Below are 72,089 nucleotides of genomic sequence, written 5' to 3'. Positions count from 1 at the left end.
GATTTTATAGGGAAACAGGTGACGCTTTGCATTCGGGGGCAACCAGCTGATGAGCGATACGTGTTTAAAGTTAGGATGAAGCGACTGATATGACGTTTCGACTGCTTCGTTGTAGCATATGAAGGAAGGAACCGAATAAAATCTGTCATTTCCCATCGTTTCGGCAAAACCTACTCTCTGAGAAATAAGGAGACTATCTGTATACGGGTAAAACCAAGTCCAATGAGCATCCTGATTTCCTAGTGAGACAAATGGAGCAGGGACGTGACCGTAAGGAATCAGAATCAAAACCAGGAGCCTCCTGTATCAGGGCTCGATCCAGACACCTACCCCTGGAGCCTTCGAGACCACGTCCCCCGGGTCTGGTTGGAGTCCCAAGACTTCAGAGAGCATTACCAAATGATCTCACACGACTAAAAAAGGGGCGTGATATTCGTGCCCAACAGGATATCATGGCGGGAATCTCGGCCCATATCGGCAGGAAATTAGTGATTAGCGAAAATGACAATTTTTACCTTTTTTAGAATTGTACCTAGGGTAAAACTCCCCTACTATATAAAGGGGAAGATTATTATTCATTAGACACACTATAATATGTATATTAAGGCAATATACTTCTATTTCTCTATGTTTCTAAAATTTATTTAAAGTTCTTATTTTTGTTCATAAGTTCTTCATAAGAGCAAGCTCGGAACCTGAGGCAGGTTCCTCGTTAAGCCATTAACCGAGCTCGGACTCACTCTTATCGTTAGTTTGGCCATTTATTACTTCTTTTATTTGTTTAATATAATGTCATTGATCACTTGTATTGAATTAATCCAAATATCCTTAAAACCGCGTACAAATTCAATTGTTATCCGTTTTTAAGGGTAAACAATATACACAACTCCAAAATAGTCCAATAAGAGACAATAACTTCTTATACAACTTCATGTTCTATCTTGTAATTTTTCATCCAAATAACTTAAACAACACATAGATAAGCTTAAGCCCAAGAAATAGGGTGTTATACATACCTTAAATAATCAGAAGAAGCTCGAGCCAAAGCTTTCCTTAGCTTACAAGCACCCTTAAATACATCACAACACCGTAGAGACTCTCTTCTTCACTTAGGCTAACTTTTGAGGAAAGGTTTACGTAAAACCACCTTGGATTCGACTTGGAACCTTGGAGAACTGTTAGGGAAGTGCTGCGAGAGTTTGGGAACCGTCCTTGGTAAAAAATGACCAAAATTGAGCCGTCCAACCCCTTTAAAACGTTCAAGGGTCGTCCACCGCCTAAGTGGGTCCCATTGGGAGCTGCTTGCGCGGTCTCACAAAAACGTGAATATCTCTCCACTCGAATGTCATATATACAAACGGTTTAATGAGTTAGACACTAGACTCATAGATCTTCAATTTGGTAGGTAGATCATTCCGTAATTCCAAGTATATTGTGAGAAAAGTGCAGCTACATTTGACCTAAAGTTAAGCACATTTATGAATGTAACTTGTGATGACCTTTGCCATCTTTTGGTTCACAACTCGCTTGACTTCAAAACGCAATACATGACTATCATACGACTAAAATAAATCATAACATAACCTCCTTATCATTTTAAGTACCCTAGTATCACCCCAAAAGTACATGTTATGACATTCCCAACTTGTCGACATTCGACGAAACATATTTTCTTCAATTTGTTTAGCTTCTAAGCCTTTCAACCCTCTTGGTACTTGTTATCCATGATCTTAAATATTTCTAACCTCTAAGGTAATATGATTAAATTACTTTATGTACTTTCAAAGATGATCTCATTTCTAATCTTACATCAGTTGACTTACGACGTACTCTCACGTACAAAAACATGGGGTGTAACATCATTTCCCCCTTTGGAACTTTCGTCCTCGAATGTTGACTGATGCGCTTATCAGTCTCATAACCTATAGCTCTTACAAATAATTTAATATTGTCCTTGTTGTCTAGGCAACTGTTCTATGAATAAATCCAAAGGCTAGGGCATTCCCCCCCTTTAGGCCTCATTCTCACACCACGATTTGTTATCATAATTCTTCCAATCTCGTAATTGTTGCTACCTTCTGTCATGCAGCCTATACGACTCTGACCTTGTATGTGAGCTTATGCAACTCTTCTCTCCTTTTTCCTCCAGCTTATAGCCAATCTCTAGGCCTCACTTTGTGAACATATACAGAACTTTGACAAGCTGTCCCTCTGGGAATCTATAAGTATAGTGAAGTTTCTTTGCTCGGTACTTTGTCGAACGTACGACTATTGATATATCTTGTTTCATAGCCTTGGTTATCTATCCTTATGGACTACAAATAGGTAGGTCATACTATACCATAACTCTTACTTCGGTTTATTATTACCGAGGTCTGCTACCCAACTCTAGGTTACTCTCTCACTGCTTATCCTATATGTATAAATATAAGTCCTTTAATGCTTCCTCATTACTGTTCATCTTAATAATGACAGCCTAATCTCATCTCATACTTTGTAACTTTTATCCATCCATTGGTGATTCACCTTAATGTTGATCCATAATCTACCACTAATAACTTGAAACCTCTTGCGTAATACATTGTCACTAGGGCTCACATCTCATCGGGGAACATCTGAAGTAATTTGCCTGATCCACCTAGGGATGATACTATACTTCATAGCATCCCAATGTGATTCATCTTATGGGGGTATTCTAATCCCATGTAACTCATGAAATCCCTTTTCTTAAAATCATTACTCAATCAAAGCCCTAAACATCATCCTCTTATCTATCATAATTACACCCATATTCTACTACATAGCATCATTTCATCTCTTCTAGTTGCTCCTAGTGTTAGACTCCTCTGAGTTAATTCAGGATGTACCGAGCTTTCTATAACTTACGGAAGCCATAAGCTCTCTTGTTTGGATGGGTTTAATCCCGAGGACTTACGTATTCTCGTCAACTTCTCCCTCACCTTTTCTTATCCTTACTCCTATCTACCTAAAACCTTGTCGCTCTATGATACTTTATCTTGCGACCTACACATATCTATTTATACTACCCACAACCTTCCTTTAACTTGCTAGCACCATATATTTCCTTTTCTGCCTTCTCAGCTGTCTTTAAATGTAAGCAATAACTTTTCTTGGTCGTTCTGTAACTTGTTGCATGAATACTTGGCTTATCTTATTTCTACGAATACTGGAATTTCCTGTAACTCATATGATCTCAAATATCACCTTTGATTTTTTTCCCGTTCATTAGCCACGATATATTCTACTTTCTTATGGAGTGTATACAATATTGTAGTGAGACTATTGTTACAAGATCATTTCTTCTTCAAGTTACTATGCTTAGGTTGAAGCCTTCTTCCTTATTTTCTCAGCTTTGTAGTACTTAGGTGAGACCCTCTGACTCTTGTAAAGCTGCGAGCTTATTATATCATATACCTGACGAAATTTTTGATGTTCTTGCTCGCCTATAATTGTCCCTAGTTACTTACCTCCGCACCCTTGTGCTCGTAGGGTTGCTTCTGAATTGAAATTTTTGACTGTCTTCCCAATGGCACTCTCTTTTATTTCTGTAACACTTATACGGTACCTTTAACTACCCCAACTCCTATCTGAATGTTTCTCAAGGATTACGACGTTATATCTACGAGACTGAATTCACTATGTTTATCTTGCACAATATGCTGATTTGTTTGTATCCTCTAGTCTAGGCATAAGCAGGCTCTTCCTGAATCAACTACTAACTACTCGTTGGTCTATTCTCATATCTATATTCCGCGTAATGTCTCTTGAGATATTTCCTTTGTCTTAACTTATCTCTCGCACTGGCTCCTGATGTATCAAGTGTCCATTCTCACTTATTTATCAATAACATCCTGGCCATGAACTCGTACTGCCTCTCCCCCGTGTCATGCTTGCATAATGTTCTAGAGTCGCGACATATCTATAGGATGTGAATAAATGAAACTTCATCCCTTTCGCCTTTTTACCACATTCTTCATTTACCATTCCATAGTTACCTGAACCACTTAACTCCGACATAATACCATATCACACCATCTTCCCCACTTTAGAGAAGTACTAAGATATAGCACTACGACAATCTACCTATAGATGTTTTACCTCTTAATCTTTGGCATCTTTTCACATCATCAATGACCCTTACTCGCCTTACGGTAACCCTTCTGTACCAGGGATAACTAAATTCCTTATGCACAAGGGTGACACCTAGTGTAATAGGCACACTTAGTCCTTCAAGCTTAACTCTGCTCATAGTGCTTGCTTTAGGGAAGCGTCTTCCTGAATGAACTTTAAAGGTTATTCTTTTGTTGTCTATTCTATTATTGTCGGAACGCTATTTTTGTAATTCTCACGATTCCGACTATTATCAAATCTTCTGATCCCTAATTCATGTTCAGTTTATCTTTTTCACTAGCCTATACTGATTTCTATTACTCTGTGGGTCTAACTTAGCCTTCTAGTAATCACGTTCGAGTCACCAACTCATTTCTCGAAATGAGCACATGACTTTATGGCTTATACAGTTTTATTTTCCTAAGGCTTGTCACTTCTTGTCTTTTCCTTCACTTGATAATAGACTCTGTTATTCTATCATATTTGTATCTACCGTTATCACCCATTTATCACATCGTACTCACAATGCTTCATTTACTCTCTTCTTATTCTCCGGCTAATATTTTTGTCTATCACTTTATTCTGAAAACTTCAACAAAACGTTCTTTCACTTTAGCTCCTCTTGCTTCATCTCACTGGCTCTTTGGGACGCCTAACATTTTCTCTTTTTTTTTTACTAGGGGCGGGAGTCACACTAAGGTAAATATTTATCCCTTCTAGGTTTGCACTGCCTATCTTCTGAAATTTTTGAGCATTCTAGTATTCATATCTGACTGTACTATTCCAGAGTGCAGCATCTGGGTGTCTCATAAGGAGATCTATTATCATGTTTGCATTATCCTTTGAAAATGTTAGCTAATGATAACAATCCATCCACCATTTTGGGTTACTCTAACTCCAGCTGGATCCTGATATTCCGTTCTTCTCTTAAACTATACATGTTAGCTCCTATAGGGCATAACTGAGATGGGTGTGGCCAATTGTATATATCTCTTTTACTATTGAAATCAACTTAAATTGCTTATATTTCTCTGCCTCAATTGTAAATATTGATAATTTTCACTAATTGGGTACCTCGTACCCTTCTTCACCTTGCTTCTTTTACTTGTTAAAACTTGTATCTACCTTCTGATTCTCTTATTTTTTTTACCATATGGGTGGATAGATATTTATGCCTTAGGGCTCCTTATAAAGAAGCTTACACGTCTTAGTACACACATGCTCTGCTGAAGATCTCAAATTTATTCATCATAAGCATGATGAAAAACCGAGTTCCTCTGACTCAACTCTTCCATATCCACATTCAATCTCTTACCAACTGTCTTTCTGGATGTAGGTATCGTTGTATTATGAATAAAATAGAATTTAGGAGTTTGAATTCTTACAATTGAGCTCTACCACATGATCTAGAGTAAGAAGAAAGAGTGACAGTACTAAATGCCCTGTAGCCTCATGCTTATAAGTGTGGAGCACAACACACCCATAAACAAGACTCTACTAGACACGATTTGTAAAATCCCTAGGACAAAACTTCTTTGATACCACTTTTGTCATGACCCAAATCGAAGGGCCGCGACGGGCACCCAGTGCCTAACTCAACCGACTACCAACGTAACATATCCTTCTTATCATACTATCATGGGTAAATGAGCTGAAAAGGCATCATGAGATAACCAGAATTAAACATAAGAGAATACTCGACATAGGATTACCCAACATGGTTTACAAACTTATGCATGTTGCATTCGGGCCAATAAGACCGAAATGATCATTTGTACACTCAAAAACATAGGCCGACAAGGCCATAAAATCATCCATATACATGACCTCTGTCTACAAACCTCTAAGAGTACATAAACGTTATAAAGGCCGGGACAGGACCACGCCATACCAATCAATACATCCCCAAAGCATACTGACCAAATAGGCAACTCCAGAGCAAGTGGAGTGCACCAACACCTTCCGCTGAGATGATAGCCTACTAGGAGGACTTTCAACATGTCTATCAGGACATGCGGACATGAAAAACAGTGTCCCCAGGCAAAAGGGATGTTAGTACAAATATAGTATCGAGTATGTAAGGCATGAAAAACAATATATAAAATACATGAAAGAAATATGGAGTAAATGACTCAACCTCTAAGTCTGAATAGCTCTGTGAATCATGAAACATTTATAATGTCATGCATATGCATATAAATATCATATCATTCATAGGTATATGCGTACATAACATCATCAAGCCTCTAAGGGCATCCCATCATATCATCTCAGCCTCTGTGGGCGAAATCATCAACGTATACCAACTGATCAGGTGGTGGTGCATATATAATGTCATAACCTTTTCCCATATCCCCATATACATATAATATACGCGTAGATAACGCCATCTGGTCATGGGTCAATATACATATATAAATGAATGCAATGCATAAGAACTATATCAATAAGATCTCTCGGGATGTCATAAGATCAATATGCCTTTGGTTAATATCATGAAATAAACTTTATCAACTTAAGTATTTTCTGAGACCCATGAACAAACAATATAATAATAGGACACATGGGGAATCAAGAACATAGGCACCCCTAGTACTTCTAAGAATAGAGTTATTTGTGAAAGTTGCATGTTTGCTCGTTTCTTTTGTACCATATGGATCATGCCAAAAGGAAAGAAGGGATAGCCTTAACATACCTTATCACAGTCTGTCCAATGACCACGTTGAAATCTTCTCGTCGCACATTAATCTACAATAATGATAATAATATTATTGTTAAGCTATGAATGATGCAAATATCGAACAACGAATGGCAATCCTATTTTATATTAAAACAGGCAACATCTCACCTGTTTTCCTTGCTTTCCCCAAGTCCATCAAAAAAATAAGAACACATAAAACCTTCAACTATATACCTTCAGCACCACAACACATCCAACAACCCAATAATACCAATCAATCTACAGAACAATAACTGCACAAATATCACCAACGAAACTACTATTTAACACGACGAGCGACAAGCTTGGATTGGAATCAAACCCCAACTCTTTTTCCCATCTCCCCTGTACTTACAACACCATCAACAGGTCCAACATATGGTCAGTTTCAGGCCCAGTCAGGGCAACAAAGGTTCTTATCAGTAATGTCAATCATGTGAGATATTCCAGCTGCAGTAGAGGCCCCCATGCCCTAGGTGTAGGAATATGTACTCTGGAGTCTGCAACATGAATCTTCCCATATGCTAAGGTTGTGGTCTTAGGGGTCATATTCAAAGACATTTCCCTTTGTACAATTAGAGTGCTAGTAGGGGTATGCTGCAACTAGCCAGTTCAGTAGCTACTACTTCTGCAGAACCTCCTCTCGGCTCGAGGTACTCCAGCGCCTGTAGGTCGTATAGCTAGAGGTAGTGACCAAGGTTCGGGATGACCTGGTAGGTTCTATGCTATGAGGGGCCACCAAAGTTAAGAGGCTTCTCTAGGTGTCATCACAGGTATGCCCTTATATATCTTGGTTCCACATTGTCATATGTAACTCCTTATGTTGCTATGGAATTTTAGATAAAATTGGAGCAACCTCGTGAGCCATTCTATGTATCTACTCCAGTCGGTAAGTCTATTGTGGCCATGCGGGTTTATGGGGATTGTATTGTCACAATGCATGGTTGAGACACCACGACCAATCTCATTGAATTGGTGATGTTGGATTTTAATGTGATAATAGGGATAGACTGCTTTATTTATGTTTTTCCAAGCTTGATTGCCAAACTAGAACCGTTAGGTTTGAGTTTCTAGATGAGCCACTTATTAAGTGGAAGGGGGATGATGTTGTGCCAAAGGGTAGGTTTATTTCTTACCTTAAGGCTACAAAGATGATCAGAAAGGGATGTGACTACCTTTTGGTCAGAGTCATGGACACTAATGTTGAGGTACCGACACTTGAGTTTGTGCCAGTTGTGAATGAATTTACGGAGGTCTTTCCTGATGAGCTTCCTGGAATCCGACCAGACATGGAGATTGAATTTAAGATCAATGTGTTGCCAGGCACACAGCCTATATCAATTCCATCCTATAGAATGGCTCCGGGAGAATTGAAGAAATTGAAAGAGTAGTTGAAAGACTTGCTAGAGAAGGGTTTTATCCGACCGAGTGTGTCACCTTAGGGGGAACCAGTTCTCTTTGTAAGGAAGAAAGATGGGTCCTTGAGGATGTGCATCGACTATCAGTAACTCAACATGGTCACAATCAAGAATAAGTACCCGTTGCTAGGAATAGATGACTTGTTTGATCAGTTACAAGGTGCTAAGTACTTCTCCAAGATCGATCAGCTACACATTTTAGCACTTTGAGTTTCTGGTGATGTCTTTTGGGCTATCAAATTCCCCAGAATCTTTCATGGATCTTATGAATCGAATCTTCAAGCCTTTCCTCGACTCGTTTATGATAGTGTTCATTGATGACATTGTGGTATAATCACGAAGTCGAGAGGACCATGCCTATAATCTCAGGTAGTTTTGCAGTCTCTGTATCAGCAAAATTTGTATGCAAAGTTTTCAAAATATGAGTTTTGGCTCGTGTCTGCCACTTTCTTAGGTCATGCTCCAATGAGGGAATCAAGGTTGATCCTTAGAAGATTGCAACTGTGAAGAATTGTCCTAGACCTACAACTTCGACAAAGATTTGCATTTTTTTGGGCCTAGCTAGGTATTACAGAAAGTTCGTAGAGGGGTTCTCTTCTCTTTCCTCTCCATGAACTAAATTGACATAGAAGATAGCTAAATTCTAGTGGTCATATGCTTGTGAAAAGAGCTTTCAAGAGTTGAATTCAAGGTTGACCACGACACCAGTGTTGATGTTACCGGAGGGTACGGATGAGTTTGTTATATATTGTGATGCTTCAAGGGTTGGACTTGAGTGTGTATTAATGCAACATGGAAAGGTGATCGCTTATTCTTCTAGTCAACTCAAGAACCATGAAAAGAATTATCCAACACATGACTTAGAGCTTGTGCGGTGGTGTTTGCATTTATGATTTGGTGTCATTATCTGTATGGGGTCCATGTGGACATATTCACTGACTATAAGGGTCTTCAATACATCTTCAAGCAAAAGGAGTTAAATCTGAGCAAAGGAGATGGTTTGAGTTACTCAAGGACTAGGACATCAATATTCTATATCATTCAGGGAAAGCTAATGTTGTGGTGGAGGCTCTTAGCCAGAAATACATTGGTAGTTCGGCTCATTTGGAGGCATACCAAAGGCCATTTGCCAAGGATTTTCACTGGTTGGCTAGTTTGGGAGTTTGGCTTGCTGACTCTAGCGAAGGTGGGGTGATTTTGCAAAATAGGACCGAGTCATCACTCGTAGTGGAAGTCAAGGAGAAACAATATAATGATCCGTTTCTAGTGCAATTTAAGGAGGAAATTCATAAACACAAGACCATGGCCTTTTCTCTTGGCTTGAGTGATGGTATGCTAAGGTACCAAGGGAAATTGTATGTTACAAATGTAGAAGGTCTCTGGGAAAGAATCATGACTGAGGCTCACGGTTCCACGTATTCCGTGCACCCAGGCTTCACAAAAATGTACCATGATCTCAAGGAAGTCTACTAGTAGAATGACATGAAGAAGGATGTAGCAGACTATGTGGCTAGATGTCCGAATTTTCAACAAGTGAAGTCCGAGAAACAAAGGCCCGGTGGCTTGGCACAGAATATAGAGATTTCGATGTGGAAGTGGGAGATGATCAATATGGACTTTTTAGTATGTCTACCTCGCACGCCTCATAAGTTTGACTCGATTTGGGTGATTATGGATCGACTCACAAAGTCGACACACTTCATGCCTGTTAAGGCCATCGACACATCAGAATACTTCACTTAATTGTATATCAAGTATATAGTTAGATTGCATGGCACTCCAGTTTCTATCAGCTCAGATCGAGGAACACAGTTCTCCGCTAACATTTGGCAAATATTTCAGCAAGGTTTGGGTGCTCGAGTGAATCATATTACAACTTTCCATCCACAGACTGACGGGCAGGCAGAACGGACTATATAAACACTTGAGGATATGTTGCATGCTTGTGTTCTTGATTTCAAGGGTAGCTGAGATGATCATTTGCCACTCATAAAATTTGCTTACAACAACAGCTATCATGGCAGCATTTAGATGACGCCGTTGGAAGCTCTATATTGTAGGAGATATAAATCTCTCATTGGTTCGTTTGAAATCAGAGAAGCAGAATTGATAGGGTCAGACCTCGTGCATCAGGCCATGGAGAAGGTCAAGATCATTAAGGAGCGGTTTAAAACTGCTTAGAGTTGCCAGAAGTCTTATTAGGATGTGCGTCGCGGGAATTTAGGGTACCAAGAGTATAATTGGGTATTCTTGAAAGTTTCTCCCATGATGGGTATAATGAAATTTGGGAGGAAAGGGAAATTGAGTGCAAGGTATATCGGACTGTACAAAATCTTGTAGAGGGTTGGTCAAGTGGCCTATAGGCTCGAGTTGCCTCCAGAGATGTCCTTAGTGCACCTGGTGTTTCATGTATCTATCTTGAAGAATGTGGTTGGAGATCCGTCGCTCATCGTCCCGGTGAAGGCTATTGAAGCTAATGAAGAATTAACTTATGAGGAGATTCCGGTTTCCATCCTTGATAGACAAGTTCGAAAGTTGAGGAACAAAGAGATTGCCTCTGTCAAAGTTCTATGGCAAAACCAACAAGTTGAAGAGGCCATCTGAGGGGCCGAAGAAGACATGAATAGGAAATATCCCCACTTGTTTGTGTAACCAAATGATTGTGTTTAAAAGAATTTTAGAAGTTTTCTTTTTATGAAATATATTCAAACTTGTACAGTTTATGCTAAGATGCCCTCTTTTTGGCAATGTAATGCCTATGATGTTATGGTTGGTGTTGTTTTCATGCTATGATGCGTTGTTGTGTTATTAATAGGTTATTAGGATTGGTTTATGGGGGGCTCTCTAATAGGTGGATAGGCCCAAATACAAGGGAAACTCTGCCGAAAATTTTGGAAATTTGGGGAGTTAGCCAAATTTGTAACTTTTGGTGTGTGAATGCAACGTTAAGTCATATTGGTTGTCTATGGCAGACTCTAACCCTCATTTGAGGACGCATTATCCTCTGGGGGGGGGGGGGATGTAAGGCCCCAAAAACGTTCGCCAAGGATTTAAGGTTTTATGGTGCCAAAGTAAACTAATGTGTTGGGAGGGTTGTAGCTGATAGCTCGCCGCGGTACGTACTTTTTGGATTGTGCAATGAATCATTGAGTTGGTAGAAAATTTGCGATTCTGTGATCTATTATGCGACTGTGGATCTTTTCCACTGACCACAAAATCATCACGAAATGAGTCAGGAGCTACTCAATTTTGAGTGTCATTTTGCCGTCCAACATTCGGCCGAAGATTTTTTTTGCAAACTGCATATCTGTCGCATAATCAACATGAGAATATTTGGAAGGAGATTTTGTTGTCCAATGTGCGACCGCAGAGCCGTTCCGTGAACCACTGATCCGTCGCGGACCTAAACAAGTCCAACCTATATTTTTAAGACCATGTCATAGTCCATTTCATAGACCGCAAATCTGTTCTATGGTCCTATTCGCGATCGCATACCCTACTCGAAGGGTTAATTTTTGAGAAATTTTACCTGACCCTATTTTAATAAAAAGACTTAAGGGGGGTCATTTTGAAGGGGGAAACAAATAGTTTAGAGAGAAGGGAGAAAACTATAGAGAGAAGGAGAGCTCTAACACCTCTACACTTCAAGCTCTTGATCAAGTCTTGGGAATTCAAAAGGGAAACTCACAAGGTCTTCTACCAAAGAGGTAAGACTTTATCCCTACCTCACATGCAGTGTTCTATTATGAATTTAGGAGTATGATTTTTATGATGGGTCTTATGGGATGGTGACTGGAAGCCATAAGCCCTTACATTTCAAATTTAGGGTGTATGAAAATATGAGGTATGGTTCTTGAGTTGGGGGGGTGAATCATTGGGCATGCAAGTGCCGATGAAGGTAGTATGGAGGTTGTTGAACTACTGTGGGTAAGTTGTTGTTTGAAATTGGTTGTCAAGTGAAGGATTTACGTCATAGAACCTTATAGTCGATTACGCATATTTGATGTTTGATGAAATGCCTAAAAGTACTAAACCTATAAGCACCTTCCTAATTATTATTCAATTTGACCATGTTTCTATAGATTGAAGTTGCTAAGAGTAGTGGGAAATTGTAGTAATCCTAAGGAAAGCTTAATCAAGGTATGTTGGCTAAACTCTTTCCATAGAATTGGATTCCATGAATTTCTTTTGAATTCCAAGTATGGTTTGTCCAAGTTCTAATCCTATTGTTCCGGATTGCCTCTAATGATTGATAATGTTTATACACTCAAGTCATGTCCCAATTTCCTTTATATAATTCTCTCCCTTGGGACAAATATTTCAAGGATTATTGATGTATCAAATGCTTATGATTTTAACTTATGTTTCTATTGCAAATCACTATGGTCTACTTTGGTAAATATTTCCAATGTGTTTTGAGCTCTTATGTACTTGTGAGTTTAAGCTATAATTTTCAATTGTTTTAAATGTCTTTAAATGCTTTATGGTAATCCATGGCAAGTAAAGGAACAATAGTATGAAATTGGAAATGCGGCCATTGTGCAAAGAATGAAGATTATCATGTATGGCCAAGAGTGCCGATGAAATGAAAGATTTAATGAAAGGCTATGAGGTGAATATATTTATTTTATATAGAAAGTATTTTTGGGAGTATCGTTAGGTCACCGAGGAAGGCTGGGTTATAAATGCCCAAATCCGAAACTACACGTGTCGGTGTAGGAGTTGATTCAGGAGTGAATTCCCCGTTATATTATGTTGATATTATTCCCCTTGATTGGGATGTGTTGATAGCTATCAAAGACCATGTCGAACCACATGGTACTGTGGTGGGATAACCTTGCCGGTCGGGCAAAAATTGGACAGCATGTTGCGCACATGGTGGTATCGTGTTCCTATGTCAACCCTCATACATTGGTGTGTGATGGTTTAGCCGATCGGGTGGAGATCGGACTACATGCCATGTGAACGGTGGTGTGTTGGTACTAATGATCTCTTAACCTAAATTAATAAAGCTTACTTGAAAGTTTAATTTGTTTTAACTTGGCATTTAAATATTATTGATTTTATTACTGCTTCAATGTTTCTCTCCTTTTATGTTGGTATTCCATCCCATGAGAGGGTATTTAGGTTTACATACTAGTACTATTCCATATGTACTAATGTCCCTTTTGCTAAAGGTACAACATCTTTAATTGATGTAGGTGGTTCCTAAGCAGGCAACACTGATCATTGATAGCAACATACCCTGTTCTCAGCTGGTGAGCCCTGCTCCATATCGGGGACTTGTGTTATTTTGATTCCATGTACATTGTATAGTCGGGGCCTTGTTGCCGACACTTCCATGTTGTACTCTTGTTCACTTAAAGGCTTCGAAGACATATTGTGGGTTGTGCTTTGAGTGGGGGGAAACTAACTAAAAACGTTGTAGTTGTCGGATGTTTCCACTTCTAAATATGAACTTGTAATCTTTTTGTACTTATCAATGTATCTCCTTTAAGTAATGAAATATGATGTTGTACCTTTTATACTTTTATTGTCTATCTCTTCTCATTTATTCTTCAATCATTCATGGGCAAAGTTGGGTAGTAAGCGTCAAGTAGGCTTGCTTGACTAGGATATCTCTGTCGAGGACCGGTCCCGCTCCCTAAGGTCGGGGCATGACACGGAGGGTGCATAGATGTTGACTATTGGAGACTCGTGGTGAGCTTCTATGACAGACTCGTAGCTTATGGTGTCCCCTTCCTTTATTACATACAATATTTTTCTAGACATTATTGTTGTAGTATGCGACTCTATTGTATTTCATCTTAGTAGCTCATGACTATATACTAGCGGGTTTTAGGAGGTTGTTGAGTTGTTTATGTATTTGGTTGATGACTTGATACTTATTTTATGTTTTATCTATTTCATGACCGCAAATTATACTTTACTCGTCTTATTTTGATTGATTATGAAAGTGGGTTAGATTAGGATAGGTTCCATCATGGCCATGGTAGGATTTTGGATCATGACAAGTTGGTATCAGAGCTCTAGATTCAAGGGTTCTATGGGTCATGACCATGTCTAGTAAAGTCTTGCAGATTGTTATGGAGTCATCTATACTTATCTTTGAGAGGCTATGGGACAACAAGGAAACATCCCTTCTTTCTTTCCTTGTTGTGCATCCTTTATTTTATCTTGAAGCTCGAATCTTTATGCTTCTATTCTCTCACATATGGTGATAATGCATACACCGATAGTGGTTGAGTAGGTGCAAGTAACCCAATCCAAAGCAGGGAGAGGCAGGTTCGGGGCAAGACTGGAGCTCAGGTCAAAGCACGTACGTCAGCACCCACGAAAGGTGAAGCACCCACATGTAACGGCCTGACCGATCATTTTGAGCTTTAGCGTTCCGTTCGATAGTTTGAGACTTTTAGTAATTTCATATGATGGATTATGAGTTACGTGTATGGTCGCTTTTGGTTTTTGAGTGGTTCGGGATTAATTTGGACAAATGACTCTCGATTTGGATGCTTTAAGTAGGAAGAGTTGACCAATGTTTGACTTTTGGGTAAACGGACTTGGAATCAGGTTTTGATGGTTCAAATAGGGTTGTATGATTATTTTGGACAAGTATGTATGTTTGGATTTTTTTGGAAGGTTCCTAGAAGAATACGACACTATTTGTCTACAGTTAGCAATTTGAATAACTTAAGAATTCATAAGTTTGACCAAGAATTCACTTTGATGTTATCGGATTCCAATTGGTGTTTCAAGACTTTGGATGGGTCTATGTAGTTAACTTGAACTTGTGTGCAAAGTTTTAAAGTAATCCGAAATGTTTAAGTGTGAATTGGACACTCATCTAAAAGAATGAAGATTTAATAACTTAAGGGAAATTCTATTCGGTTTGAGCCTTGATTCTTTGTTGTGATGTTACCACGGGTGTTTTGAGGCTTTGGATGCATTTGGATAATGTATTTGTACTTGTCGATATGATTGTATGGGGGTACCAAGGGGCTCGAGTGTATTTTGTATCATTAGTTGAGAGACTAGTTAAGTTAAGGATTTGCAGTTTGACCATGGTCAATATCGGTTCAAGACGATCCCTTTTAGGTGTTTTGAGTGCGCAAGAAGGATCGTAGCATCTTTTATGATTGAAATACATATATGGATATGTTTGGTAGGTTTCGAATGTGTTTTGGGTTCTAAAACGAAGATTTTTCAATTGATGATTTTCTGGTGCAACAATTTCGATAATACCGATTATGTCCCTGAGTTCTTCCATAAATTTTAGATTTCATTTAAAATTTCAAAACATCATATATTCCTCATTTTAAGGCCAAATTGGCTGATTCAAAAGGCTATTTTGGGTGTAATCTCATAAGGATTAAGCTGGACTTGTCAAAAGTGAGCTTCAAGGTCATCTTGTATCTAATTCGGGCTGGGACAACTGCTGCATTTTTTTATTTGTTTCGGGATTTATTCTATTTTTCTCATAAAGTTTTGGAAGTCGAGAACAAGCAATTTTTTAGGATATTTTCATCATTACTTTATGGGTAAGTAATTTCTATTTGGATTTGGTGTGTGTGTGTGTGTGTATATATATATATATATATATATATAGGTTTTGACAAAACTATTCTAAAAATAAAAATGTGAGATTTCAGAGTCGATTTAGACTCTGTTTTGAAAACTAATCATATATTTGAACTTGTGTAGTTATGGGTAGTCGAGATCTATCTCTCGACTTGGGCTTTGACCGGATGGGGTTATGGTTGACTTTTGTTGCATATTTGGGAATTTGGGAAAGAGCTCGACTTTATTAATTGAAATTGATTTTTCTATGGCGTTGGTTGACTTAGTTGGTTGATGTTTGGTTATATTTGAGCCATTTAGAGGTGGTTTCTCAAGGAAATGTGATTTTGGAGATTTGGATTAGCCCGGATGAGGTAAGTGTCTTGCCTAGCTTTGGTTGAGAGAGGTTTTCCTAATAATTAATATTGTTTGCTACATGCGGGGGTGATGTATATATGAGGTGACGAGCGTACGTACATGTGCCATGGGTATTTTGTTCGGGGGTAGATTCTAGATTACTCTATACCTTATTTGATTGTGTGCTCTACTTGATTCTATGTATTATTCAATTAATTCAGTACGTGAGCATAATAAACCATGCTAGATCTAATATTAAGGCTATTAGTGCCTTAGTTTGAACATGATGAACTAATCTTGATATTTATGATATACTTGCCTCAGACCTAGATACACGTATTTTATGAGCACATATTCCGTACTTGTTCTTGTGATGTGCCTTGATTGGGATGTTGTGATGACGTAGCCAGTCCTCTTCTGTATTATAGCCCAGTTCCCTTATTTATTGCTTATTCTATATTTACTTGTGGTTACGTGACTTGCTGGGGTGGTTGGTTTGGTTCTAGGGATATTTCAGAGTGAATTGGGATACTTAGTCCCATGGTTGAAAGCTTAAGTTGAAAGAGTTGATCCGATAATGACATATGTGTAAACGACTCCAGAATAGAGTTTTGACGGTTTCGATAGCTTTGTATGGTGATTTTGGACATAGGAGTATGTCTGTATATTGATTTGGAGGTCCGGAGGTTGTTTTGGCTTGAACTGGTGAAAGTTAGAAAGCTAAAGATTTGGAAGGTTGAGAAGTTTGACCAAAAGAATACTTTGTTGATACCGGGCTCGGATTTTGGGATCGGGAGTTGGAATAGGTCAGTTGTGTCATTTATGACTTGTGTGAAAATTTGAGGTCAATTGGAGTTGGTTTGATTTGATTCGGCATTAGTTTTAGAAGTTGGAAGTTCGTTAGTTTCATTAGGCTTGAATAGGGCCGTGATTCGTGATTTTGATGTTGTTTGATGTGATTTGAGGTTTTAACTAAGTTTGTATCATGTTTTAGGACTTGTTGGTATGTTTGGATAGGTCCTGGGGGCCTCGGGGGGTGATTCAGATTGAAATCAGATTGGGAATTTTACTTATGGAAGGCTGTTGGCATCAGTTCTGGAGTTACCACCCCTTCGAGGTTTTGGCCACAAGTGCAGAGCCGCAGAAGCGCCCAGGTACACGCAGGTCAAAGAGGAGTGAAGTATCGGAGGATCGCAGATGCATGGGTGTTTCCGCAGAAGCGAAAGCGCTTCTGCGATGAGAGGTCCGCAGGTGAAGAGTATGGTGGGATTGGCCTTGGTAGATGATGCGGTAGGCTATCCGCGGGTGCGGATGCGCAGGAGCGGTTATTGACGACCAATTTTGACCCTCTTTTTTAAAATTAATTTATTTACACTTAATAATTTAGTATTAGTAATTATAAAATTTATAATTCAATATTATAATTATAATTATAAATATGCCATGCTTACTGTTTTTAGATTATTAAAATAGTTTTCATATACGTCACATAGGCTTTATGATTAATTTAATGAATTACTCCTTAATTTCTAATTAATTATATTATTGTGCTAATAATTTGGAATTAGTGTTACAATTTAGAAGACAAAGTATTTTATAAATAATTAATTACAATAATTAGTAGTACATTTGATAATTATAATTTTACTATATTTTATTGAAAATAATTAAATTTATTTAAATTAATTTCAAAAGGGTTAAAAGCCAAAGGGCTATAATTGCAATTCTTAATTAATGCCATCTTTTAAATCAATTCTGGCCCAAATATAAGAGGCCAATCCGAAATACCCAATCCAAAAAACCCCTTCAATCCCTGTTGGCAATCCTCGCCATCCCTTTTAAACCAATCAAGACCTGCCACATCACCCGCTCCATTCCCTTAGAAAACAAACACAAATCATCTCAGTCGTTGATCCATATCATCAACGGATCAAATTTCATTCCCATTTTTGGTTTATTTTTTAAAAGGCTAGTCACGTTTTATCTCTGCCGTTGGATCACACGAATCCAACGGCCATCGATTTTTCTAGTTTAATTATTTCTAAAAATACCTAATTATCAAAACAATCGTAGTCGTTGATCAACAAATCCAACGGCTCCCGTTCCATCTCCCATTTTAACTCTAAGACACCCCCAACTCTAGCTCATTCTTTCCCAAAACAGCTGCCCTAGTTTCCCTTTTCTCTCTTCTTTCTCTCAAACTCCATCAACCCTAATCAATCACAGACCTTGCACCAATTTGTGCAAGGTCACAAATTTAGTCTTCAAATCATCCCCTTTCCCCCTACATCCGCGAATCTAGCTGATTTCTCCATTTCTATCATTAAATTCAAAGCCCCAATTTGAAACCCTATACCTAAATGACGAAACTTCAACTCGTCTGATTTGTTCCTTCGTTCTTTCAAATCTATGGCATGCATGACTATCTCTTCAGTGTTATCATCATTATTCTTGGCCCAGAGGTCAAGCGTCGACCTTTGGACATTGGGGCTTTTATCCGGTGGCTTTTGCTTTGAACGGATAGTTTCCCTATCTCAGGTAAAAGCTATCACTGCTCTCACCTATGTCTTCTCTGATTTCACTCGATGTTGCTCACATCATCAGTTCATCATCACCTTCCACTCACAAGTTTCAATCTGCTGAAACCCTAAAGGCTCAATGTCCACTATAATTAGTAGCCTTAAATACTCTCACAAAAATACACCAACCACATCTAACATCTGAGAAATTAATATAGTATAGTATTGTTTAAGAATTTGCGATTGAAGTTCGAGTTCTTACTCAATCTCTTCTTCTCTCTTTCTTTTAGGTTATGCGTTCATTTACTGATTAAAAGCTTGAGTTTTGGCTTCCTAAATGGCTAATTTGAATACTCGTTTGGTTTGCTGCCCCAAAGGAGGCCAGTAAAACCTCAACCTTATTCTTCTTTGTTCATTTGAATTAATAAGTATGAATTGTTCTATTACTGAGTGATGTTGTTAATAATGTATTAATGGTCGACTGTTTTATAAGTTTGTTAATGACATATGGTTGTTAAATAGGTTCTGAGATCATGAATTTACTTTAGTTATTGAAATTAGAGTTATGTATTGATTCTAATGATCATTTAATGACTTATCTCTGCCGTTAAGTTTTAAACATCCTAATAACTCTCAAACTATCCTGATATTTGGTTTCTTTTGGATTTCCCTGATATTCTATTAGTATTATCATGACTATTGTACAAGTATGCCTTGTCTACTATTTGTATTCTATAATGATTCACCAGATAACGTAAATTTAATTGAAAGTATGCACTTGCTAGTGATAAAATAAGACTATCGTCTTAGTTTTGTAATATCAATTCATGACATTGAACCTATCTCTTCTTCCTAACATGCCTTTGTAAATTTGTTAACTCTTAGAAGGTTATTAATCATCTGATTAGATCCATGGCTATTTGAATCACACTATGTAAGCATGTTTTGAGCTGACTAGATTCCTGCATCATCTTTGTGTGTATTTTGAAGGCTACCATATACTCGACTTAAGACATGACATTTGTGTATGTTCTGATATTCTATTTGTTGAGCTAAAGTGCTGAAACTAAGTTTCATTATACCTGAAACCCCATAGTTGACATGCTTAACTGATTTTCCCAATGTGATGATACCCCTACCCCTTTCCTGAAGCTCATATAGTGACACTATTAGCATGATGATGATAACACTTTCATTTTGAAATAATATGACACTTGATAAATGTCCCCTGTATGTTCTTGTTATCCCGTACTTATCTTGATTCGTCAATACTTCTACTTGCCTTCCATAACCATGTATATTTCTATGTTGTCCTTATAATTTCACCAAGTTTACATGAATGAACCAGACTTAGCTTATGAAATTTAGATGAATCTCCTGTTGCTATTGTTTGAGTATAACAACATGCTTTGTTCTCCAAAGAGATTAGTATGAAGTTAGCGGCTTTTACAAAGAAGTAATCATGTTATTTGTCTTTAGATTAAAATAGGACTATTAGCATGAAATTATGTTAATTCTCTTGGGAGTTCTAATTGAAGTTGTGAATCTGTGACTTTGTTATACCTTTTGGGAGTCCTAATTGTAGTTTGTTAATCTGCAATTCTGTTAATACTCTTAGAAGCTCTAATTGAAGTTGTGAATTTGTGACCCTGTTCATACCATTCTTAGAAGTTCTATTGTAGTTGTTGATTTGTATCACTGTTTATACCTTTAAGAAGTTCTAATTGTAGTGTTTAGCTTGTATCTCTGTGAGCACCCTTCAGAAGTTCTAACTGTGGTTGTTAATCTGCGCTCTCCTAATACTACTTAGAAGTTAACTGAAACTATTAGTCTACATCTTTGTTAACACTCTTTAGGAGTCAAAATTGAAATGGCTAACCTATATGCATATTAGAAGTTAAGACTTAGTCAAAACAAATCTTTTACTAAATTGAAGGCTGTTAAGGGAAATGTATCTGTGCTCATGGACTGTTACAAACTTGAACTATATAGTCCTTCTAACCTTAAGATATATAGCCTAAGTGTTTGGGTTCCAAACAATAATCTGATAATGCCTTTGTCTCTATGTGTGTCTGAAGCTAATTTCTTTGACCATGCCTAACATATCATTCACATGGAATTATGTACTTTTGTTAGACTATGATTACACTATGACAATTGGTTATCTTATGATCTTTAAGATTTTTATATTAACTATTATGGGAAATATATATATATACTTTGTGGTATGGTATCACTGTGATATTGTGATTTACATTGAAGTGCCTCATTTGCACTTAAATCTGTAGGGATGAATTAATGTGAGTGGTTAGGGGTATTTGGGAGTAGAGTTTAGTTCCTGGTTGGGTTACTTTCCCTGACACAAGCACTGCCCTAGGCCTTGAGACCCTTGGGAACTTTGAAGTGTTAGGGATCCAAAGAGTGACTTGGCCTTGAATGAAATTATACCCTTAGCCTCTAATCTATTGACATTTATTACTCCCTTTAGGTTTAGTGTTTAATGACAATATAAGGTTTTCAATGTGAATCACTTTGCCATATGTGACCCCACATTAGTATAATTTTCATAATTTGGATTACTATTTATCGTTATAATTTGTTTAGGCCCTTTACTAGTTTATTTCATGTATATTTATGTGCATAGAGTAACACATCTAATGACTTTCTATCTTTCTTGAACATGTATTATAATTGGTCCTGCCGAGTTCTCAAAGAACTCAGTCCCAAGTCCAGTATCTGTGCACTTGGAAGTCTGAAGTCTGTTGATGTCCACTCCAGCTATTTGTTGGGCTTGCCTCTTTTCAGGCCCAAACCAGAGTCACTATTTCCTCCCTACTGCTTTATTTACGCTTGTTATTGCATTACATATGTATATAACACTTACCATGTTTGATTGAATGTTTTATTCTATATCTTTGAATAATGTATATAATCTAGGCAAGCCTTAAAAACAATATTAGACCTAGTGGTAGATAATCCCAATTTGTTAATCATCTATGCTATTAACCTCCTATACTTTTACTAACATTTTTCGATGTTTTCTGGGATTAAAACAACTTTAGCAAAGGGCGTTAATCTTCACTTTTCAAAAACTGGAAATGGAATATGAAATTAGTCTTCTAAACTGCACTTTTCTACAAAATCAAACAATTGCCGTGGCCCAGTTAAAAGGGGTTTCCAACGATTTCTTTAAAGTAAAAACGAGATTTGAAAGCCAAGGTATATCTTAAACTCATTTCTTTGCAATACGTTTACACACAAATAGCCATATTTGTTTAAATACAAAGTGTTTACAACTTAACCCCATCTCATATGTTTTAAAACATTATGTACAATTCTTTCAATCATATGTATATACAAACATTATCTTCCAAGCTTTTCTAAACCTATATCCTTTGAAAAATTACGCACCCTCTTTTAAAGTATTAAGTTCTTAATTAGATATATTGTATGTCATACCTCTAACAATAGTTAAGCAGAGTATATAGAACTAATCTTTTAAATCTAGTGTAAGTCCTATGGAGCTACCTCAAGTAGATTTTAAGGGGTGCCTAAGACCTTCCCGTTAAACGAACAAGAACCCTTACCCAAAATCTCACCATTTAGTAGACTAATAAAGAAATGACTTTAGTAATTGAATAGGTACCCTAGTATACTTTTAAATATTAGGTGGCGACTCTCTTTGTCAGCAACAGAGAAATCACAAGTTGGATCTTGTTTGGACTCGTGCAAAATAGGGTGCAACAACATGGCGACTCCGCTGGGGATTTCACACTTAGGTTTTGACCTTAGCTGACTTAGATTAGACCTGTAATTTAGGATTGTTTGTACATACCGAAGGAGCTGATCATTTCCACAACCATGTTGATTCCAACCATTACTAACTAACTCAACTTCTTCCAATTTACTCATGACTTGCATTCGAAATAATAGTTCTATTCAAACACATAACGGACCCTAACTACACTCATCCCGAGTGACCAAATCACGATACTACATCGCCTCTATATCCACCAGCCTTCTCATACCCTCCTCATTCACTCAATAATATCTCCAACTGATACAACTGTTCTGGAAGATCTTCTGCGAATCCGAAGTTGTTTCTCCCATTTATCTAATACTGCGCCATAGACCCAATGATAACATAGAAATTCCTTAAGTATTCTTCACACTATGCTGAAAAACCCTGTCCTCATCCGCATAACAAACCCAAAATCCTTAGACACCGCACTTTAATTCTTGAACCCACTAGAACCATTGTTAAGAGTCACCCACTATGACATGCTCCTGAATATAACCAAACTTTAGTGCTCTGTTAGCACATGAACATTCCCAAAGAAGTAACCAGATGAATTATTTTTCTTGTACATCACATCCACAAGAAGCATAAACTCCGAGTCATCCCAACATATGCACACGAGCTGATAAGGTGAAATATAGCACATGTACATCAAATTCCTTGCCTGAAATATCCTTGATGTTTTCTCCCCTTAGTCATAACTGATCCACCAACATATCGATAACTGAAACTACAAGGCACAAAACCATGTGACCCATTCATAGGCAGTAGACTCGGCCACTTAGATTTACGTGGCAATCACACAAATCAAGAACCAACATTAACTCCTCCTTCTCAGTTACCATGATCTCGCACCGTTAACCTGCCAAATTTCTCGCAATCTCCTGTTAAACGTTTCATAAAAAATTTCGAGTTGTTAGCCACAATCGCACCTTTGACCTCCTAAAAATCATACCATCTTCTTCAAGAGATCCAAGCTCACATCGCAGTACATGCCCCCACTGGATAGAAAGTAGAACTCTTCGTAGGAACTTCATCAAAATCACGCAACCGCTAACCTGCTCCCAAGAGATAGGCCACCTATATAATTCCACATCGACCTCTCCCAATGACATTGCTCTGGTCACAACTACCACGAAATCAGTAAACCCTCTTAAGTTCATGCTCGTCCACCAACTATAGGAGTATGTTTATTCCCTACTAGTATCAGCTACAGGTCCAACAATACGTTCCAAAACTCGAAGTCATGTTGCATCCCAAAATGGTAATCAAGCTTTCACACCTCTCTTTATTCCAAGCAAACTCCTTTCTGTCATATTCAACCTCCCTTAGTACAGTAGCCACCATCCAAAATGATATTTATAGACTTAGTCATTGTCCACCATGATCCCAAAATCGCTCTAAACTTTCCCGAAGCAAGTGGCTATCCTACCACAGAATCCATACGCTACTCTTCCACTCCCACTTCGGTTAAAGCATCTCCTTAAGAACCTTCTCGACCTCTACTGTTCATACTTAACCTGCTAGCAATTCAACCACCATGAGACACCTCCCACCATGTCCTTCCTCCTTCTTCACTGCCAAAATACTACCTTAAATCATAATTCATCTTTGTAGATCCCGAACGAATAAACTGCCACCAACTCAGAGCCTCTATAAAGATCATCTCTCTCGAGACATCAAGATTAGAAACACCGATTAGACTCTGAAGCCGCCTTACACTGCCATCTCTAATAACCGTTGCTCAGGAACCATCCCACAACACCCTGCCCTGGAGGAAATTCAAAGGAGACCATAACATCGAGGAGCCTTAATGCATTCCAACAAGGATGACGACACTATATCACAAGTTAGAATTCCCCCACATCCGAAAATATCAAGTCTCGCTGCTCCGTCAACCAAGGCGTGAACACCCATAGTCCGATTGTCTTTCCTCCGCTGGAATTAAATGCCGAACCTCTAAACCATGAACCGAGTAATCCTCCTTTCGAGTCATTCACCGTTGTGACACATAATTAAGCACTCTACCATTTACACCAATACTACGTGATAACAACACATGAACATCATAATACACTGTGCATAACCTCGAAATCGTAGGCAATACTAACACTGGGCTGAAACAACTGAACACCCTTCCAAAAGGCGACGATAATAGCCTGCTAGAATAAATAGGGAGAAACATCTTGCACCACATCTGTAGTACCACTACAAGTCCTCGATGCCCAATTGATAACAAGCGATCATCATTGTATAAGAATGAGTAGGAAGGAAATAAAGGCATAAGCTTCAATGGAATCAACTCTTCCATAACCACATTCAATCTCTTACCAACTGTCTTCGTAGATGTAGGTATCGTTGTATTACAAATAAAGTAGAATTTAGGAGTTTGAATTCTTACAACTGAGCTCTACCATACGATCTAGAGTAAGAAGAAAGAGTGATAGTCCTAAGTGCCCTGTAGCCTCCTGCTTATAAGTGTGGTGCATAACACACCCATACATAAGACTCTACTAGACATGGCTTGTAGACTCCCTAGGACAGAACTGCTCTGATACCACTTTTGTCACGACCCAAATCGGAGGGCTGCGACGGGCACCCGGTGCCTTACTGAACCGAGTACCAACGTAACGTATCTTTCTTATTACACCATCATGGGTAAATGGGCTATAAGGGTAGTCATAAGATAAACAGAAAAAAATATAAGAGAATACTAGACATAAGATGACCCAACATGATATAGAAACTTATACATGTGACATACGAGCCTATAAGGCCGACATGATCATTTGTACACTCAAAACATAGGCCTACAAGGCCATACAAGTATCCATGTACACGACATATGTCTAGAAGCCTCTAAAAGTACATAAATATCATAAATGTCAGGATAGGGCTCTACCATACCAAACAATACATGTCCAAATCATAATGACCAAATAGGCTACTCCAGAGCAAATGGAGTCCACCAACACCTTTCGCTGAGCTGATAGCCTAATAGGAGGATTGTCAACCTGTCTATCGAGATCTGCGGGCATGAAATGCAGTATCCCTAGGCAAAAGGGATGTCAGTATGAATAATGTACCGAGTATGTAAGGCGTGTCGGTGTTGATATGAATGTCACGAGCTCGAATGAGCAGGGAAGAATTCAGATGTTCAGAGTAAACTGACATTTTCTTTAGTGTTACCTAAGAACGGTGTCCTGTGTAAGAGGCTTTGTGTATTGATTTGCGGATTCTTGATTTGCTTTACAGAATTAGTACGGTTGGTGGTATAGATGTGCAGATTTTGTTGCCTGGTACGGAAGGCCATGGGAGTATATCCCACGGGGAAATTTGTATAAGTGTGACATGTTAGTCACTTGATTGTTAAGGATTAGAACCAAGTATAGAGATTCTGGTACTATCTCTAGTGTGAGAGTTATGCCCGAAAGGCGCTCTATTAATTTGGTTGTGGATTGTGAGAGTTTGGTCCAGATTAGACGATTGCTTGTGTGTGTCATGAATAGGGCCATTGTGGATCCTTGAAAGGATGTTGGCTCAATATGGTATGATCAGAATCATCTTGAGGTCCGTTGGTAGGTCTAATGTGAATGTATGCTCTATGTCAGGTCGGATGTGTTCATTCAACATAACACTATTTATGGAGGAGTCTTTGGGTGTTGGATGTTATTCCTGTCATCAGCTATCCTATGTAATAATATTATGCAATGTGGGTTGTGAGACGACTTGATTATTTGCACGGGTGTTGTGGTCCTGTGTAGCTTGTCGTTATTGCACCTTAGTCGAGCTCGAGTTTTGTGGCGCATGGCGCTATCCGTCTCCCCAGAATCGTATTCATGCACTTGATGTGCTTGTGGCCGATATTCAGGTATTTTGTAGGTAGAAGCATTTTGGCTTGATGGGTATTTCCTTATTTATTGTTATGTGTGGATAGGGTGGCACGCCGCCACGGGTATGTTGTTTAGATCGGGTTGCACGCCGCAATAATGAGATGTTGAGTACGGTTACCTATACTTATTTTGTGTATCTTGTTTCTCATTTATGAGAAAGGTTCATACCAGTTGTTGGCCGTTTTATTCGTTACACGGGCTTAATAGATCTTTGCCAGAATTCATTCTTCCCTATGGGTAATATTCGAGTTGTAGCTTGTTGGCGCAATAATGGCGTCATGCGAGATTTTAGATAGTGTTTGAGGTATTTTATTGCCCGAGTAGCTTGTACTAGGTGAGACGAGATTATTGGACCTGAGATCAGTGCTATCGGATTCATGTAGGGTATAAGAAAGAGAAAATATCGTTATTCAGTTCAGAATGAGGTAATGGTTTTTGTCAGGTGGAGAGATTTCATGATTTATTGATTTGGCAGGCGGTTATGAATTTCTACACATCTCTTTCGTCGTGGCAGTATTGCAAGAGTTGGAACATAGCTTATATGTGTTATGAGGTGTATTGCGGGCATATGATTCGTAAAATTTCAGCTATTGTGGTCAGAGGATGTTATTGCGGGCAAACGACTTATGTGGTGCATGGTGTGATTTTAGCTTAGGTTCATGATCATGTTTTGGTATAGTGTGTGGTGATTGATACGGTATTTTTATGTTAGAATCGGGTCTCGTGGAGAATTTCGGATGTTAGAACTTGGTTCTAAGGCTTGTTGTCTTAGGAAAAAGGTAGGATCTTCAGTACGGCTCAAGCAAATATGCTCACATGGGTTGTGGTGGCACAAACAGATTCACGAGGTGTTAAACAGTGATTTTGGACAACTCCAAAACAGTTCTTGGCATGTTCGAGGACGATTGTATGTTTAAGTGGGGGAGAATGCAACGACCCGACCGGTCGTTTTGAGCTCTAGCGCATCGTTTGGTGGGTTGAGGCCTTGAGTAGCTTCACTTCATGTGTGATGACTTGTATGTGTGGTCGGAATTGAATTTTGGGAAGTTCGGAGTTGTTTCAGAAGGAAAATTCTAAATTCGAAAGCTATAAGTTGGAAGAGTAGACTAAGGTTTGCCTTTTGAGTAAACGACCTCAGAATCGGGATTTGAAGGTTTCAATAGGCTCGTATGATGATTTCGTACTTGGGCATGTGTTCGGGTTGAGTATCGGGGTGGTCCGGGAGCATTTCAGCGCTTATTATGGAACGTTGGCATTTTGAAAGTTTTAGAATTTTCATAAGTTTGGTTTTAAGTGTATTTTGATGTTATCAATGTCCGTTTGAGGTTTCAAGCCTAGGAATAGGTTCGTATCGAGATTTATAATTTGTACATAAAGTTTGGCATAATTCTGGAATGTTTAAGAATGAATCGGATGAGTTCGTCGACATTTATAAGTTTAAAAATTTAAAGAAAGGTTTCGATCATCGATTCGTGGTTTTAGTGTTATTTGATGTGATTTGAGGCTTCAAGCGAGTTCGTATGATGTTTTAGGACTTGTTGGTACGTTTGGTTGAGGTCCCAGGGGCCTCGGTGGATTTCGAATGGTTAACGAATTGAAATTTGACTTGGGGGATTTGCTAAAGTTGCTGTCATGACTGTTGCTGGTTTCCTTGTACGCAATCGTGAGTGAAAGTCCGCGATCGCGAAAAGTTGTTTGGGGCGACTGATGAAAATATTCTATGCGGTCGCGAGATTAGGCTTGCAATCGCAGTGCTGTGGTCAGTTGTACTGCGCGAACGCTAGGGTGGTACTGCGTTCGCGAAGAAGGAATGAGGGGTGGCCTGATGCTACGTGTTTGTTCATCGCGATCGCATGAGGAGGGGTGTGATCACGAAGAGTTGAATCCTTGTGCATCACGTTCGCGCTTGGATTTTTGCATTCGCGATAGGTTAATTTTTGGCAGCTTGAATTTGTGCTTCGCGATCGCGAAGAAGAAGGACCTGGGAAGACTTGTTTTAAATCGGGATTTTTGATGATTTCACTCATTCCTTTCTTGCTTGGGCGATTTTTGGGGAGATTTGGAGGAGCCATTTTCATCATCAATCTTGAGGTAAGAGATTCTACGCATTGTGAATAAAATACATGGTTTATATATGGATTTAAACATGGAAATTAGTAGAAATTTAGGATTTTGGTAAAAAACCTAAAATTTGGTATTTTTGGATTTTGACCACGAAATTGGATGTGGAATTTGGAATAAATTATATATTTGAGTTCGTGGTGTTATGGGTAAAGTTTATCTTCGAAAAGTTTTGAAATCCGGGCACGTGGGCCTGAGGGTTGACTTTGTTGACTTTTCGAGCGGAGTTGGGAATCATTATAAATTGTTAAATTGTAATTATTAGAGTATATTTTTATTAGTTTTCATGATTGTTAGAGAGGCATTGGAGCCGGTTATGGAACTTCAGAGTGAGGTAAGTGTCTTGTCTAACTCTGTGAGGGAGAATTTACCCCGTAGGTGCTATATTCTTATGTGATAACCTGCAGAATAATTTGTGCTTCCCTTAAGAATTCCTCCCGCGTTATGTGTTTTCATCGCAAGCTTCCTTAAAGTTCATAACTCACACGTTTATTCATGAGTGGGGTCAAGGACTCGTTAAAGCTTCTTATTATAATGGGATCGGGCCATTCGCCTCGACAGGATTATGTACCACACTCTTGTGGGAGTGGTTCGTTCACCTCGGCAGTATAATAGATTCATCTATGGTTCGTGTCGTTCGACCCTCGGTGGTGTACACATTATTATATTATCGGGCCGTTCACCTCGGCAGTATCATATTCTTATGGGATCGGGCTGTTTGTCTTGGCAGCATCCTGCGTAATATTTGACAAGAAACCAGCGTATCTGTGTGTTCTCCTGATTTGAGTTGTGACGACCTATTTGGTGAGGTCCATTTCTTATATACTCCGGTTGAGGAGGTAACTGATAATTGAGACCTTGAGTTTACTGTTCAGAGGAGGATTGTACCACGTACCTATATTTGTTTATACTGTTTATTACCCTGCCGTATATTTGTTTATTTCTTACCGTATTTGATTTATTAGACCACTAGTAAGTGTTGATGTCGACCCCTCATCACTACTCCTTCGGGGTTAGGCTAGATACTTACTGGGTACGCGTTGATTTACGTACTCATGCTACACTTGCTGCACTTATTGTAGAAGTATATATATATATATATATATCTGTCTGGTGGTCTTTTGGGCGCAATATCGCGGCTGTTGCGGGGACTTTACGGTGAGCTGCATTCCATGTTATGATCTGCAACATACAAAGTCTCCATTAGAGTTATTTATATTCTTCTTTCAAACTTGTATTCCAGACAGATATTGTAATTTATTATATTCCTAGTAATGCTCAAGCACTTGTGACACTGGATTTTGGAGGTTGTTCTAGAAATTGTGTATGGATTGTTTTACATTGGCACACTCTTACCTTATATTTTCCTTAAATTGCAAGTAACTATGATTTATTTTAATGCACTGACCTCTCTATTTAAACAAGATTTATGATTTTAAAAATAATAAAAATGAATAATTAAGTGTTGGCTAGCCTAGCGGCGACGTTGGGCGCCATCACGGCCTATAATGGATTTTGGGTCGTGACAATAATTGCAACTCTTAATTAAACATGAATTGGCCATCTTTTACTCAATCTCTGCTCCTCGCTTTCTTTTTGGTTCAGAGTTCATTTACCGAGTGAAAGCTTGAGTTTTGGCTTCCTAATCGGATAATTTTAATACTCGTTTGATTTGCTTCCCCAAAGGAGGTCAGTAAAACCTCAACCCTATTCTTATTTGTTTGTTTGAATTAATAAGTTTGAAAGTTTTTGTTACTGAGTGTTGTTGTTATTAATGTATTAATGGTTGACTATTTTATATGTTTGTTAATGACATATGGTTGTTAAATAGGTTATGAGATCATGAATATCCTTTAGTTATTGAAATTAAAGTTATGTATTGATTCAAATGATCATTTGATGACTTATCTCTCTCATTAAGTTTTAAACATCCTAATAACTCTCAAACTATCCTGATATTTGGTTTCTTTTGGATTTCCCGGATGTTCTATTAGTATTATCATGACCGTTGTAAAAGTCTACCTTGGCTACTACTTGTATTCTATAATGATTCACCTGATAACCTAAATTTATATGAAAATATGTACTTGCTAGTGATAAAATAAGAATGTCATCTTAGTTTTGTAACAACAGTTCATGACATTAAAACTATCTCTTCTTCCTGGCATGCCTCTGTAATTTTGTTAACTCTTAGATGGTTATTAGTCATCTGAATAAATGGTTATTTGAATCACACTAGGTAAGCATGTTTTGCGCTGACTAGATTCCTGTATCATCTTTGTGTGTATTTTGAATGCTACCATATACTTGACTTAAGCCATGAGATTTGTGTATGTTTTGATATTCTATTTGTTGAGCTAAAGTGCTGAAACTAAGTTTCATTATACCTGAAACCCCATACTTGACATGCTTAACTGATTTTCCGAATGTGATGATACCCCTACCTATTTCCTGAAGCTCATATGGTGACACTATTAGCTTGATAATGATAACACTTTCATTTTGAAATAATATGACACTTGCTAAATGTCCCTTGTGTGTGTTCTTGCTATCCTGTACTCATCTTGATTCGTCAATACTTTTGCTTGCCTTACATAACCATGTATATGTTTATGTTGTCCTTAGAATTTCAAGCTTACATGAATGAACCATACTTAGCTTATGATCTTTAGGTGAATCTCCTATCGCCACTGTTTGAGTATAACAACATGATTTTCTCTCCAAAGAGAATAGTATGAAGTTAAAGGCTTTTACAAAGAAGTAATCATGTCATTTGGCTTTAGAGTAAAATAGGACTATTAGCCCCAAATTATGTTAAAACTCTTAGGAGTTCTAATTGAAGTTGTGAATCTGTGACTTTGTTAATACCTTTTGGGAGTCCTAATTGTAGTTTGTTAATCTGCAATTATGCTAATACTCTTAGAAGCTCTAATTGAAGTTGTGATTGTATGACCCTATTCAAACCTTTTTTAGAAGTTCTAATTGTAGTTGTTGATTTGTATGATTGTTTATACCTTTAAGAAGTTCTAATTGTAGTTGTTGATTTGTATGATTGTTTATAGTTTTAAGAAGTTCTAATTGTAGTGGTTAGCTTGTATCTCTGTGAGCACCCTTCAGAAGTTCTAAATGTGGTTGTTAATCTGCATTCTCCTAATACTACTTAGAAGTTAACTAAAATTGTTGTTCTACATCTTTGTTAACACTCTTTAGGAGTTCCAATTGAAATGGCTAACCTATATGCATATTAGAAGTTAAGACTTAATCATAAAAAATCATTGAATAAATTGAAGGCTGTTAAGGGAAATGTATATGTGCTCATGGATTGTTACAGACTTGAACTATATAGTCCTTCTATCCTTAAGATATATGGCCTAAGTGTTTGGGTTCCAAACTGTAATCTGATAATGCCATTGTCTCCATGTGTGTCTAAAGCTGATTTCTTTGACGATGCCTAACATATCATTCACATGGAATCATGTACTTTTATTAGATTATGATTACACTATGATAATTGGTTGTCTTATGATCTTATAGTGTTCTATATTAACTATTATGGGAAATGTATATATACTTTGTGGTATGGTATCACTGTGATATTGGGATCTACATTGAAGTGCCTTATTTTCACTTAAACCTATAGGGAAAATTGAATGTGAGTGGTTAGGGGTATTTGAGAGTAGAGTTTAGTTCCTGGTTGGGTTACTCTTCCTGACACTAGGACTGCCCTGGGCCTTGAGACCCTTGGGAAACTTGAATTATCGAGGATCCAAAGAGTGCCTTGGTATTGAATGGAATTTTACCCTTAGCCTCTAATCTATTAACATTTGTTGCTCTCTTTAGGTTTAGTGTATAATAACAGCGAAAGGTTTTCATTGTGAATCACTTTGCCATATGTGATCCCACATTAGTATAATTTTTATAATTTGGATTACTATTGATTGTTATAATTTGTTTAGGCCCTTTACTAGTTTATTTCATGTATAGTTATGTGCATAAAGTAGCATATCTAATGACTTTCTATCTTTCTTGAACATGTATTATAATTGGGCCTGCCGAGTTCTCAAAGAACTCAATCCCGAGTCCAGTACCTGTACACTTGGAAGTCTGAAGTCTGCTGCTGTCCTCTCCTACTATTTGCTGGGCCTGCCTCTTTTCAGGCCCAAACCAGAGTCACTACTTCCTCTCTACTGCTTTATTTACGCTCGTTATTGCTTTACACATATATATAGCACTTACCATGTTTGATTGAATGTTTTATTCTATATCTTTGAATCATGTGGATAATCCAGGCAAGCCTTAAAAATATAGGATTAAAAGAAATATTAGACCTAGTGGTAGATAATCCCAATTCGTTAATCATCTATGCTATTAACCTCCTATGCTTTTACTAATATATTTTTGAAGTTTTCTGGGATCAAAACAACTTTAGCATAGGGTGATAATCTTCACTTTTCGAAAATTGAAAATGGAATCTGAAATTATTCTTCTAAACTACACTTTTCTACAAAATCAAACAACTGCCGCGGCCTAGTTAAAAAGGGGTTTCCAACGATTTCTTTAAAGTAAAATCGAGATTTGAAAGCCAAGGTATATCTTAAACCCATTTCTTTGCTATACGTTTACACACAAATAGCCATATTTGTTTAAATACAAAGTGTTTACAACTTAACCCATCTCATATGTTTTAAAACATTATGTACAATATCCCAAACTCTTTCAATCATATGTATATACATACATTATCTTCAAAACTTTTTCTAAAGCTATATCCTTTAAGAAACTACACCCCCTCTTTTCAAGTATTAAGTACTAAATTACCCATCAGCCTTCTCATACCCTCCTCCTGCACTGAATAGTATATCCTTGATTTTTCTCCCCTTAGTCATAACTGATCCACCAATGTAACGATAACCGAAACTACAAGGCACATAACCACGTGACCCATTCATAGGCGGTAGACTCCCCCCACTTAGCTTTACGCGAAAATCACACAAATCAAGAACCCACATTAACTCCTCCTTCTCAGTTATCATGATTTCGCACCGTTAACCGGCCAAATTTCTCGCAATCTCCTGTTAAACTTTTCATAAAACATTCTGAGTTAATAGCCACAATCGCACATTTGACCACCTGACAGTCGTACCATCTTCTTTAAGAGATCCAAGCTCACATCGCAGTACATGCCTCCCACTGAGTAGAAAGTAAAACTCTTTGTAGGAACTTTATCAAAATCACGCAACCGCTAACCTGCTCACAGGAGATAGCCCACATTGCTCTGGTCACAACTACCACAAAATCAGTAAACCCTCTCGAGTCCATGCTCGTCCACCAACTGTAGGAGTCCATTCATTCCCCATTAGCATCAACTACAGGTCCAACAATATGGTCCAAAACTCAAAGTCATGTTGCATCCTAAAACGATAATCAGGATTTCTCACCCTTATTTATTCCAAGAAAACTCCTTTCCATCATTTTCAACCTCCCTCAGTACAGTAGCCACCATCCAAAATGATATTTATAGACTTAGTCATTGTCCACCATGATCCCAAAATCGCTCTAAGATTTCTCGAAGCATGTGGCTATCCTACCACAAAATTCATGCTACTCTGCCACTCCTACTTCGGTTAAACCATCTCCTTAAGAACCTTCTCAGCCTCTAATATTCATACTTGACCTATTAGCAATTCAACCACCGTGAGACACCTCTCACCATGCCCTTCCTCCTCCTTCGCTACCAAAATACTACCTCAAATAATACTTCATCTTTATAGCTCCCGAACGGATAAACTGCCACCAACTCTGAGCCTATATAAAGATCATCTCTCTCGAGCCATTAATATTAGAAACACCGATTCGACTTTGAAGCCGCCTTACACCGCCATCTCTGATAACCGCTACTCAGGCACCATCCCACATGTAACGACCCGACCAGTCATTTTGAGACCTAGCAAGTCATTCAGTAGTTTGAGGCCCTGAGCAGCTTCACTTCAGGTATTACGACTTGTACGCGTGGTCGAAATTTAATTTCGGAAAGTTCGGAGTTGATTTGGAAATAAAATTCTAATTTCGAAATCTTTAAGTTGGAAGAATTGACTAAAGTGTGATATTTCAGTAAACGACCTCAGAATTAGGATTTAAAGATTCTAACAGATTTGTATGATGATTTAGGACTTGTACGTATGTCCGGATTGGGTTTTGGATGACCCGGGAGCGTTTCGACACCTATTATGGAAGTTGGAATTTTTGGAAAAATTTCCTAAATTTGGTTTGAAATGCATTTCAATGTTATTGACGCCCGTTTGGGATTCCGAGTCTAGGAATAGATCCGTATGGTGATTCTGGTATTGGGAGCGCATCCGGATGTGGATTTGGACGTCCGTAGGTCATTTCGGGGTCTTTTGGCGAAAGTTGGAACTTTGAAGGTGTTTACCCTAAAAATTGAGTAACAATTAAACTTATCTTGTGGTTTTAAGGATATGTGATTTAAACCAGCACCAATTGATAAACAACGAATGAAATAGAAAAATTGGACAACAAAATAAATCAAACCGGTCTGCAAACAATGCCTCGACCTCGATTCGAGATAGTCTCGAGGTTAGTGAATAAGAACAGTAGAGGATGGAACAAAAAATGATGAACAATAAGTAAAACAAAGAAAGTAGCATATGTGTATATTCTTATCAGTGAATAATGATTGACCCCCTCATAAGTGAATTGGATCCTTCTTTCTATAATAGAGGAATCCTAAATAAGGTACAACTCTAATAACGAAAGTAGATCCCGTGATTGGAACTAATAACTGCTTTGATTTGATCTATTCCGGGATTTCCACTGTGATCTTCGACTAGTTACTGATATCTCGCCATTCCACTATTACGCCTTACTAGAAGTCAGTCATGCTTAATCTCGATTGTTGCTGACCTCGATCTCAATGAACACTTCGATCTCCAGGCTTGATGTTCTATCTTCGAGCTCAAGCCCGATCTATTATGATGTTTCCCTCGAGGCAACTCCCCTGCCAACGAAATCAGGTATGCCCGATTTCGACCGTATATAGATAATCCCCTCGTTTTTTGGAATGTAACGAGAAGAAATGAATTTGAGACTTCGATTTAATACCTCGATCAATTATGACATCAACATCATGATGTAAGCGACATAAGTGATTGAAGCGTCATGTCTGCATAGCTCCTAAGGTCATTAATTAACGCCAGTTGATGGTCGGCCACCAGTGCTTTCAAACCATCAAAGTGGCTATTATAAATAGACCACCTTCATAATCTTCTCAAACTTTACTTTCAAACTTCTTCTAATCTTCAAAAGCTCTTCTATTCTCTTCAAGTTCATCAACTTTGCCGGCTTCCGTTTGCCAATCTCTTATTAAAACACAAATTCTGCCTTCTTCTTCTTCCTTAAACCTCATATAGCAATGGCAAAAACATCAAAGACCATTCCTCAAGAAGAAAAGGCCTCCTCATCGCGGCTGGCTGGTGACAAAACAACAGTGGAGCCACGTATCGAAGAGTGCATCCCCGGGCCATGTGAACTTACTTCTGATTTTAAAGTCGAAAAACCCTCTTCAGTTCCTGGCCGATGCGAGCCCATTTCTAGATACATCTGTTCGATATTCGAAGGTGATCTCGAGTAGGTGTAAAAAGACTGTCACTGGAAGAATAAAGAGGTGGTGATTCCTACCCCCGAAGATGACATCACCACTCATGTGAAAGGGTTTTTAAGTCTATATACTTACCCTTTCACACTAGGTTCTGTCGATCCTGTCATAATCGACTTCTGCCGCCAATACCGGGTAACCCTAGGCCAGATCTACCCCTATTTTGGGTGCATTGTCATTTTGCTCAGATTCTTCTCGAGCGAGGTCGAGGGGATGTTTTCATCCTCGATCATCTCATTAGGCTATACAACCCCCATCTTTATCGAGGCAGACTGATAAGGCTTCAACGTCGGACCACGAATGTGCTATTCTTGAGCATAGACGAGGACAAGGACCGAGGATGGATGGGCCGATTTTGTCCGAGTCAGGACCTCCAACTTAATCCCCGTTGAGAAGATGCCATTCCCTGAAGAATGGAACATGAAGCGTAAGAAGAACCTCACCGATAACGTTTGATTACTTGTTATGTTTCCTTTACCTCCTCTCATCTATATTCTTCTTTATCGTGCAGCTTCCCTCTGGTTTCCTGGTGCAGTCCCGCACCTTGCAGGTTGGGTTCGACAACTGGTTTCAACCTCTTCATATGCTGAGCGCTCGTGGCGCGATTTGGCCAAGGGTCGATGGGAGGCCAAAAATCATGGTAAGTTCCCCTGTCCGTGTTTGATGCTTTCTTGTGAAATACTTCTTTTTAACTTGATTTATTCTCATACAGGTTTTGGAGATAATATTATCATGAGGCCGCCTCCCCCCGGGGAAGAGGAGGTCCCGAAGCCGACCAAAGACAAGAAAAGGAGAAGGGCCTTGCCTCCAGATACCCCAAAGCCCAGGAAAAGCAGGGCTCGAAAGTCGAAAACTAATCCCGCCGTTCTATCTACCGATTTAGTCCAAATGCTACGAGATGAATACGAGGAGGGAGAAGATACCGACTGCTTGCTGGTGGCTCGAAAGAGGGAAGGCATTGAAGCTTCGAGAACTGTTGAGTCGGTGACGGTCAAGGAGGTTCATCCGCAAACCGAGGTAATCTCGGAGGAAGGTCCGAGCAGAGTCCCCGTGTCATCGGGTGTTGATGATGCCTCCTATCGTGATGAGCAACTGGCGGGTGTGCCCGAAGGGTCTAGTTCTGAGGCCCTTCAAAGAGAAGAGAATGCCGTAAGTGACTCGCTCGGGGCAATTAACATTGATGATTCGCCGCCCAACCCCACATTCTCTGAGGGGTAGTTTCGGGATGCCCGGTCCATGGTTACCCTCGATGTGGGGATGGCCTCCGAAGGGGATGATATATTTCGCGGCTGCTTTGCGGGGGTCGATGATGTTTCCGACCTGGACGCATCACTCATTTTTGATGAGGCTCAGCGGCTTCTGAACCAAGTGAGTTTTAGCCCATGTTACCATGCTTGCGTTTGTTCTTATTTCTCTAGGTCTGATTTCCTTCCTTTCTGTACAGGCTACGACGCTCCATCGAGAACCATCCTCGAAATACCAAGCTGAGCTGGCCCGATGTGAGGCTGATCTCAAAAAGCTTACGGAGGAGAGAGACGCCCTCTAACTCCTCTATGTGCAAAAAGAAGAGGTCATGATTATTTGAGCCGAGCTGACAAGAGCTCATCAAGATCATTGAACGGGTAATATAAATTTTTGGGAGCTTGTTATGTATTAACTTAATATTGGCGACTAACACATTGATCCTGCAGGTTCAGCAGAAGGCCGAATTGGTTGAGCAGCTTTGTGAGAAGGCCAAGATGAAAGAGACAGAGAATTTGGAACATGGACCGTCTCGCCTCGGAGAAAGATGCGGTTCGGGCCCAACTATCTTCGGTTGAGCATCAACTCCAAAGTGTGAAGGAGGAGAACTTGGCCCTAGCCCAGAAGGTTGAAGAGCTCGAGACTCGGTTTGACGCCGAGCTTGCAAGGGCCGCATCCGAGGCAGAGGCGCTCGTGGCCTCCTAACTTAGGAGGTACATGCTCGTGGCTTCAACCTCACGGCTGATATCGAGAGTGCAAAGGTTTTGGAGGACGAGGAAGGAGCTTTGCTTTCCGATAATGAAGACTCTGCGAGTGGATCCGAGAATGGAGGAGATGAAGATGAAGCTCCCGAAGATGCGGCTTCCGAGGCGGACTAGGCACTTAGGATTTTTTCTCCTTTTTTTTGTTAGACCCTGTGTGGACTTTGTAAATACTTAGCATATATGAAAGATTCCTTTTCTTTCCGTTTCGTCTCCGATTTCTGATTTATGATAAATTCTATTTTGCCTTTGCCTTGTGAAAACTTTGTTGCAATCGGGTTGTTGTAGCCTCTATAATCGAGTGAGCAATAGCTCTAACTCAGAGTAGAAAAAACCCTTAGGTTTTTTATTTAAGCGAGGGCGAGTCCCCGAGCTCAACAATATGTTCGGAATTTTTATTTCGGATGGATTGACCGAAGACATAATTCTACTGTTTTTATAGCCGAATTCGAGTAAGTTTTGAACTCACAGTAACAGACCCCTTAAGGTTTTATATCAAATAATGATGAATCCTTGAGCTATATTCAAATCAGTTTTATTTGAGCTCGTAATAGTGGAACCCTTAGGTCCGAATTGAGTGAGAACAAAATCTCGAAATCTAAGTGTATTGGCCCTTAGGCTCTTTAGATTGGGCAAATATGGCCTCTAAAAGATAGCCATTTTTACCTTTTTCGGCTTAGAAGACTTAGTAAAAAATTTCTTTATGCCTTAACACGTATTCTTTACCCATTGGTTTTTTTAAGGGTTCGATGTCGATTGAAACCCCTTTGCTTTTTGTGCCTTAGCACGTTTGTGTTAAGATAATTTGATACCTCTTATGGTTTTTCGATGGCTGATTTCATCGAATCCCTTTTGATTACTTGCCGAGGGTAACCTTTTTTAACCGGTTTTTCAAAGATTTCGAAGGCTTATTTTTATTGTGGGATTCGGACATCTCCGAGCCGCCTTAATTTGGCCGTAGCCTTTTGGTATGCCTCTTGGGCTTATTTACCAATAACATTTCAAACTTGTTCGAAGTGTTAGTCCCTGAGAGTGATGTACTTGGCCTATAGATTGAGGGGTGCCTCTTTGAGGTCTTATGAATTTGTGTTTAGATTACTCGAATATGTCGATTGTCGACGGCAGTCCCCGAGTGTACGAGGTATATTTGCACTTGGCCCTTGAGCCATTTCTCACAAAATCATAAGTATGGAGCTTTTATAGTAGAAAATTTTCTTTGAGACACAAGATGTTTGATATAGAAAGAATGCTTCTTTGTATAATTTATACATGCGTACATGTTTTGCCATCGGGGCTCGACTAATCTATATGGACACGGTTCATTTGACCGTTTGGCCCATTACAAAGTTTCTCTGTCGAGACCCTTTGACACGAAGTATTTTCCTCGAAAGTGTAACATCCGAGGGTGATGCCCCCCAGTATTCGAGGTTGATTGTAAAGAAGCCTTGGACACTGTTGAATTGTCCTCAGGTAGCACATAATTGTTGCCTCGTTAAAAACCTCGTCGGAAAAACCCACTTAGGACAAAAATCGATCTAAGGGAAAAAGAGTGCAACGAGTTCTTTAAAACCTGCTCGATGTCTTTGATCGAACACCTGTAGTGAGTTAGTGTCAAATATATAAATGAAAAAGGGGATAAAGTCATACCTAAGGAATAATACTATTTGAGAAGCGATATGTTCCAATTATTTGGCAGTTGTTTGCCGTCCATCGTGCCGAGCTTATAAGATCCCTTTCCAACAATGTCGAGGACTTGGTAGGGTCCCTCCCAATTTGGGCCGAGCTTCCCTTCATTAGGATCTCGAGTGTTGGTGGTGACTTTCCTCAGGACAAAGTCCCCGACTCTGAAGTGGTGAAGGTTGGTTCTCCTATTGTAGTATCTTTCGATTCGTTGCTTTTGTGCAGCCATTCGAACGAGTGCGGCTTCTCGTTTTTCATCCAATAATTCGAGGCTAGTATTCATAGCCTTGTGATTTAACTCTTCTGTTTTATGTCGAAACCTGGCACTGGGTTCCCCAACTTTGACTGGAATCAAGGCTTCAGAGCCGTATACTAAGGAGAACGGGGTTGCCCCCGTACTAGACTTTGATGTTATTCGATATGCCCGAAGGACTTCAGCTAGAATTTCTCTTTATTTCCCCTTAGCGTCGTTCAACCTTTTCTTTAGCTTTTAAATGATAGTCTTGTTCATCGATTCGGCATGTCCGTTCCCACTAGGGTGATACGACGTTGATAATATCCTTTTTATTTTGTGGTCTTCGAGGAATTTTGTCACTTTGCTGCCGATAAATTATTTTCCATTATCACACACTATTTCGATGGGTATCCCAAATCGACATATGATGTGGTCCCAGATGAAGTCTATAACCTCTTTCTCTCTCACTTTCTCGAACGCCTGTGCTTCAACCCATTTAGAGAAATAGTCAGTCATAAATAAAATGAACTTAGCTTTACCTGGGGCCGATGGCAGAGGGCCGACGATATCCATTCCCCATTTCATGAATGGCCATGGGGATAGGACTGAATGAAGTCGTTCTCCGGGCTGATGGATCATCGGTGCAAACCTTTGACATTTATCACATTTTCGAACAAACTCCTTAGTGTCTTTTTCCATGCTATCCCAGTAGTATCCTTCTCTAATGATTTTGTAAATCAGTGATTCGACGCTAGAGTGGTTCCCACAAGTGCCTTCATAGACCTCTCATAAAACATAATCAGTGTCTCCTGGTCCTAAGCATACTGCCAATGGTCCATCGAATTTCCTTATGTATAATGTTCCATCTTCAGCCAATATGAATCGAGCAGCTTTGGTTTGTAGGGCCCTCGACTCTTTAGGGTCCGATAGGAGCTTTCCGTTCTTCAAGTATTCAATATATTTATTCCCCCAATCCCAAGTTAAGCTTGTAGAGTTTATCTCGGCATTACCTTCCTCGATCACGAATCTCGAGAGTTGAATGACAGTCCCCGAGCTGATCTCATCTTCCTTGACCGATGACCCCAAATTTGCAAGTGCATCGGCCTCACTGTTTTGTTTTGGAGGTACATGCTGCAAAATCCATTCCTTGAAATGGTGCAAAGTTACTTGCAGTTTGTCCAAATACCTTTGCATTCTATCCTCTCGAACTTTGAAGGTTTTGTTTACTTGGTTCACCACCCGTAAAGAGTCACACTTAGATTCAATGACTTCTGCTCTCAAGCTTTTAGCTAGCTCGAGACCTGCAATCATGGCCTCGTACTCGGCCTCATTATTAGTCAACCTAGAAGTTTTGATAGATTGCCTAATAGTGCTACCCGTGGGCAGCTTCAAAATGATGCTTAGCCCGGACCCCTTCACATTTGAAGCACCGTCTGTGAAGAGGGTTCATAACCCCGATGATGTACCCAATTTTAACAAGAGTTCCTTTTCAACTTCGGGTACGAGGGTTGGCATAAAATCAGCCACGAAGTCCGCTAAAATTTGAGTCTTGATGGCCGTCTGGGGTTGTTATTCGATATCGTACCCACTGCATTCGACGGCCCATTTGGACAATCGGCCAGATAGTTTGGGCTTGTGCAAAATATTATGAAGTGGGTAAGTGGTTAATACGCATATGGGGTGACATTGAAAGTATGGTCTTAACTTTCTAGAGGCGCTTATCAGTGCAAGTGCCAATTTTTCCAAGTGTGGATATCTAGTTTCTGCTTCTCCTAAGGTTCGACTTACATAATAAATGGGAAATTGCGTACCTTGCTCTTCTCGAACTAGGATACCACTTACCGCGATTTCCGATACTGCCAAGTACAAGTAAGTTTCTCATCTGCCTTTGGAGTGTGAAGCAGTGGTGGGCTCGATAGGTATCGCTTCAATTCCTCTAATGCCTGTTGGCAATCCTTGGTCCAGGCGGAATCGTTCTTCTTTTTTATTAGAGAGAAAAATTTGTGGCTTCGATCTGACGACCTCGAAATGAATCGGCCTAAGGCAGCTATCCATCCAGTTAGCCTCTGCACGACTTTTACACTGTCCATGACGGTGATGTCTTCGATGGCCTTGATTTTATCGGGGTTGATCTCGATCCCTCGATTCGATACCATAAAGCCAAGGAACTTGCCGAACTGACCCCGAAAGCACATTTCTCGGGGTTGAGCTTCATGTTGTATTTCCTTAAAATCTCAAACGTTTCCTACAAATGAGCCAAATGGTCCTCTGTGCGCAGGGACTTAACTAGCATATCATCAATATAAACTTCCATTGATTTGCCTATTTGTTCTTCGAATATTTTATTTACTAGGCGTTGGTAAGTAGCTCCTACATTTTTTAGCCCGTAGGGCATTACATTATAACAATATGTTCCATACTTGGTGATAAATGAAGTCTTTTCTCGGTCCTCCGGGTTCATTTGGATTTGATTGTACCCGGAAGAGGCATCGAGAAAAGTAAGGATCTCGTGGACGGTCATGGCATCGATCATGCGATCGATGTTAGGTAGTGGAAAAGAATCTTTGGGGCACGCCTTGTTTAAATCCTTATAATCTACATACATTTTAAATTTGTTCCCTTTTTTAGGGACTACAACTACATTCGCTAACCATTCGGGATATTTCACCTCCCGAATGGACCCTATTTTGAGAAGTTTAGTTACCTCGTTCTTTATGAATGCGTGCTTTACCTAGGACTGGGGTCTTCTCTTTTGCTTCGCCGATTTGAACCTAGGGTCCAGGCTTAGCCGATGTGTCATTATCTCCGATGGGATCCCTGTCATGTCTAAATGGGACCAAGCAAAATAATCTATGTTATCAATAAGAAATTGAATAAGCTTTTTCTTGAGTTCGGGGGTTAATCTCGTTCCCAGGTATACCTTCCCCTCGAGCAGGTACTCGATCAATATAACCTGTTTCACCTCTTCGATTGTTGATTTAGTGGCGTCAGAATGGTGGAGAGTCGAAGGGACTACCATCATATTGTGGATCCAAGGCCTTCCGAGCAGGGCATTGTACCTCATGTCGCCCTCGATTACGTGGAACTTGGTATCTTGAATGGTTCTGGCCACATTCACCGGTAGAATAATCTCCCCTTTAGTTGTTTCACTGGCCATATTGAACCTGTTTAAGACCCGAGCTGCGGGCATGATTTGATTTTGTAGGTCGAGCTTCTCCACGACCCTCGATCAGATGATATTCACCGAGATACCTGGATCCACTAAAACACGCTTAACTTGAACTTTATTTTATAAGATAGAAATTAACAGAGCATCATTGTGGGGCAGAGAAATGCGTTCTGCTTCTTCATTGTTGAATGATAAAGTGCCTTCAGGCACATAATCTCGGGTTTGTTTTTCCCTAGTGATTGATACCTTAGTGCGTTTGAATATGTGTCCCTGTGGAATGTCGACCCCACTGACGATGATATGAATGACATGTTGGTGTTCCTCCTGTTCATTTATTCTGTTGGCATCCCTTTTCTCTGAAATGATTCTTGGCTCGATCGCTGAGGAACTCTCAAAGGTGGCTCTCATTGAATAGACGGGCTACATCCTCCCTTAATTGCCTACAATCCTCGGTCTTGTGACCATGCATGCCATGATACTTGCACATCAAATCTGGGTTTCTTTGGGAAGGATTGGTTTGTATGGGTATGGGCCACCTAGTATCTCCGATCCTTTCGATTGCCGATACAATGCCGGATGCATTGATGCTAAAGTTATATTTCGATAACCGAGGTGCCTCTATGGGATCTGCATACTTGTCAAAACCACTTTTGCTCATAAGTCCCCGAGAATTCTGTCCTTGATCACTTCTTTGATCGTTCCAGGCGGAATTGTGTCCTGAACCATTGTTCCTTCGATCTGCGGTATATGGTTGATATCGGTCTCTGGTCGGCCTTGGCTCCCTGTCGACGTCCCTCTGGTTTTTAACTGCCGACCTGTTTGGATGTACTGAACCAGAAGGGGCTCCTAATTGGTCGTCCTCGACCCTGATCTTCGATTGTGCACATCTTCCCAAGTTACGACTAGAAACTCGATCAAATTTCTTTTCAACTGACGTGATACTATCAAACTACACTCTTTCAACCCTTGGGTGAAAGCTTGAACGGCCAAATCATTTGTGACCAGTGGCAACTCCATGCGTTCCATTTGAAATCGGGACACGAACTCCCTTAGAGTTTCATTATCCCTTTGTCTTACCTTGAAAAGGTCTGATTTCCTCGTTGCGACCTTTATGGCCCCGATGTGTGCCTTTACGAAAGAATCTACTAACATGGCAAATGAGTCGATGGAATTTGGTGGCAGGTTGTGATACCAAATCATTGCTCCCTTCGAAAGGGTCTCTCAAAATTTTTTCAACAGCACAAATTCGATTTCATCATCTTCTAAATCGTTACCCTTGATGGCTCGTGTATATGAAGTAACATGCTCGTTGGGATCGGTGGTCCCATTATATTTGGGTATGTCTTGCATACGAAACTTCTTTGGAATAGGCTTCAGAGCCGCACTTGGAGGAAACGGCTTTTGTACAAACTTCTTCAAATCCATCCTTTTCAAGATTGGCGGTGCCCCCAGTATCTGATCAACTCGAGAGTTGTATGTCTCCACTTTTTTATCGTTGGCTTCGATTCTCTTCTCCCCTGATTCAATTCTTTTGGTGAGCTCCTCGAGCATTTTCATTACCGCAGGATCAGTCCCCGATTCGTTACCATTGGACCTTATCGATAATGGCTCGGTATGGCGAGTAATTTTTGGCTCGACCCTATTCAGAGCTCTATGTTGATTTTGTAACTGAGAAATAGCGGCTTGATGGGCCTGAAGCATCTCGAATATCACTTGGAGATTGACTCCTTCGTCTCCTCTGCCATGTGTTCCTTGGCCACTAGATCGGCCTTCTCTACGTACACTCCCATCGAGATCTGCGACTAGATCCGTGTTTAGAGCAATGTGCGAACTGACATCAACTGGGTTGGCAACCGGTGCTCCCCCGAGATTAGCCTGTGGCACCTCGACTCCTGGAGCAATCACATTTTCGTTTTCACCGCGGAATCCGAGGCCATTGTCACCGTGTGTGGATGCGTTTTGTGAGTTTGACATGTTATAACCTGAAAGCAAAGATACTTGACAAGAACAAGCATAAAATAGTGTGTTTTACCAAAATCAATACTGAACAATCACCATTATCCTTAGCCCCACGGTGGGTGCCAAATTATTTACCCTAAAAATTGAGTAACAGTTAAACTTATATTGTGGTTTTAAGGATATGTGATTTAAACTAGTATCAATTGATAAACAACATATTAAATAGATAAATTGGATAATAAAATAAATCAAACCGGTCTGCAAATAATGCCTCGACCTCGATTCGAGATAGTCTCGAGGTTAGTGAATAAGAACAGTAGAGGATGGAACAAACATCGATGAACAGTAAGTAAAACAAAGAAAGCAGCGTATGTGTATATTCTTATCAATGAATAATGATTGTCCCCCTCACAAGTGAATGGGATCCATCTTTATATAATAGAGGAATACTAAATAAGGTACAACTATAATAACGGAAGTAGATCCCATGATTGTCACTAATAACCACTTTGATTTGATCTGTTCCGGGATTTCCGTCGTGATCTTCGACCGATTACTGATATCTCACCATTCCATTACTATGCCTTACTCAAAGTCAGTCATGCTTGATCTCTATTGTTGCTGGCCTCGATCTCAATGAATACTTCGATTTCTAGGCTTGATGTTCTATCTTCGAGCTCGAGCCTGATCTATTATGAGGTTACCCTCGAGGCAACTCCTCTGCATACGAAATAGGGTATGCCCGATTTCGACTGTATACAGAAGGTTTTCGAGGAGTTTCACTGGAAGTGGAATTTTTTATATCGAGGTCAGATTCTGATTCTGGAAGTTGGAATAGGTCCGTAATTTCAATTATGACTTGTGTGCAAACTTTGAGGTCAATCGGACATGATTTGATAGGTTCCGGCATCGAATGTAGAAGTTTGAAGTTCTAAAGTTCATTAAGCTTGAATTGGGGTGCGATTCATGATTTCGATGTTGTTTGATATGATTTGAGGCCTCGAGCAGGTCCGTGTTATGTTATGGGACTGGTTTGTGTGATTGGACGGGGTCCCGGGGGCCTCGGGTGTGTTTCGGGGTGGTTTCAAACCAAATTGGAGTTATTTTAGACTGTTGTTGTTGCTGTCTGGTTTCCTTCTTCGCGAACGCGAAGGTAGTCCCGCATTCGCGAAGAAGAATTTGAGGGGCTGCTGGGTTTGGCCTTTGCGAACGCCAGGAAGTGGATGCAAACGCGAGGCAAGAGCTGGTCAAGTCTTTGCGAACGCGGCCAAGGCGACGCGAACGTGAAAAAGAAGGGGCAGGGCAGCTGGCCTTCGCGAACGCGATCAGAGGGACGTGAATGCGAAGAGCGATTTCTGGGCGTGAGGTTGTTGAGCTTCGCGAATGCGAGGGCTGTGCCGCGTTCGCGAAGAAGAGTCGGACTGGGCAGTGAGTTGTTTTAAAACGGGAGTTTGGCCATTTTCACTTCATTTCCTCCATGGGAGCCGGTCTTGGAGCAATTTTGGAACTCTATCTTCATCATCTATGTCAAGGTAAGTGATTCCCACATGTTGCAAGTTAAATACTTGGATTATATATGAATTTAGACATGAAAATTTGTAGAAAATTGAGATTTTAAGAGGAAAAATTTAGAATTTTGTATTTTTGGATATTGACCACGAATTTGGGCATGGGATTGGAAATATATTATATATTTGAGTTCATGAGGTTATGGGTAATGGTTATCTTTGAAACTTTTTGGAATTCGGGCACGTTGGCCCGAGGTTTGCTTTATCGATTTTTTGAGAGGAGTTGGAAATTGTTGTAAATTGATTAATTATGAGTATTAGAGCATATTTTGACTGGGTTGCATCTTATTTGACTAGTTTTGGAGCGACAGGCATCAGTTTGAGTTGTCGGAGCGGCTTTGGAGCCGGTTATGGAATTACGGAGCAAGGTAACTCCCCTTTCTAACCTTGTAAAAGGGAATTAACCCCATAGGTGAATTGATTAAATATGTGCTTCTACTTGCGGGGGCTACGTACGCACGAAGTGACGCACGAAGTGACGAGAGTCCGTACGTAGCTACTAGCTATGCCTATGTCCGGGTAGTTTTAGGTTTACATCTTGCCTTGTTGATATTGTTATTTGATTTGTGGTTACTATTTACCTTGAAAGGAAGCAAGATTGAGGTTTGCGTATTAATTGTCCTGAGAAGGATTTAAATTGAGGAAAATTAAGTTTTCATTTGGACTTCGTATTTTCGAAAAGAAATTGAGGAATATTATAATAACTTAATAAATTTATTTTTGACCTCGTCGTATGTTTGATACGCGAGCGAGGCAAAAGCTTCAAGTCGAATTGTCTTTATTTTGAAAAGAATCAAGGAAAGGATTATGATTTACTGATAAATTTATGTTTGACCATGTCACATGTATGATCCGCGAGCGGGGTAGTAGAGGCATGATTTATTGATAAATTTATATTTGACCGCATCGTATGTATGATCCGCGAGCGGGGTAATTGATGCATCTATGGTCCGTGCCGTTCAACCCTCGGTAGTGCACAATTTATATTTATTTGTTGGAATGGGCCGTACGACCTCGGTATGACTTGCGCATGATTGTATTAATTTCTTCGGAAATTATAATAATTGATACTGCTTCATTGGCCAGAGATATAAATTGTTAAACGATGAGAATGAATTTGGAGAAATTTCTTATTAACAAAAGAATTGTTTACTTATTTAATGATATTGGATTTACAGCAGTTCTACGTGACCCATGCTTAATTATATCATTGGTATATTAATTATAGCCCATAGTAAGTGTCCGAGTCGACCCCTCGTCACTACTTCTTTGAGGTTAGGCGGGATACTTACTGGGTATGCGTTGATTTATGTACTCATACTACACTTGCTGCACATTTTTGTGCAGGTATATATATGTCTAGAGCCCTTGTGGGAGCAGAGGCGCGGTCATTGCGGGGACTTAGGTAAGCTGCACTCTCTACTACGATCCGCAGCCAGCAGAGTCTCCTTTAGAGTATTTATATTTCTCCTGTCGAAATTTGTATTACGGACAGATGTTGTATTTTATTTTCCTTCCTAGTTGATGCTCATGCACTTGTGACACCGGGTTTTGGGATGATTATGGGTTGTCCTGTATTGAACTTTTTAAAAATATTTTTATTTACCCTGTAAATTCAATCTTTTACTATTTAATTGAAGTAAATTATGATTTTCGAAATACTAAAATGAGAACCAAATTAAGTATTTATTTTTGGCTTGCCTGACAGCGGTGTTCGGCGCCATCACGACCTTTAATCTGGGTCGTGACAACATGGTATCAGAGCATTAGGTTCACTTAGGTCTCACGAGATGAGCGAGTCTAGTAGAGTCTTGCGGATCGGTACAGAGACATCTGTACTTATCTTCGAGAGGCTACCGGGCTAATAGGAGCACTTCCTTTCTTGATTCCTCATCGTGCGATTTGATTCCTTTGAGGCTTATGCCTTCATTTCCTTCCTATTCAATCTTATGCAATGTGAAGCGTTTGTTATAAATTGGGAATCGAGGAATTTTAATTGCACTACTGATGTAGAGCAGGATGTTTCTCCCTGCGTATTCAATTGGGCTAGTGTCGTCGCCTTGTGGAAGGATATTCTGTCATCTCAGCTCAGTAGCTGTATTTTTGTTGGTTTTGGGGCTTTTCCCTAATTTCTATGATGTTCATGAGTTGTTATCGCACAATATTAAAGTAATGGTAGGATACTTGTCTACGTGTAGGGGCAGTGAATGAATTAAAAGGAGGTTTTTCTCAATGCATGAATCAGAGGTTCAATGTTTTATTTCTAGCGAAGGGAAAGGCAATCGGACTAAGAATTTTCAGGTTAGAATGATGGAGTAACGGGACTTGGTATTATCAAGTGTGGTGGAATCTTCATCCGAGATGTGGTGTCGTCTTCCTTGATTAAATGTGTTAAGTTCGCCCGTATTATGGCCTTCTTCAAATCGCCTTTGGGGCAGAGTATAATGAATGGTGCTGGGGAAGCGGCTGTCAGCTGTCGCAGTGTGCTATGGTTCAAAATTGAATCGGTAATCCTAATGTTGATGGCTCAAGGAAGATGATCTCTAGAGAGGTTTAGAGTTGGCGGCAATTTGGTGGTCCGGGTGCTACAAAGATAAATTTTTAGTTAAGGCAACAACTGGGCAGCGAAGGATGATGAAGGACTAGTGGGATATGTCTTGTGGAAGTTAAACCTCTAGGAGGCCAAGTGTAAGGAAACAAAAGTCGAGTAGTTGCTTAAAAGGGAGGGTTTGACCAAATTGGGGGAGTGGCATAGTATCATATGTGTTATGTGGTAGGATAGCTTTATGGTGGATAGTGGCTAAGTCTACGAGCTGATTTGGGATATTGGCTGCTATATTGAGGAAGATTGGATCCAACAGGAAGGAGTTGCTTGATATGAAGAAGGATACAACATGACTTTGGATTGGAATGTATTGTTGCACCTTAGTTGATGTCCATGAGGAGTGAACGGACTTGTACAACTGGTGAATGAGCACGGGCTCATGATAGTTTGTTAGCTTTATGGTGATTGTACTCGGTGCAGTGTTGTTGGAGGATGTTGGCATGGAATTTCCACAGGTGGGATATCTCCTGTGAGCAGGTGAGTGGTTGCGTGGTGTTGATGAAGCTTCTACGAAGCATTTTACTGGTTATCCAGTAAGAGGTCGAATATGTGAATGTGGCTAGTGATTCAGAATGTTCATAAAATGTTTATGTAAGGATTTTGAGGAAATTTGGCAGGTTGATTGTGCAAAATCATGTCAATGGGGGATAAGGAGTCTTGGTGGATTCCAGAGTTATGCAATGGTAGCTCCAAGCAAGTGGGAGAGCCCCACCGCATATGATTGGATTGCATGGTTATCTACTTTTGAGGTTTCTGGTTATCGGAGTATTGGTGGGTCGTTATGACTAAGGAAAAGAAAACATCAGTGGTAGATCGAGCAAAGGATTTGAGGAATGTGTGCTATGTTTGGTCTTATCGATTCATGTTCAGGTTTGGGGAAGACTCAGAGTCTATGCTTCGTGTGAAAGTGGTGTATAAGAAAAGAAATCCAGCCGGTTGCTTCTTCGAGATGGTGCTGATGGGCTAGCAGGGCCTTGAAGTTTGATTATATTCGGGGATAGGTCAGAGTGGGTGAATCTCAACAATGGTCCTAGTAGTATGGTTAAGTATTGAGCTTTTGTAGCGGATTATGAAAAGTGGCTTGGAGTGTTCTACGTTATCTTCGGTCTGCGGTGTGGCATTGGAGGAATGGGAGAAAAATAAGTTCGGATTCATGGAAGGATTATCAGAATGGGTGAACCCGTTGAAGATGCGAATATGCGCACAAGGAAAGTATGTGATGGTTCGTGGGTTTTGGAGAAAATGTGGTCTCGTGAAATGAGGTCACTCAGGATGAGTGCGGAATTGGGTTCATGATGTTGTGAATGGAGCTATTATTATTTCTAGAGCAAGTCCCGAGTAAATTAGAAGAAGTCGGTTCGGTTAACAGTGGTTGAACTGGCATGATGGTGGCAATGATCAGTTCCTTCAGTGTGTTGAGTTGTACATGTGATTTGTGGCGGTGCGTGCGAGGCTTGACGACATCCGTAATTGATTTTATTTGGGGGAATTCGAGTATTATGGCCAGTTATGTGTAGATGGAACCTGGAAGAATTATGATGGTTTAGACCACTACTTGAGGTTTGTATTTTGCTACGATTTGAGGATTTAGTTGCGTGTTGCATTGGTTCTTCAGGAATGAGCTAAGTAAAAGGTTTCTATATGATGAAGTGTTTTCTATATTAGTGGATCAGGGGTTATTATGAAGTTCTAGTATTCTCACGTATTGGCATGTTAGGTGCATTGAGAGGCATAGGAAATTGGAGGCTAAGGATCAAGGTTGCGGTTCGGTGTTGACAGGAATGTCACGAGTTCGGATGATCAGGGAAGAATTCAGATGGCTAGAATCAGCTGGTATTGTTTTAGCGTCACCTGAGATTGGTGTTCTGCGTAAGAGACTCTTTGTACTGAGTTGCGGATTCTTGATTTGCTTTACAGCATTAGAGTGGCCGGCATTATGGAGGTGCAGATTTGTTACCTGGTGCGGAAGGTCATGGGAGTGCGTCCCACGAGAAGATTGTATAAGTGTGACATGTAGTCACCTGATTGATTAAAGATTTTAAAAAACCAAGTATGAAGATGGTGGTACTATCGCTAATGCGAAAATTTATGCCCGAAGGGCGCTCGGTTCAATTGATTGTGGACGGTGGAAGTTTGTTCTGGATTTGACGACTGTTCATATATGTCGTGAATAGGTCATTGTGGGTCATTGAGAGGCTATTTAGCCAAGCATGGTATGATAAGAATCGGTTTGAGGTCCATGGATAGATCTAAATGTGAATGCGGGCTCTATATCAGGCTGGATGTGTTAATCTCAGCATATTCGGCGGGGTCTTTGGGCCTTGGATGTTATTTCTGTCGTCAGCTATTTCATGTAATACTCTATTGTACCATGTGGGTTGTGAGACGGTGTGATTATTCACACTCGTACTGAGATCCCGTATAGTTTGTGGTATTATGTGAGCAGGATGGCTCTCGAGATACAGGTCGTATATCGCACCTTATTTGTGCTTGAGTTTTATAGCATATGACGCTACCCGTCTCCTCAGGAATTATATTATGCACTTGGCGTGCTTATAGTTGATATTCGAGCATTTCGTGAGTATAAGCGTTACGACTCGATGTGTGTTTTCTTTAGATTATTATACGTGGATCTGGTGGCACGCCGCCACGGGTATATTGTTGGATCGGGTGGCACGCCGCCACAGATATGTTGTTTAGATCGGGTGGCACGTCGCCAGGGGTATCATGGTTGGATCGGGTTGCACTCCGCAATAGTGTGTTATTGAGAACAATTTCCCATATCTATTATCATTTGTTTTACTTCTCATATTCTGAGGAAGGTTCATAGCATCCTTTCGATTGTTTAAATTAGTTACGTGGGTAGAGTAGTTCTTCCCAGAGTTTGTTTCCTTATGTATCACATTTGGGTTTGTAGCTTGTTGGCACATTGTGGCATCATATGAGACTTTTGGCAGTGTCTGAGGTGGCTTATTGCCTGAGCAGCTTGTACTGGGTGAGATGAGATTTTTGGACCTGGGATCAGTGCGATAAGATTTATATGAGGCATACTAAAGAGCAAATATTGTTATTCAGTCCAGAATGAGTTAATGGTTCTTGTCAGGAGGAGAGACTTTATAAATTGTGATTCGGCAGGTGTCTATGAGTTCTACATATCTTCTCTATCGTGGCAGTATTGCGAGAGTTAAAGCAAGGCTTAAATTAGTCATGAGGTACACTACAGGCTTCAGTCAGTGAACATTTCAGTTGTTGTGCTTTGGAAATGTTGCCTTGGGCAAATGAGTTACGTGGTGCATGGTAAGAATTAAGTGAGAGTATACAATCATGTATTGGTACATCGTGTAGTGATTAAAACAGTATTTGTATGTTGGAAGCAGGCCTAGTAGAGAATTTCGGAAGTTGGAATATGGCTCTAAGGCTAATTTGACTAAATAAAAGGGAGAATCTTCAGATTTGCTCGAGATAATGTGCTCAACTGAGATGTGGTAGCATGGGTAGGTGCACAAGGTGTTAAACAATGATTTCAGACAACTCCGGAGCAGTTCTTAGCACGTTCGAGGATGAACGTATGTTTAAGTGGGAGAGAATGTAACGACTCGACCCATCATTTTGAGCTCTAGCGCGTCATTCGTCAGTTTGAGGCCCTGAGCAGCTTCACTTCAGGTATTACGACTTGTACGCGTGGTCGGAATTTAATTTCGGGAAGTTCGGAGTTGATTTGGAAAGAAAATTCTAATTTCGAAAGCCATAAGTTGGAAAATTTGACTAAAGTGTGATTTTTGAGTAAACGACCTCGGAATCGGGATTTGAATGTTCCAATAGGTTCGTATGATGATTTAGGACTTGGGCGTATGTCCGGATCGGGTTTTGGATGACACGAGAGCGTTTCGGCTCCTATTATGGAAGTTGGCATTTTTGGATGAATTTCCTAATTTTGAGTTGAAGTGAATTTCAATGTTATTGATGCCCATTTGGGATTCCGAGTCCGGGAATAGATCCATATGGTGATTCTGGTATTGGGAGCGCACCCGGATGTGGATTTGGAGGTCCGTAGGTCATTTCGGGGTCTTTTGGAGAAAGTTGGAACTTTGAAGGTTTTTGAGAAGTTTGACCGGAAGTGGACTTTTTGATATCAGGGTCGGATTCCGATTTCAGAATTTGGAGTAGGTCCGTAATGTTAATTATGACTTGTGTGCAAAATTTGAGGTCAATCAGACGTGATTTGATAGGTTACGACATCGAATGTAGAAGTTTGAAGTTCTAAAGTTCATTAAGCTTGAATTGGGGTGTGATTCATGATTTCGATGTTTTTTGATGTGATTTGAGGCATCAAGAAGGTCCGTGTTATGTTATGGGACTGGTTTGTGTGATTGGACAGGGTCCCGGGGGCCTCGGGTGTGTTTCGGGGTGGTTTCGGACCAAATTGGAGTTGTTTTGGACTGCTGTTGCTGGTGTCTGGTTTCCTTCTTCGCGAACACGAAGGGAGTCCCGCGTCCGTGAAGAGGAATTTGAGGGGATGCTGGGTTTGGCCTTTGCGAACGCGAGGTAAGAGCTAGTCAAGCCTTCGCGAACACTGCCAAGGCGACGCAAACGCAAAGAAGAAGGGGCAGGGCAGCTGGCCTTCGCGAACGCGATCAGAGTGTCGCGAACGCGAAGAGAGATTTCTAGGCGTGCGGTTGTTGAGCTTCGCGAATGCGAGGGCTGTGCCGCGTTCATGAAGAAGGGTCGGACTGGGCAGTGAGTTGTTTTAAAACGGGAGTTTGGCCATTTTCACTTCATTTCCTCCATGTGAGCCGGTCTTGGAGTGATTTTGGAGCTCCATCTTCATCATCTATGTCAAGGTAAGTTATTCCCACTTGTTGCAAGTTAAATACTTGGATTATATATGAATTTAGACATAAAAATTTGTAGAAATTTGTGATTTTAAGAGGAAAACCTAGAATTTGGTATTTTTGGATTTTGACCATGAATTTGGGCATGGAATTGGAAATAAATTATATATTTGAGTTCGTGAGGTTATGGGTAATGGTTATCTTCGAAGATTTTTGGAATCCAGGCACGTGGGCCCGAGGATTGCTTTATCGATTTTTCGAGCGGAGTTGGAAATTATTGTAAATTGATTAATTATGAGTATTAGATCGTATTTGGATAGGGTTTCATCTTATTTGACTAGTTTTGGAGTGACGGGCATCGGTTTGAGTTGTTGGAGTGGCTCTAGAGCCGGTTATGGAATTTCGGAGCGAGGTAAGTCCCCTTTCTAACCTTGTAAGAGGGAATTAACCCCATAGGTGAATTGATACATATGTTCTTCTACTTGCGGGGGCTACGTATGCACGGAGTGACGAGAGTCCGTACGTAGCTACTAGCTATGCCTATGTCCGGGTAGTTTTAGGTTTACATCCTGCCTTGTTGATATTGTTATTTGATTTGTGGTTACTGTTTGCCTTGAAAGGAAGCAAGATTGAGGTTTGCGTATTAATTGTCCTGAGAAGGATTTAAATTGAGGAAAATTAAGTTTTCAAAAAGTTTTCATTTGGACTTCGTATTTTACAAAAGAAATTGAGGAATATTATAATAACTTAATAAATTTATATTTGACCGCGTTGTATGTATGATCCACGAGCGGGGCAAAAGCTTCAAGTCAAATTTTCTTTATTTTGAAAAGAGTCAAGGGAAGGATTATGATTTACTGATAAATTTATATTTGACTGTGTCGCATGTATGATCCGCGAGCGGGGTAGTAGATGCATGATTTATTGATAAATTTCTATTTGACCGCGTTGCATGTGTGATCCGCGAGCGGGGTAATAGATGCATCTATGGTTCATGCCGTTCGACCCTCGGCAGTGCACAGTTTATATTTGTTTGTTGGATCGGGTCATACGAGCTCGGCATGACTTGCACATGATTGTATTAATTGCTTCGGAAATTATAATAATTGAATATTGATTCATTGGCCGGAGATATAAATTTCTTAAACGATGAGAATGAATTTGGAGAAATTTCTTATTAACAAAAGAATTGTTTGCTTATTTCATGATATTGGGCTTACAGCCGTTCTACGTGACCCATGCTTAATTATATCATTGGTATATAAATTATAGCCCGTAGTAAGTGTCTGAGTTAACCCCTCGTCACTACTTCCTCGAGGTTAGGCGGGATACTTACTGGGTACGCGTTGATTTACGTACTCATACTACACTTGCTGCACATTTTTGTGCAGGTATATATATGTCTAGAGGCCTTGTGGGCGCAGAGGCGCGGTCATTGCGGGGACTTAGGTGAGCTGCACTCACTACTATGATCCGCAGCCAGCAGAGTCTCCTTCAGACTATTTATATTTCTCCTATCCAAATTTGTATTCCGGACAGATGTTGTATTTTATTTTCCTTCCTAATTGATGCTCATGCACTTGTGACACCGGATTTTGGGATGATTATGGGTTGTCCTGTATTGAACTTGTTGAAAATATTATTATTTACCCTATAAATTCAATCTTTTACTATTTAATTGAAGGAAATTATGATTTCGAAATACTAAAATGAGAACCAAATTAAGTATTTATTTTTGGCTTGCCTGACAGTGGTGTCCGGCACCATCATGACCTTTAATGGATTTTGGGTCGTGACACCACAATACCATATCCCGTAGGCAATTCAAAGGAGATTGTAACACCGGGGAGCTTTAATGCGTTCCAACAAGGATGACGACACTACATCACAAATGAGAATTCCACCACGTCCGAATATATCAAGTCTCGTTACTCCGTCAACCAAGGCCTGAAAACCTATAGTCTGATTGCTTTTCCTTCGCTGGAATTAAATGCCAAACCTCTAAACCATGAACCGACTAATCCTCCTTTCGAGTCATTCACTGTTGTGATACATAAATAAGCACTCTACCATTTACATAAATACTACGCGATAACAATGCATGAACATCATAATACATTGTGCATAGCCTCAAAATCGTAGGCAACACTAACACTGGGCTGAAACAACTGAACACCCTTTCATAAGGCGATGATAATAGCCTGCCCAAATATGCAGGGAGAAACATCCTACACCACATCTGTAGTACCACTACAACTCCTCGATGCCCAATTGATAACAAGCGCTCATCATCGTATAAGAATGAGTAGGAAGGAAATGAAGGCATAAGCTTCAATGGAATCAAATCGCAAGACGAGGAGTCAAGAAGGCAAGTTCTCCTAACAGCCTTGTAGCCTCTCGAAGATAAGTACAGACGTCTCGGTACCTATCTGCAAGACTCTACTAGACTCACTCATGACTAGTGAGACCCAATTGAACCTGGCTCTCATACCAAGCTGTCACGGCCCAAAACCTACTATAGGTCATGATGGCGCCCAACGTTGCCGTTAGCCAAGCCAACGATGAACTACCAACTTAATTATTCATTTTATTAATTTTGAAATCATGAATCTTATCATATAAAGAAATTAATGCATTAAAAATCATAGAGACATATAATTTAAATAAAATATAAAGTAAAAGTGTGTCAATGTTAAGCAAAACCATACACAAATTCTAGAACATCCCCAAAACCCGGTGTCACAAGTGCATGAGCGCTTGCGAAAGAGTGCAATAATAATACAACATCTGTCAGATGGAGAGTAAATAGACTTGATAAAGAAAATAAATAAGATGGAGATTCTGGGGGCTGCGGTGCGTAGCATAGAAAGCAGCACACCATAAAGTCCCCTCAGCAGCTACACCTACGGGCCAGGATGATCACCAATTGAACCTGTCGGATCCTACACGTGTAGTGCAGAAGTGTAGCATGAGTACATAAATCAATGTGTACCCAGTAAGTATCTAGCCTAATCCTGGAGAAGTAGTGACAATGGGTCAACATCGACACTTACTAGTGGTCCAATAAATAAAATGCAAGAATCATAAGTAGGCATGAAATACAACAGGATCAATATGGCAAGGAATAGTAGATAACGAAATTCGTTAGTAAAATGTCATCAGTTTAAAAATCCCTAGGTGCCACATGCTATCTCAAAAAATAAGAACCATCAAATAAATATCTGATCTTAGGTCATAGAAGAATATCATGAAATTTCCAAGTTCAATCAAGAGGGTATTCTCGTGGGTATTCGGACTCCTAGCGATTTTACGCACGAATTACGCTGAGGTCGTTCGGCCCGATCCATATAGTCGTGTACATACACTGCCGAGCCCGTACGGCCCGATCCATGGATGCATCTCATATATACATATATTGCCGAGGCGTTCAGCCCGATCCCTAGGAAGAGAAGAAACTTATCAAATTACTGGCTACGTGTTTGCAATATAAAAATGATAACGTAAAGTAATCATGACTTTTACCAATTTTCGAATATCTTACCAACAATTCAAGGTAATTAGATTCGATATAACAAGATCTCTAATCACATTTCATTTATAAGTCTTAGGCAATTAAAGCAACAAGTTGAATTCAGATAATACAAATGTTGCATGATAAAGTCCTAAGTCTACCCGAACATAAATATGATATTAGCTACGTACGGAATCTTGTCACCTCGTATGTACGTGGACCCCACAACAAGTAGCACATAACAAATACACACCTATGGGGTAGTTTTCTCCTCACAAGGTTAGACAAGAGACTTACCTCGCTCCGAAGTTCCGTAACCGGCTCCAATGCCCTTATAACACCCCAACCAATGCCCATCGATCTGAAACTAGTCAAACAATGTGCAAATCAATCAAAATATACTCCAATGCTTATAATTTAAAAATTTATAACAATCCCCAATTTCGCTCGAAAAGTCAAGAAAGTCAACCCTCGGGCCCACGTGCCCGGATTCCGAAATTATTTAAAGATAAACATTACTCATAATGAAACGAACTCAAATATATAATTTATTCCCAATTCCATATCCAATTTCGTGGTCAAACTTCAAAAATACTAATTCTAGGTCTTCTACCAAAAATCCCACATTTCCCACTTAAATTCTTGCATTTACAACCCTAAATTCGTGTATTGAACTCACAACGCGTAGAAATCACTTATCTCATGATTGATGATGAAAATGGTGCTCCAAAATTGCTCCAAAGTCGGCTCTCATGGATGAAATAAAGTGCAAATGAGCCAAACCCCCGATTAAAAACAACACTGCCCAGCCTGACCTTCTTCGGGAATGAAGCAAGTCCCTCGTGTTCGCGAAGCACTACCAGCTTCTGCTCCACAATTTCTCTACGTGAATGCGAGACATGGCCTGCGAATGGGAAGCTTTACCACCCTGCCCATCGCGAATGCGGCTGCGCATTCGCGAATGTGAATACCAAATCCCCCACCAGGCTAGCTTCTTCATCGCGAATGCGATCGTGGAAACGTGAATGCAAAGCCTTGCCGTCCAGACTTTCGCAAACGCAAGACAATAGTCACGAACGCGAAGCACAAAATCCCAGCAGCCAAAATCCTTCTTCGCGAATGCATGAGACCCTTCGTGATCGCGAGGAACAAAACCATACACCAGCACCAGACAAGGAAAAATGATCTGAAACCACTCTGAATCACACCAGAGGCCCCCGAGACCCCGTCCAATCACACCAACATATCCCAATACCTTATCCAAACTTATCCAAAGTCTCCAAATGTCACGAATAACATCAAAATCATGAATCGACGACCAAAATTCTTCTTTCAACTTTCAAACATTCAAACTTCGATGAACATGTCTGAATCATATCTAAACATTCTGAAATGATGTCAAACTTCACGTACAAGTCATGAATCATGATACAAACCTATTCCAAGGCTTGTAATTCCAAACGGACATCGATAACACCAATGTCCACTTTATATCAAGCTTAGGAATTTCTAAAACCTTCAAAATGCCAACTTTTCACAATAATTGCTGCAATGCTCCCGGGCCACCCAATACTGTCACGACCCAATTCCGTACTTGATCGAGACTGTACCTAATGCCGCTGTTAGGCAAGCCCATGAGCGAAACTACTATTTATTTATCCTTTTAAACATATTTTTAATTACACTAAATTTCATACATCTGTGATAAGTCTTTTAAATAAAATATCAACATAATAAGTACATAATCTGCGGTGATAAAGACGACAAGTACGACAGTACATAAGTGCTACAAATCCCCAAAATCCGGCGTCACAAGTACATGAGCAATATAGGGAATATACAAAACTGCTAAAGTGACGAGCGCAAAATACCACTTAAATTATGCTCGCTAGTCAAAGATAGTATAGTATAATATCGTATCCACAGGGATTAGAGTTAAATAGTATTTTCATAGTTTCTAGCTTGATTGCTATCCAGAAGAATCAACAGTTGAGATTTATATGATTAATAACTAAAATTTAATAAGAATCTAAAGATAGTGACTAATGACTATCGCAACAAAGGTAAGCAAGGAAGTTATCAGTGCAAGAAAATAGGGGTTGATAGGATAGGTGCAAGATAATTGTTTGGGATCTAACTCTAGATAATTCACTTCTAATGTTCAAGTGAGTCTCTCGAATTCACTCAATTATTAGTTCAAACGTTTAGTAGAATCTCCTCTCTCGATTAAGTCTCAACCTCACAAGATGAACCAATTTAACCCCTGTGAAGATATGCAAGAATTTGTAGTGGATTGTTCATTAGGAGAACCTCTTTCGATTATCCTCCTAACTAGGTTTAATCAATGATTCAACTAGCCTCTTTAGATTACTAAGAAGAATTAATGAACTCATCCAACAATATAATACAAAGATATCACAAGTTATGCCTCTCTTGATTACATGAACAAGTGAATATAGATGCAATAGTTAAATCATCCAAAATGCTTCAATACATAAAACTAGAGTTATAATCCACATACAATCATCAATACACCAAATCCATCAAACCCTAAAAGGAATTACTCCATAGACATGGAGAAATTCATCACAAATATAATTGAAGTATAGAAAAACATAAATTCAATCCAAACTCGGGTCTTGAGTGAGGACGAAATGATGAAATCTTTGTGCTTGTGTTCTTCGAACTCCTCTTTAGCTTCTTTAGGTCAAAAGTATGTCACAAATCCAGAAAATAACATTTTTTCATGTATTTATACCAAGTAGGATCGGCCCCAGATGAAATCACGTTCTCCTAGCCGAATAAGGATTTCCACTCTGTAAAAATTGCACAGGCATGCCATATGGGATGACGCGCCATGCAAGGCATTAGTGGGGAAATCCAGAGAGTTGGTTCTGACAGCCAGCAGGAATTTGTACAGCCGTGGTGTTCCACGCGCCTCCCCACGCGCCGCGGCAGTGAACTTTTCTCAGAGTACGAAATTTTTGTGCGTTTTTAGGCCAAACTTAGTCCTCGACCCCCGAACACGATCCCGGCTTAATCCCTTGGGCTTTTACTGAGACTTCAAAGCTCCAAATCACTCGAATTCATCCCATAACATCTACATAGCTCAGAATCACTCCTACAAGGCATAAAACACACAATAAGTGCAAAACACTATCAATTAAAATACAGTAAATTAGAGTGCAATAAGCGACTAAAACCTGAGATTATAGCCTACAATCAACACCCCACACTTAAGCCATTGCTCGTCCTTGAGCAATCAAACTACACTTCACATAGAACATGACCTTTTTCAACACCTCTCATAACTCATCACACCAAGAATATTTAAAACAGATTAAGTACAATACCGTAACATCCTAGTCTCAAGATTTGACTCACAAGCACTACACATTATTTATAACCCGCTCACTTACTCTAACATAGAGGTCAAGCATTACCTTTCCTTCATGAATTAAGTGCCCTCACACAACAATAGAGAGTAGTTCCATACACAATAAAATTTAAGAACAATTAGGAACTCAAGATAGACAAAATTCGCTCACTCTCAGAAACAACATTCATATGCCACAAAAGACGTGCCATAGGCTCACCCGTAGTGTACTACTCTACTAATTGAGCTCATTCACTAAAGGATCAAGTAGGACTTTCATTGGTTGTAATGTCGGCTCCGGGACAGGTAGGATACGTTTAGATATAAGAATGACTACACCTCCTTAAGCACCTGAATACATACATTTCATTGTTTAAAACCGCACACTTATGTCAAGCCATAACTCCACCTTCATATCAATATACATTAACTCCATACTTCTTTAAGAACAATTACATCAAGATTCACCACTATCAACGACTATTTTACACAACAATACACTTATTTTTTTCTTTTTTTTTTAATTCAAGTGGCTCTTACTTTTTCAATACATTGTACATTTCTCCTGATTTCATTAGTTCCACTCAAAAGCCAAACCAACCACCCCACACTTCAATTTTTACAAAGTTCATAACAAATTCAAGTGCTCACGAGAGGTACACGGTTCAAATAGATGGTCAATTCAAACAACTAGGTAAGGCTTGTAATGTGGTTGCCAAAGAAATAGGATTACAGGCTCAAAGGGGTTAACTAAGATACATAACAATTAGGTGGATAAAAGCATATAATTGGCTCAATAAAGAAATTCCTATATCATTTCCAAGACTAATTAAAACTACTATTTCGCTTTGCAAACACATTGGGCAAGTTCTAGACATCAAATGCAATGCACAAAATAACATAAAACCTCACACACACATGGAACATAACTCACTCAAGATCGAACTCATTAAGACACACTAGTCAAAGCAGTTAAGCAAATTTAAGATCATGCAGTTTAAGGTACTTATACAAGAGAAAAACTGGGCCTAAGCATCACAGCTAAAAAACTTACTATTCTCAAGGTATAATAAATTCAAGAGATATTGCTTTCAATTCAAATCACATCTTAAGGTTTCCTACTACTATACAAAATAAAAACTAACTACACCCGGTTCAAACAAAACCCTTGAAAAAGAACCGCGATACAAAGAATAACCAAGGGGTAATTATTACACTACCTAACAAAATAAAATCTTTTTATCTTTTTCTTTCGACTTTAATCCCTCAAGAAACCCGTCGAATAATATCCATTATCAGGAAAAATCGAAAATTTTAAAAAAAATTCAATTTTTATGTTTTATCCAATTATTTTCTATCTCTAACTACTACAACTAACAAAAAGAAAACTAATATAAATACATACAAATATCCCCCACCCCACACTTTAAGTTGTGGCATATCCCCATGACACACAATTAAAAAGTATAAGGTAAAGGAAACTTCCCTGAACATCTAGTCAGGATCTGAGTCGAAGTCGGGCTCCATTCCTCGCCTTCGGACTAATGCGCATATCCATGCCGATAGCTTCTTCTCAGCCTTTTTGTAGTACACCCCACACTTCACTTTCAACTCAACACTCGCGGCTGATTTTTCTTTTTGTGACCCCTTTTCTACATTCGTATCAAAAGTCACTATCTCCTCACCCACTCTAAGCATGAGTTTTCTCTCATGTATATCCAATATTGCTCTACCCATTGCTAAGAATGGTCTTCCTAGGATAATAGTTCTCCTCCATATTCAACACTATAAAGTCTACAGGAAATACGAACTTGTCAACCCAAACTAACACATCTTCCACTATCCCCTCGGGTATTAAAGTCGTCTTGTCCGCCAGCTACAAAGATATTGGCATGGACCTTATCTCTCCAATCTCCTTCTCCACTTTTCTGTAAATAGATAGAGGAATTAAATTAATTAAGGCGCCAGAATCACATAATGATTTATTAAAATGAACAGTTCCTAGGTCCCAAAGTTGATTTGACTTATTTTTGCTGGAAGTTGGCAATTTAAAGGTTTAGAATTTTCCTAAGTTTGACTATGGTTTGACTTTATGGATTTTAGGTTTGGATTTTGGGTTCGGGACTTGGAATAGGTCTGTTTTTCTATTTGGAATATGTGTGCAAAATTCGGTGTCATTAGAAGTAAGATTCGTGGTTCTAGATGTTATTTTGATGGTTTGATTGCACGAGCAAGCTTGTATTATGTTTTTAGACTTGTGTTTATGTTTGGTGTGGAACCCCGAGGGCTCAGATGAATTTTAAACGCGTTCCGGAGAGGTTGTAGAAGGTTCAGATGTTTCTGGTGCTCTGTTCTCGCATTTTCAAGGTTTTTATCGCATTTGCGATCTCCGCATTTGCGATGATGGGCTGGGAGCAGGGAGTTTTTCATTTGAGAACATTTCTATCGCATTTGTGATGGCACCTGAGAAGGACATGTTCCGCATTTACGACATTTCCTATCTCTCTTGCGAAGGCTCCAATGCTTGCATTTGCGAGACTTATGTCACATTTGCGACTTCATCAGGTTGGGTTTATATTATCTTTTGAGATGGTGGTTCTGAATTTGCGGGGTTCACATTTGCGAACCCCAGGTCGTAAATGTGACATCTGAGGTTGGCTATAAGATTTGTATTTCAGGACTTAGTCTCATTTTATCAACTCTTGAGCCCTAGACTCGGTGGGAGGCGATTTTATGGAGAGATTTTCATACCAAACTATTGGATAAATAATTTTAATCAATTTTCAACTATATTTCATGAATATACAATAGATTTATCATCAAATTTATGAGAATCAAAGTGGAAATTTGGGAATTTTTGCCAAAGTTTTGAAAAATAAAAATTTAAGCTTTGAGAGTCGATTTGGACTCGGATTCGAAAACAAAATACATATATGGATTCGTGCATTATGAGTAGTCAAAATCTACCCTTGGTCTCGGGTTTCGATCGGGCGAGCATGGGGTTGACTGTTGTTGACTTTCGGGGAAATGTGTAAAGATCATAGCTTTATCTATTGTAATTATTTTGTCTTGCGTTGTTTGATGTTATTATGTCGTTTTGGTTAGATTTGAGCCGTGCGGAGGAGAATTTAAAAGAGAAAGCTATTTTTGAGTGTTGATTCCTCGTTCATTGGCTCCTCCAAAGGCCCAGATGACTCGATTTCCATTTCATCATCCAAACACAATGTTGACAAATGCATGGAATGAGGACCAATGCGTTTCAACTCTAGAATTTTGTCACTATTTACATCCTCATATGTACACACACTATAGTCTTCAAATATAATATTATCTACTTCCTCACATGACTCTAGTGTGCTTTCCTCAACATGGACATCATTAATAAAAGTATGGTCGAATGATTGACTCTCTACTTTTAGCTCCTCAATGTGGTGTATAAGCTCCTTTTCAGCTTCACACAACTCAAAACTATTTTGTTGGGCGTTAGACGCATCAACCTTTGCATTCAATTGAGTTCCTAAGTCGTCAATAGCAATGCCAAAGTTTTCAATCTCTTGCCCCACTTCAGCTCTTCCTTCTATTAGGTCTTTCATCCCATCTGTAATTTCCTCACGTTGAGCCTCAAATAACTCCAATTTTTAGGTTGTTCCATTAGCAAAGTTTGGCTCAAAATCCCCTTTTCTTAAAAATTTTCCTCTTGCTGGAACTTGCTCTCTTCAGCAAAGTCTTCCTCATTGTACTTCATTCTTGTGATTGCTGCACTCATTCTTTTCAAAGCTTGTCTGAGTTCGTCTTGTTGCTATACTGTACTTCTTGGAATTCTACTTTTTGCTCCACATATCGGCTCTCAAATTCTTCTTCAACTTCACAAAACTCGTGACCACTATCCTCTCCAATTGACTGTTGGACCGTACATGGCTCAGCCATTTCACTCATTTTAGCATGCATTCTCTTTATTGTTGCCTTGATATTTTCAAAGTCGTTTCGGCGTTCAACAGTTTGTTCCACTAATTGCCTTAACAGGTCTATAGTCTGAGCATCATATTCCACATTCTCCACTTTGTTCCTATCAAACTCATAAAAATTATCAGAAACATCATAATAAGGGCTCGAATAAGGATAAAAAGAATTAGGACAACCATCCCAATGGACATCTTGACCACCACACATATTATAAATATTTCACTGAAAGGATTTAGATCGTGCATCGCACTCGCTCCCAAGAATATGTTGACAATGTTTCCACCATTTGGGTCCTCCACAATATGGACAAGGAACATCAAAGTAAGAATTACCATCATTCAAACAATTTTCATTCCAAGATGCCGTGTAAACAAATATAATACTAACTAAATAAGAAAATTAAAAACTTGAACAGAAATCAATTAAAAGCTTAACGTAAGTAAACAATCAATAACTAAGCCCCCCGACAACAACGCCAAAAAATTGTTGGTTCCCCAAGTACACGCAAGTATATGTGGCCGTCAAGTAATAAAGTAACTCGAAAGTCGGGTGTCGAACCCATAGAGGCATTGATTAATCGTTAACTATGCTAAATAAAATTAATTAACAGTTCAAGATAATCAAAAATGTTATTTTTCTAAACTACTTTTGCATAAATTAAACAAGTAATTGGCTAAATTAATTAAGAGCAAACAATTGTGGTTGATGAATCAAAGGAGATGAAGATTCCAGGGTTGTGGTCAGTTTGTCAATCCTATTGATTTCGTAATTACACCTGTTAATCTGAATTATTTATAGTTTCTAGTTGACCAGAGCGTTTATATAAATAGCATGTTTCCACAATACTATCCGTCTATCCACAGTATATCAACCATATATTCCTATGGAATTGAATCTATCAAGAACGAATATAATACAGTATTCAACTAAGCCAGACTGTTAGGTATATTTCTATCCTAACCGCGAAATCTTTTCCTAAGCCACGGGCTCAGAAATAAGCTCTCTCTAATTCTACTCTAATCTAAACACGGCTTCCCCAAGCATATCATGGATAGTAAATAGAACTCAACTGCTAGCCAAATAATTAAACAATTATGCACAAAATTAGAGAAATAACCAACAATGAGAACTCGAGTTAACCGGGATGTAATTAATAAAATTCAATATTCATGACAACCGCAACCCTAGAAACGAAGTTTAGCTCCACATAGACATGGTAGAAAAATAACAAATCATCCAAAGAAACATAAAGAATACTAAGTTTGTTGAAAGAAAGATGGAATCTGTTGAAATTCGACCTCCACGATGGCTCTGTATTCTCCCTTGGTCCAAAGTATGTTCGCTCCCTTTAAAAATAGGTTTAGAACCCCTTTTATACATGTTGGGGATGTGTAGGGTTGAAATCATCAACTCCCAGTCAAATTAGGATAAAATTTGTCCTAGGGTGTCACGTTTTGTGCATGGCGGGAATCTGGACAGTGAACTTTTTGTCCCGCTGTCAACGGCGTTTCGGTTGGTGCCTGGCGCAAACCTGGGCACCAAAGTCATGCTTCCTCCAAATTCTTTCATCTTTAATTCAATTCGCACACAATCTTTACAAATCACTTTCAATTGACTCCTACATATATAAATACCATTATTAAGCTCGAGTCACAAATATTCACACTAAAGTTAACAAGATCTAGGCATAATGCAATGCAAATTACATGCAAAAATATGGATTTTAGCTAAACATCACACCCCAAAACCCAACAAAAGTCACAAAACCCGGATCACCCATTTGAATTCGAGTCCAACCATACAGGTTTTATGAAATTCTGATTCCAAATTAGGGTTCAAATCCTCATTTTTCATTTTAGAAATGTTTTGCAAAAATCCCTAATTTCTTCACTTAGATTCATCATTCAAATGGTAAATCCAAGGATGGAATCATGAATAATAACCAAATCCGCGTCAAATATACTTACCCTAATCAAAATCATGAAAATTCCCTCAAACACCGTCTAAATTTGAGCTCCTAATCATAAAATATGTTAAAATAACTAAAACCCTCAAAATAGAGTACTTAAGGGTTTTCCCAGTAAAACCTTCGCGATTACGGGACCTACTTTACCATCGCGAAGCATAAACCAAAGGCTGCCTCAGAAGACCCTACGCGAACACGACCAGCTATTGTCGATCGCGCTTCACCAACTCCTAAGCCTACGCGAATGTGATGGCTAAGCCACCTGACCTCCCTGCCTGACACAGACCTTACACGATCGCGACCCTCCACCACGAATGCGAAGCTTCAGCTCCATAGTGTCCGCGATTGCGATGAATACCAACACACCAGAAACGTGCAGTTCCAAAACAAAGAACAATTATATGAAACACACCAGAGTCCCCCGAGACCCTGTACAATCACACCAAATAATCCCAAAACATAAATTGGACCTACTCGAGGCCTCAAATCACACAATATAATATTAAAATCATGAATGGCACCTCAATTAAAATTTAATGATCTTATCCAAGTTCTGAATTTAAAACTTACGCCGAACATGCCTAGACAACTTGGAATGACCTCAAAATAAAGATCCAAATGACATAACGGATCTATTCCATTTCCCGAAAAAACAATCTGAACTCGATATTAATAAAGTCAACTCGTGGTCAAACCTACGAACCTTCTAAACCATCAACTTTCCAACTTTTGCCAAATAGAACAAAATCAACATAGGAACCTCCAAATCCTAATCCTGACATACGCCTAAGTCCAAAATCACCATATGAACCTATTGGAACTATCAAAACATCATTTCGGGGTCACTTACACAAAACTCAAACTATGGTCAACTCTCACAACTTAAGCTTTCAACTTGGGACTAAGTGTCCCAATTCAATCCAAAACTTCCCCAAAACCAAACCAACCGCCCTCACAAGTCACATTGCGACAAATAGACATATGTAAAGCATCAAATAGGGTAAAAGAGGCTAAAATACATAAAACAACCGATCAGATTTTTACAAAGATTCAAGGTAATGATGCATGTACGTCATAGACCCTTATAGTCCCATTCTCTTATTATCGTACTGTTATATTACTTTCAAACAATATTGTATTTATTGAGAATCGTTATGTATTATGTTTAGAGCACATGACTCAATATTACTTGGTTTTGGGAGTTTGGCATATGTACTGTAGTTTTGGCTTTGTCGGAATATTATTCTATTGTTTTGTTAAATTCAAACTTATTATATCTTATCTGGATATTTTATACCATTATGTGATTAGCTTACCAAGTCTTAGAGGTTAGGTGCCATCACGACCATTGATTAGATTTTGGGTCGTGATAATGTAATTAGGAATGAAGATGGAAAGATTGGTAGTTTACAGTGTATCCCCTAGAATATGAAGACTTTATAGCTTATATACACTCTAATGGGATTTTCGAGATAGGGTTCAAAGGCAGTCCTTTCACAAGGTCAAATGAGAGACCAAATGAGGAATCTATCTTTAAGACTAGATATGATTACTGTAAACCATCAATTCCAAAAATAGTTTGGGCATTTAGAAGTGGAGCACCTTTCATGAACTTGCCCAGATCAAGCACCTTTACTATTCATGCTTGAGGAACAAGCTCAATAACTCATCAAGCCATTCAAATTCTTGAACTTTTTGATTGAATATGATACTTTTCTAGATATATTAGGGCAACACTAGAAGGCTAGCTTTTTGGTACATTTCTTATATTCAAGTAGAAAATGAAAAATATGAAGACTACAATGTCCAAGTGGAGCAGAAGTACATTTGGTGACATCTTCAAGCAATTGGTTATCAGGGAAGATATTGTGAGGATCAAGGAGCAGTTATTTGAAGAAGAGCCAAGTGTGATGAATAGGATGGTGCTCCACCAGGCTCAAGCAGAGTTGGAGAAGTTTATTCACTTTTGAAGAGGAATATGGAACAATAGTTAAAGAAGGAGACATAATACTAGATTTTTTTATAATCAAGTGAATGGGAGGAGAAAGAAGCTGCATTAGGTTGTGGGACTCTACTGGAAATTGGAATGATAATATAGAATTGATTCCAAAAGAAGATATCTCTTTATATAACAAGAAGTTTACTCAGGAAGATGTAATGGTGGATTTTATCATGTTGAATGATGTTCCTAATATGGTCATTGGGGAAGAGAACCTAATCGTGTTATCTACACCCACTATGGAATAGGTCAATGTCACGCCCCGAACTTGGGGGGCGAGACCGGCACCCGGTGCCTCACCTATCCTTGTGTACCAACTTGCAACTAAGGGACTTTGAACATATAATGTCATACTTTGACCATGGGCCACATTACAAGACAATTTGTAAATGCTGACTAAACATCAATATCAAGATGGGCTGACAAGGCCGTCATAACTACTACAACAGGCAACCCAACCAAATATACATACAAGGCTTACAAACCCAACATACTGCACTAACTGACAGGATATGTCTACAAGCCTCTACTGATGGATGTACTGTGATCGGAACAGGGCCCCGACCTACTCATAACATATATACATATATACACAAGATATACACAAAAATCCAGACCCGGTAACTCTGAAGGACGTGGAGCTTACCGATCAAGCTAAACTCGGGAAACACCTACTGAGGAGGTCTACTTGTTTATCTATCTGAATCTGCACACATGAAATGCAGCATCCCCGGCAAAAGGGACGTCAGTACGAAATAATGTACCGAGTACGTAAGGCAATAGAATAATTGAAAGTTGAAACTGAACTGATAAAATAATAACTGAAAGTAATTGGGAGTCAAAGATAATCTAAAGATATGCTTACCTACTGATAGTGACTCAACTCTCTCAATATAGTAAGTAAAATAGTTGTCTGGCATTATAAGGCTCGGTATATATAACTGCTATGCCGTAGTAGGCTCGCTCATAGGCGCTCGGCCATACTAGGCTCTATATCTCGGCCAACTGGGCTCGCTCGTACGTGCTCGGCCACAGTAGGATCGGTATATAGCTTACCATCTGATCAGAGGTTGCCCAATAGGGGCCTGCCCATCGATTATAGCTCGATGGTAATGAAAATACTGTAATACTATATATATAGGCTCTCTGCTCTCTTGACTGGAAGAAGACAATACTCAATTAAATATGAAGTCCCGATAAGGAGAATACTGTAATTTATGAGACTAGGATAATGTATATAAATTCGGTAGTATGAATTTCTCGTTATGCCTCGTTATCAAACACATGTAATTATGAGATCATGCCAACATGAAGGAAAGGCTTAGCCTTAACATACCTGAGCCGATTCTCTTGACAATCTCTCTAACATGCATAACAACACGTAACAACATATTGAAGTAGGAAAAAATCCGTATGATATTCTTGATATCATAGCACGTTATTTCTTATCCGTTTAATATTCACTCCATCGAAAAATAACACTTGCAAGGATGAATAACCATTAACCCCTTAATCACCAATGTTGCTGGTCTAAGTTATAAAGTGGTAAGCTTGCCATAACTTCCATCTTATTCTCCAAGTTATATCACTAATAAAGAGACCCAACCAAGGTAATTATCCAATGATTTTTACGTGTAGACAAAACATCTTAGGTCTTATGACTGATTATTCATATTGGTGCCATCTTGGGCTTGGCTTAATGCTATGTGGTAGCCCCAAAAAGATTCTTATCCACTTAATCCTACTTAATACCACAATTATCCCCACAATTAATCAGTTATCCACATAATAAAGAATTATCTCAAATTACTTAAAATACTACTCACTTTCAACACACTTTATATACCTTACAATCATGGTCATGTGGTACCTTGTATGACACTAGTCCATAAATATCGGGTATTTTAGCTCGGGCCGTATTTTATCCCAAATTGACAACCTTCAATGAAATTCATTTTCTTTGATTCGTTTACCCTTTAATCTTAAAGAATTTACTTATCACTTGTTTGAAATAGTGTAATACTTATAATCCCAAAATAAATCTCATTCCCGAACTTATGTCCATTAACTTACGAAGAAACTTTAACGTACGAAAATGCAGAATGTAACCTCTCATTTTTGAGCTCCCATCATTTTACTTATGGCGTACTTTCACGTACGAAACATAGGGTGTAACAATCAAGAAGGCTATATTTGAATTGAGTGGGGCTAGTGCTAGTGGACCAGATGGATTCTCAAGTTTGTAAAAGCATATTGTGATGGACATATATTGCCTAAGTCCATTACTCATACAAATTTGGTGTTACTACCTAAGGAGTCATTCATACAAACATTTTCATCCATGAGGCCCATAAGTTCAAGTAACTTTATGTCACGACCCAAAATCCCACCACAGGTGTCGTGATGGCACCTAGTCTCTAAGACTAGGTAAGCCAATTATCTTCCATAGTTAAATCAGTTAAACATGATATTTTAAAGTAGAGTTTAATATAAATACCAAAATAAATGTGACATAATCCTACACGACAATAATCACAACAATCCTCCCAATACTAAGTAATAGAGAGTCACGAACTCTAGCTGAATACATAGAAATATCTCAAAAATAAAATACAATGTTGTTCGGATAATGAGTTAATAGTACAATCAAAAGGAAAAGGACTCCAAGGGGCTGCAATTACCAAGCAACTCTACCTTGAATCATTGAAGCTAACTCTGCCTGAGTCCGATATCTCCAATACCTCGATCTGCACAAAAATATGTATAAGTATAGTATGAGTACTGTAAGGCCCCGTAATTTTTTTTTCCTAAAACCCAGATTTTGTGATGCCGAAGTAGGCGTAGAGGTTAATAATAGTAGAAATTCTTCGCAGCGAACTTGCGACTATAGAACCACTATGCGGACCGCAGAATAGCCGTAGAGTGGAGTAGTCTTTTGGGCTATTTTTAATGTCATTTTTGCGGCCCATTATGCGACCACATAACCATTTCGCGGGCCACACTCTTGTCGTATATCCCGCTTTGGGATTTTTCGGAG

This window comes from Nicotiana tabacum, chromosome 13 (genome assembly GCF_000715075.1).
Source record: "Nicotiana tabacum cultivar K326 chromosome 13, ASM71507v2, whole genome shotgun sequence".
Lineage (NCBI taxonomy): Eukaryota > Viridiplantae > Streptophyta > Magnoliopsida > Solanales > Solanaceae > Nicotiana > Nicotiana tabacum.
This window is presented reverse-complemented; position numbering follows the sequence as displayed.